Source organism: Lytechinus pictus, chromosome 18 (assembly GCF_037042905.1).
Source record: "Lytechinus pictus isolate F3 Inbred chromosome 18, Lp3.0, whole genome shotgun sequence".
Classification (NCBI taxonomy): Eukaryota; Metazoa; Echinodermata; class Echinoidea; order Temnopleuroida; family Toxopneustidae; genus Lytechinus; species Lytechinus pictus.
In genome coordinates, this window is record NC_087262.1 from 10,441,420 (window position 1) to 10,496,313 (window position 54,894).

A 54,894-nucleotide genomic window follows, 5' to 3' on the forward strand; every position below is an offset into this window, starting at 1 on the left:
GAGTATTCATTCCTACTGTACTATTTTTCTCTGCCGCTATCAACTTCAATATTTGTCATCCCCACTCATTTAACTCTTCACGATGATTTATGCGCTAAAACAAATTCCCAACCATCAATATCCCCTCTGGCACTTAGCCAGAAATTGTCACGAAATATCTGTTAAATTGATTTACACCTTGCTCGAAACAACCCCCATGATTTATCCTTGGCAAGGAGGAGACGATGGCTTTTAGTACATGTACTTCCATTTGTTTAGGTTTAATACATCTCTTTCACATTGTTACTACTGTGTAGGTTTACATTTGCAGTAGTTGTTTTGGAAGTTGATATGGTATCAATAGGTGGTTTCAAACCGCCTCGATCACAAGAATCCCCGTTAAATTACGAGAACTTTTTAAGGCTGAAAAATACCCATTAATTATTCCTGCATTCACACCGCCCTGAAACATACCCTTCGGGATAAGTTCCTGAAGTTACGAGCATGCGCAGTATGGTCTGATAAGCAGCAAGGCGCGAAATTCAAAATCATTAGCCCAGCAGCAACCCATGCACGGCGCCGCACCCAACGACACGCTGGGCTAAAAGTTCCCGTAATTTGCTTTCAGACCGCCAAAATACCCACGACCTTGGAAAAATCCCCGCGAAAGTTCTCGTAATTTCGCCAAGTACCTACTATTTATCGGGTATTTTCTTTCGGGGATATTACGCGTAGTTTGCTTTCACACCGCCAAAATACCTGGTATTTTCTGATCGGGGTAAATTTCCCGATCAGAGAATACCTGGAACTGGCGAACTTCGAGGCGGTCTGAAACCACCTAGTGTGGTTTACGCCTGTGTTCAATTTCATACTTTTTTTTAATCCAATAAAATCTGAACCACAATGATTTGTGTTTGGGTTTTGTTTTTTTAGTAGGGTCCGTGGTTTAACATTTGCATTTCTGCTGAAGATTGAGTATCAGTTCATACCACACTCTGAAGTCCTGGGGAGCATTGAACCATGTAGTGAGTTTTACTGACAACCATTGATTAAAAGCTACTGAAATCCTTGCATCTGATTGGCTCAGAACTGTACAGATTAGACAGTGAAAATCATTGACAAGGTGCTTCATGAAACACTTTCCTTCAATTTATTTCGCTCACTGATCCTATTGCTCTGTGCTTTTTTAAAGAAAATTGTTCTGGGTTTATTTCATGAGATAGTCTTTTAAATCAAGGTTAATTGTCACCATAGATCTAGTAAATTAATGTAAACTTTGTGAAATCATGAAATCTTTAATAGCTCAAGACTGATAATTCTGATGATCACTAACATAGAAAAGCATATGTGGGCTAGTGCATTAATATTGCTTAGAAAAATACCTGACATTTGACAGAATTCTTTTACTCATCTCTCAGCAATTGCCCATTTTTCTAGACAGCAATTAGGCACATATTTTCTAATATTATACAAACACTTGGTGGTAATTTTATTGGATTCTCAATTTGAGATTGTCACCAGAACTGGTACATGTACATGTACATGTAAACCAGAGTCAAAGAAAGCTGAATGGTTATATTTTTCATGTTGTCATGACTGATTCTCCTCCTATCATAATAATTTCTTGTTCTTCAGCAGTGCTTCAATAATGTCATTAGTAGTACCCACTTCCTTCCATGCATCATGGTGTATTGTAGATCAATATTGTGGTATGGGGGGGGGGGGGGGTACTGTTGTATAGGCAGGAAATATCCAACATGGGGGAATTCCCTAGTGGGGAATCCACCATATTAGGCGGTTTCAGACAACCTCAAAGTTTGTCAGTTCCAAGTATTTTCTGATTGGGAAATTTACCCCGATCAGAAAATACCAGGTAATTTTGGCAGTGTGAAAGCAAATTATGCGTAATCTCCCTGAAAGAAAACGTCCGCCAAATAGTAGGTACTCGTCAAAATTACGAGAACTTTCACAGGGATTTTTCCTAGGTTAATAGTGTGAAAGCAAATCATGGGAACTTTTTAGCCCAGTGTGTATTTGGGCACGGACGCTGTGGGTGGCTGCTGAGCTAGCGAATTTGAATCTCACGCCTTGCTTGCTTGCTTTATATCAGACCATATTGCACATGCTATTAGTATTAACTTCAGGAACTTTAATATTCAGAAGGGTTTGTTTCAGGGTGAATGTGGGAAAATTTACACGTAACAGGTATTTTTTAGCCTTGTAATTAAATTTACATGTAGCAGGAATTCTTGTGATCGAGGCATTTGAAACCACCTATTGAGAATTCCCAGTGATTGTCAACCCTATTCTTTGACAGGGAATTTCCCCAGTGATGCATATTATTACTATTAGGGAAGTTTCTCTTTACCATTGCTCTTTCAGGCTTGTCTTTATACATGTAGTTTCTGCTATTGAAATGGATATCACCCTCATTAGACTCATAATACTTTAAACTTTGAAGAAATCATATTATTGTCATAATGAACCAGGAAGGCTTTAGGTACTTTTATGTATTAATGCTGTTGATTATCATAATGTAAAAAGATGGTGTACATGTACTGTCAAATATTGAGTGTACATGCTGCATTAAGATAATAGGAGTCACCATAACGACGACGGGATGAGAGTCACTATGCATCGCACACACAGAAATGTATTGAATGGGACTGCATGAACACAAACACTGTGCATGAAGATCCTCAGATTCTTTCAAGAATTCACAATGTATTATAAGGAAAGGGGGCAACTGTGAGATGACCTTCATTTCTGTCTGCCACAAAGTAGAGCACAGTCTACTTCCATTCAGTTTGTACATGGTTTGTAGCACTTGTGATACAATTGCAAATTGACTTGAACATTGTGATTGTAATTTGTATATATGTGCCTTTTACAGAAATGGGTTCCATTGTGCTTGGAATGCAATATGTGCATCTATGCACAGGTGAAGCAAGCGGGAATAACTTCATTATGAATGCACAGGGGGGGGGGGGGGGAGGGAGGGGGAGGGTGGTCGGTATATATTTATCTGAAATTTTAGATGCAGGGAAAGATTTTATGATAATAAGAGTGAAATCCACCTTTAAACATGAAACGGAAAGTTCACCCTTACAAAAATTTTATTGTAAAAACAGCAGAAATTTTTAAAATAATATTAGCAGAGCAGAGGTTCGAGGTAAATCCATTAAAAGAATAAAAAAGTTATTAGAATTTTAATTATTTGATTTGTGACGTCGTATGCGAGCAGCTTTTCTACATATTGTATGGTAAAATGTCATTTTCTCAGAAAATATTAAATTTTTTATTGTACCTGCAGTCTATATCAATACACAAATCATTTCACACATGATCCTAAAAAGAAAATGAAAAATATGTCATCACGAGACATTGGAAAACTAAATTTATGCATTTTTAATATGGGGTAGCTGCTCGTTAATGAGATCACAAATCAAAAACTTGAAATTCATATATTTACATTGTACATGTACATATATGAATAATGTAAATACAAGTACAGTATCGCTCGAAATAAAGTTGACAGATAACGCACGTGAAACGCGCTAACCGATGTGGGTCTGACTATCGCAATATTCACGCGCGTGAACGTCAGGCCAGTCTGTGGCAGATATCGCCGTGTTCTTGCCGGTGATTCGGCGCACGGCCACGGCCGCGAACTACTGTCTCGAGCTGCGATAATTATCGCGATAGGACTCCAATCAGCGAACCTTTTCTATATCATTCGCAAAGATTATGGGCATATATTATTTCTTTGAATTACATTTTCGATAACTGATTGGCTTGGAAAACAACTCACATGTAGCGATCAGTGGAATCGCTCTGCTTTAGAATAAGAATCTAGAATCTACTCGGCCGCGCATCACATGCCTGGCCAGGCCAGCAAACAATCTTGGTTCCTGGGCCTGGCCGGCCTCAGTTCTCCGCCGTATGTGTACGCGCGCGCGTGCGAAATGAAATGGGTTGATAGACGCTGACTACGAGTTTGTATGCCAGCGCAGCTGTCCCAAGCAAAGTACTTAAATTGTTAACGTTGAAATAAATTACTCACAATCGTCCCTCAGACCATGGACCTATTACATGCTCAGACCCAACCAATAATTATCCATTTTGTTTCTTCCTTCTCCAGCTCTAGCTAGGGTCCGAGTATCTGCCTGATGTTGACTCTTTGCTGGCTGAGCCAAATCTCAAGGCCCGTATTTAGAGTCACATAGCTTTTTGCATCATTATTATTACTACTACTACTATTATTTCTATTATCATTATTATCATAATCATCGATGTTATCATTAATTCTACCACTATACCGGGTTTTTTTTTCTAATGAGACCCGAGCCCTATAATGGATTGATTTAACTTGCGTGCAATTACACGAATGTAAGCTAAGAATTACCAAAATATGGACCTCTTAAGTGTTAAAAAATAGATTTAGTGATTTTGTTTCAAGCATGATAATTGTTTTGAGGGAATATAACATAATTTACCTCCCTATAATTCTCTCTTTTCTACCTATTTCTCCACCTACTATGATCCCCGTTATGATAATTTTGTGTTCATTCATTAATAGAGAGTATACTGAAAGAAAGAAAGAAAAACACAATTACAATTATTATTATTTGCAGCTCATCAGTACGATGCAGCATTAACTTAAGTTTACGTTTGAAACAATAATTGAGTGAATAATTCGTCGAATTAGGCAGTCTTTAAATCAGTTTTCTGAGTAACTTACGTGATGACAGTGATGGTTATTATGATCGTGATGACAGTGATGGGTATTATGATCGTGATACTGATATCGAAAAGAAAGGTAATGACGGTGATCATGATGGTGATGATTGTGATTGTAATCCTAACGATGATGGCAATGACAAGAATGGTGATGATGATAATTATAATGTTGAGATTATGATGATGGTAATAATGATCTTAATAATTGATCATTAGAATTATGAAATAATTCCGAGAATAGCAATAATAGTGATGATCATGGGCGGCGGATCAGAAGATAATATTTTGCGATGGGGGACAAATATTGATGCACCCTATGAACATAGGATATATCCCCTGCTTCAGCCCCCTCGGTGATGATTAATTAATGTTTTATGATGTTGACGGCGATAATGATAGTGATGAAGGTGCCGAGAATAATTATGATAATAATCCTAAAAGTTTGATGATTACAATAATTATATGTCAATGATGATTATGGCGATGGTGATGACATGGCAGTGGGGAGGGGGCATGTATGCATTTTTTTTTTTTTTTTGGAGATTCCATTTGAAAATTAAAGGTAAGTCCTATACTGAACAGTTTCACCGCGTGTTTCTCACCAAGGCGAACTTCTACTTCAAGCTATCGGTAATTACAGAGCTGCAACTCTCCAGTTGGTTCGGGATTCCACCCATGAACCTCAAACAGTGAACGAATGAACAATAACCAGGTAACATAATGGCATACGATGTCAATGGACAAAATTTTCTCCTTATGTCTATTTATCGTAAGGTTTCCATTACAGTGAGGCAAACATTATTTTGATTACATGGTGACTTCTTAAAAGTTGCCTAAGACTAAGTGTGGGATTTTTAAGGGGAAGGAAACACGCTGCATGGATTTTCTCCAAGAAACGTGATTTTTGAAACTTGTAAGAATGATGGTTTTTGGTAGGACTACATTTTTCAAAATTTTAAAGAAAAATTGAATTTTAGGCTTGAAAGAAGGTTAAAAAGAAGAGGATTTGTTTTCACAATTAGGTAATTGGCTGATCTACTTTTCCACTCCTGTCCTTCCGAGCTAGCATGTACACCCTTTACATGATGTCCTGATCCTTACTCTTAACCTAACAATAGATATCGATTGACCTATATATCTTTATAAACCACATCCGGTATAACGTATGCATCCACACATTTGCTAAGAATTTGATGTCCGACTTTGTACTCGACCCCCCCCCCCCCCCCCCCATAAACAGAAAATTCCGCGATTTACCCCCAAGTTTAATCCTGGCCAGGCATTACTTTTTAGTACCAGAAAGTACTAATTAGTTCAAATGCCCGTAAAAGAATAACAATAAAATAAGCAGAGAACGAAATAAACGAAAATCCCTACTCCACAACCTGAGCCTATATAGAAATAGAAAGGCTCTGCCAAAGATCAGGCAAAAGCAGAACTTGTTCTTGTACTTTGTAGTTGTACAAGTGACTAGACCCTTTCACTCCAGTCGAGACGACGGTGGATCTACCGGTACCGGTAGGCGGTACATTACAGTCAACGGGCTCAACGCGTGTGCAGCCGTCCGGACTTGGAAGTTGTGTTAAACAATTCCACGGCACGCACAAAATTTACAATTTGAAGCCAGCCCTAGGAGAAATATACCAAAATCGCAAACAAATACATATTTCTAATACCGGTATAAATAAAACTTCAATGCATGACCAATTGCGGCCCTTTATGTGATAGTCGCTTCTCTCCAAGACAGTAGTTGGATCTAATTTTAACAGTACAGATAGACACGAGTCTTAATATGGTATCTGCAAATTGCAAATAAAAAATCAATGCAGTCGAGCCATAATTTGAAAATTACGAGGAAATTAATTACGAGCAATTAAGTCAAATATATTAGCGTTCAGAAAATTGTGAATACCTTCAGAGCCCGGGGGGGGGGGGTGTTCTCACGAAATAAGGCATACGGGGATGTGCCGCTGGAATGGGTCGCTTTTTTTTATGAAGAAATCCCTAAACGTGGGGTTTGGTTTTATGCTGGAAATTCCCTAAACATATGGCCCTAATTTTTAGATACTGGCCTTAAACATGGGTCCATATTCTCCATTTTTTTTTTTTTTTTTTTTTGGGGGGGAGGGGTTCAAATTTTAATGAATCCCTAATAATGGGTACCTTTTAGCCGAAATGACCCTGAGTGGGTATTGGTTTTGAACCTTCAGCCGCACACCCCCGTCCCCCGATGTAGAGGCAGAGGAAGCGTTGAAACGAATATAAAGGAAGAGAGTAGTTGGAGCCGAGGTTGGGCACAACGAATGGTGAAAATAAAATACAATAGAATATAATAAAAGCCATTTTGTCAGGATTAAAACATGTTCTACGCAACCTTATAATAATAATAAATGTGGACAGTGCATGGGGCCTCAGATCAGCTTGCATAATAGGTTATACCCCCTGGTTATTTTTCCCGTATTTTATATCCCGCCCGGGGAAGGGGGTCTGATCAGGCCAATATAAATTGTTATTACCCAACTGTTGGACCAGCTAGATTTGCACCACGGGGGGGGGGGGGGGGGGGGCTTTAATTAACCAATTTGTCTATACTATAATTTTTTATTATTTATGTTTAATTAATAAATCATCACATACCAATCCTTTACATCAAAGTGTTCACAATAAATTTAATGATAAATCATAATTGCGAAAGATTGAAGTGATCAGGAAAATAAAGAGGGGAAAAAGAGATAGAAGGCAGAGTACATACATATCATTTCATTTAAACAAAATTATACTATTACTGTAGTCACTTGCATCGCATGTAGGCCTTTTTTTATTATAACGTGATTTTTTTTATAAAATTTTGAATAAATAAACTTGAACTTGCTTTTGATACAGTGACCTAAATGTTTTTATAATTGGTTATTTGGCCAACCTCTCCTTCCGCCCCCCCCCCGTTCTGTTTATGTTTCTTTCATTTTTTTTTTAAATATTCTTTAACAGATCCTTACCTTCCTCTTGCTCTTTCTCCCCTCCATCTCCGACTTCTTCTCTGAGTAATCACTTTCTTCATTTCCGCTGACAATGGGGAAGGGGTGCAGCTCCTTTGTCTCCTTACAAGAGGAGTTGCACCCTGATAGGGCAAAATGTTTTCCTTTTAAGGGAGACCACCCTGATGTGCAAGTTTAATGAAGTGCATACTTTCAAAGTAATGACATTTCAGAAACTTTTTAAATTTTGCTGAGATTTGATATAAACGAGACGACACTCAAAACTTCTTTTTCTGAAATCTTGTACCATTATTTGAGAACTCAGATGGCGTATTATCAATAAATCATGTCATCGACCTTGGCACTCTTCATCAATACAGCAAATCAGATGATCGATTGATACACGCTTGTAAAAAGTAAAACACATACATTAATTATTTAATTGATTTATCCTTTTTTTCTCATAACTGTCTTGAAGATAAAATAGGCGTAATGTTTTTTTTATCATGAAGACCATTCAGGGTTAATTCACATTCAAACCGCTACGTTTGAGATCTGAGTATAACTTCAATTGAAACGGATTCTTCCTATTGTTGGCTGCTTTGTGATTTTCACACCTTCGTCCATTGTTCTCAAAACGTGCTAGACGGCGTAATTGACGAATATTGATCCCAGTCAGGTTCAACAGGTCGTAGTAGCTATATAGGGTCATTAACTTCAACCATACACCAACGCTTCTATAACACAGTATACGTGCAGGCACATTATGGCCCACTCTAGACCGTTGCATGAAATCCCCCGAAATCACTCATTATGCAGTGACTATATTTCTTAGTTCTAAAGGATCAAGGTATATGAAATATATTTTAATTCCTTTATTAGCACCTCAAAACAATTTTGAAACATGTCCTGATCATTCGTTCATTAATCTGAGATGTTTGTGACTTCTCTTTTATTTTATTTCCTTTTCGCCGTTGACGGAATATGATTGCTTCTTCTATATTTCTTAGAGAATTTATAACGAAAGGTATATACAATATATTTTAACTCTTAAGCACCTCTCGGCTAAAATAAAAGAGAAGTCACAAACATCTCAGATTAAGGAACGAATGATCAGGACATGTTTCAAAATTGATTTGAGGTGCAAGGAGTTGAAATATATTTTATATACCTTTTGTTATATAAACTCTCTAAGAAATATAAAGAAACATTCCGACAACGGCAAAAGGAAATAAAATAGAAGTCACAAACATCTCAGATTAAGGAACGAATGATCAGGACATGTTTCAAAATTGATTTGTGGTGCAAGGAGTTAAAATATATTTTATATACCTTTCTTTATGAGCCCTCTATTGGGGTGTTGCAAGAAACTTGCGATCAATTGCAAGTCTATTCTTGGTCCCTAAATCAATCAAGTCTTGTAATTAATTGCAAATTAGTGATTGATTGTTAATCTGCTCCTTGAAACAAGAAGTTTAATCTGATTTGCTACAGCTAACGTTGTAAAAATCAGTTGTGAAATTGCAACAGAATATTTGCAATTGAATTGCAAATATTTTCTTGCAACACCCCCTAAGAAATATATATATAAATATGAAACATTATTCCGAAAACGGCAAAAGGAAATTAAATAGAAGTCACAAACATCTCAGATTAATGAACGAATGATCAGGACACGTTTCAAAATTGTTTTGAGATGCTAAGGAGTTAAAATATATTTTATATACCTTTCGATGTGAACTCTCTAAGAAAGATAAATGAAGCACTATTCCGAGAACGGCAAATAAGAAACAAAATAAAAGAGAATTCACAAACATCTCAGATTAATGAACGAATGACCAGGATATGTTTCAAAATTGTTTTGAGGTGCTAAGGAGTTAAAATGTATTTTATATACCTTTTGTTATAAACTCTCTAAGAAATATAAAGAAACATTCCGACAACGGCAAAAGGAAATAAACTAGAAGTCACAAACATCTCAGATTTAATGAACGAATGATCAGGACATGTTTCAAAATTGTTTTGAGATGCTATAAGGAGTTAACATATATTTTATATACCTTTTGTTATGAACTCTCTAAGAAATATAAAAGAAGCATTATTCTGACAATGGCGAAAAGGAAATGAAATAAAAGAGAAGTCACCATGATGTTCCCCCTCTTTTTGTGTTTAAATATCACGCATTGAGCTAATAATGCCCGAGCACAATCATAAAAAAATCCTGTTCGTGTTACCATGATATGACCGAGATTTTTTTTGCTCTTGCCCCCCCCCCCCCCCCCCCGGCCACCGACCCTGGCTGTACGCTGATACGCCCCTGATGGGTAGATCTAGACTATCAGAAATAAAACTATTAGAATTTAACCAATTATTATTTTTTCAATACAAGTGGCCTAACGTTTGAGCGAAATTGACATTTTTCCCCAAAAAAATAAATCATAGAGGTTTCCGTTCTTCGCGTGCATAGGAAAGGAAAATGCTTTATTTTGTAGCTTACATCTTGCCTTTCACACTTTGAGCTCTTCTTCGAAATTTCAGAGCATCTATGTCATTTGCGGGTAGTATTTACTTCTCCCTTGCTGCATAGCATACTTGTCTTCTACTCCGGGCTTCTACTCTGTTTTTAGTGCTGCTGAATATTTTTCTATCAAATCTGATTATACTAAAGTAGGCATTTGTTATCATTTTTCATAATACAATTAAGCATCCGCGCTTAGTACTACACCATCAAAGGGATCTTGAAGACTTGACAGAAACAGGGGGCGGGATCCAGCTTCCGCAAATAAGGGGGGGGGGGTTTAACCAGTTCCCTGAACTGCAGGTAAAAGCTGATTTTTGGTGGTTTCTTTAAACAGTTGAAGATGTAGCCGTGATAGTTACTTTAATTGCTTTACTCTTACATGTAACAAGTTCATGGTTGATACTCACAACACAGGGGTACAACACCCGCGTATTATCTTGTATCCACTGGCGGATCCAGACGGCCCTTGCCCCCCCCCCCCACTTTCGAGAAGCACCATGAATATTTGTAAATGTAAAAATGCTGTGAAAACAAAAGTGTGGCCTCTTTTGAAAGTGAAGACATTTATTTTATTTTCTAAAAATTTATTTCTGCTTGTCAACAACTTTCTTAGACGAAATGTCATAATTTTGGGTTGAAAAACTTTTTTTTTTTGCTCATGGACGAAATGTCTTTATTTAAGTTGAAACTTTTTTTTTTCCTGTCATTTTTTTCCTCGGGGGAAATGTGCCCCCCCCCCCTGAAAAATCCTGGATCCTACCTCAAATGATGTTCATGCAGGCTCCACTTCACTACCGCTACACTACGCTCCACCTACCCGACTACTATAGATGGAACGTCGTGTAGCGGTAGTGAAGTGGAGTGGAGCCTGCACGAACATCACTTGAGGTAGGATCCGCCCCTGCTTGTATCCGTGGGTTGGTCTCACTTGCACAAACTACACGAATTTAAAAAGATTGAAACAAGATAAGAAAATTGAGAATTCTTAAAAAGTGACACTAGTTAAAACGAGTATATTAATGAATCATGGGGAAAACAACTGAACTCCAAATCAGAACGGATCGAGCTTCATGATGGCACGAGACGAGTGTTCTGGCATCTCCGAGGTCTGGCCAAACCAAGTCACCTCCTCCGAGACGGCTTGAGTTTGTTGACTTGTCAACTAGCGCACCGTTAATCAACCCAAATCGACACCCTTGGATTTCGTGGATTTCGATCTCCGTGAGGGTAGTAAATTTCAAGATATTTACACGAGGTTTTAGTAAAACATCGGCGCGCCGATTCATCTTATGACAATCTTCCTGTTTATTGCGCTATTATCGCGTTCATTATCGCGATAATAATGCGACGTACGTCTACGAGGTACTTTTTTTTTTGTTTTTGTTTGATATCCTTCCGCGCTGGCAATAACGCGCGTGAACGTTAATGAAAAAATAAACGCAGTACGGGCCGGTGCGGCGTTACGTCCGTTAATGGTGTCAACTTTATTTTGAGCGATACTGTACATATTAAACACATTTTAATTTTTTGTTACACATCAGTGAACTTGTACAGAAGAATGTTTTCATGTACATGTTTCCAAATAGCTGAGATATTTTAAATCAGTCTGTCAAAATAGCAACAAATTTATGTGCAGGGTGAATGGGTGATGCCTGAGTACTTTTCTCAATACATACTCAAGTACTAATACGGTTCGCCCCCTGCACATTCAATTTCCCTCTGTAATTGAACGGAAACGTGAATTAGAGGATGTGGGGGGTTGTCTTGCGTGTAAACGCTCCAATTTTCCTGCCATTTTGTACGAATCAAGTCAATTGACAGGGAAATTAGAGATCCATTGTGTAGATAAAGTTAGATACACTGCCAGACAGGATATCAACACCTCGTAAAAATACCTTTATCTTCACGACATCAAATCATATCATAAATTGCCTTTAGGGCCTTCTTAGGTGTGAGATGATGGGTTTTCACACTGTTTTCAATGTGTACTTGACAAAAGAGGTTGGATATTGTTGGAGAATAAAGGAAGTATCATCATGTACATGTATGTGCAGAATATTGTAGTTTGATCATGACATAAAAAAAAAAAATACATTTTTTTCCCAATTAGTTTTGAGCTTACTTTACATGTAGATACTTCTGATTGATCCATCTGACAAAAATATAATAACAAAAACAATAGAGCATCCATGTATTCACCTGACAACTTTTTTGTACAGATGTACATGTAGTATAGTGAATTGACTGGAATAATTGAATCCCACTTTAATAGCTTTCATAGAGCAACTTATTTTCTGATCTTTTGATGTATTGAAGTGTAATATGTGGGGATTGCTAATAATAAAAAAAGTGTTTTGTTTTGATAAAAGAATAAACACTACTAAAAAATGATGTATTACCTACAGGTTGGAAAAACCCCCAAAGATATCAAATTGTGTGAATTTTCATTTGATATATTCCCCTAAAAACTTTGGGGCAGCGCGCGACACTGGCACTGGTCCGACGGTCCCAGACTGGTAAAAATTGCTATCGGGACAGTAACTTTCCAGAAAAAGCCAGATTTACTTGTCCGACATGACCAGTAAGATTATATCTCACTGATACAAAATGTATTTTCTTCTCTTTTGTAAATTATAAAAATGGCTCTGGCGTCTAAAAAAAAAATGGCTCTCATGAATTATGTTGTGTGTAGTTTTTTTTTTTTTTTTTTTGGGGGGGGGGGGGGGTAACAATAAGCAATAAAAGACAGCAAAATAAACTCAAGTCTTTTTTATATTTTTCTCTATTTTTTGGGACCAGTAAATTTTAGGTTCGGTCCAGTAAAAAATGGAAAAACTGGGTATGTACTGGTCCGACATGATCAGGTCGGACCAGTAGAAAAAAAGGGTTAGTGTGGAGCCCTGTTTAGGGAGTACCAACTATATACATGCACATGTATGTACTTGTATACTGCTTTTGCAAATGTGTATTATAATGATTTAAACATACAGGATTTGTGTGGTAAATATTATGTGCCGAAAATTTATATATGGTGACAGCTGTTTTTGTTGTTGTTTATTGTGTTTTTTAAAGAATGCTTTATTGTTTGGCAAGAAACCAGAATGATGATGGTGTCAGTTGGGCATGCAAAAGGGATTCTATCATATACTTCAAGAAATTCTTTTGGCTCCCCAACGATTATTTTTCCTCTAGTGCCAGGAAAAACCATGTCCATGCCAAATTATTTCAATTGATGTCAACAAAAGGTTATGCTTGTTTTTGTTCAAATAACAAATGCTGTAATATGATAGCATAATGTACAATGTAAATGTTTGTGTGACATCTACATTTCAAGTAAAATTCCAAGTGATTGTCTGCCAGTGCCAGAGGTGTTCCACTTCTTAAATTTGATATTTTCAAGTTTTAATACCATAATTTAATGTTTTTATCATTTTTAATATGTTTGATTGTTTGCTTTATAGTCGGTCCATCGTTCGTTAATTCGTTCGTTCATTTACTACATTCGTTCATTTATTTTTGTATTCATCTATTTATCTATTCTTTTGATATTTTTTAAAGTACTTTTGTAGGGGGATAAGAGTGGATTGCCCCTTGTCCCGCCATGTATTTATTTTGCCTGGACTCATACAGTAGATATATTCCACTCAAGAGAGAATTTCATCCCTTTGGATGATGGAGAAAGGGTTTCTTGAATCTTGAAATTGTATTGGCTACTATAAGGTTATAATCTTTTCACTGAGCTAGTGTATTAAACTTGGGCTGTTGGGGGAATTAGACTCCACACAAATTAATTTTTATTTTTTTATTTTTTATATTTTTTATTACAGGATGAGAGGCCCATTGCTGAACCTATACTGGTTTGTAGGTCATGTCATGGGACAGCTGAATGCAACAGAGAAGGCAAGCCTGAGGATCTAATCTCTTGCGCCGAGTGTGGCAACAGTGGTGAGTACATGTATTTTATATTAGGAAGATTTTGAGCCTCTATTAGGCCCGCTTTTTTTAAACTCAGGTACATGTAAGGTTTACATGTAATTTAAAGTTGAGTCTGAAGTTGTGGCTTTAGCCAGTTGTGACACAAATTTCTAACAAGACAGGTGCGATTTATCAGCTCATACATGTATGTCCCACAAATCATTCATAACGTTCTGAGGAAAATAATTGAATTAGTTTCTTCGCTACAATAATATAATGAAAGAGCTCAATGAACTTAAAGCAACATTCATTGTTAATACATTTTTGACACTTTTGGCTTTCCATACATGTACTTGTAAGTTTTGCACAGAGTTAGACCATGGCCTACATGTTTAAATTGGACTTCTAAATACAGGCCTACATGTATGTGGTATCTGGGGTTGTCACAACTGGCCTATTTACATGTAGACTACGTGTGCCGCAGAAGTATGGCTAGCCGATTCATCCCATTGAATTGAAATGAATTTTTTCACATAAAAAATTGTCATTTGTTTGAAGATGATTATGATGATGATGTTTATGATGATGCCCCTGGATTCTGAATTTTCTTCTACATGTAGCTCATTTGTGAGACATATTGCCCTTTTGTACACTGTCTTGAATGTATCAAAATATTTTCTTTCTTTGGTTGTGGATCTTTTGATTTGCTTTGAGTAAATATTATTCTGGAATCTTGTGGGATGTTTGTACCATTCTTCATACCATGATGTGCAAAGGGTTTAACCAACTTTTGCAGTCTCCTTCAAGTGATTTCTCCTTTTCCAGCAGTCAGACAGGGGAGCATTTCATTGGGAATTTTCCCAGTGATTTTCATTTACTTATTGTTCTCAGCCAATCAGATCGAAGAATTTCAGTAGCTTATAATAGTCAGTGAAAATGCCATTTGTTTCATGAACCCCCTCCCTTGGTGCATTATTATAACATCAGTCTGTTACTATTTGCAAAATACATTTTACTGTACCTGTTGTTACAATTCAATTTGTATCAATAATATTGATGACATTTTGATAACCTTCCCATTGACACTATTCTGGTTGACATGGTCATGGATATCAAATTCTAGCAACCCCATGTTTAGGGTTGGTGGGATATGGTACTGAGAATTTAGAAAAAATAGATATTTTAGAGTGAAAGAAATGATCAGTGGAATTCCATTTTATAATCTACATTGAAGGAAAATACTGTAATCTTGCAACATTTTTGTAGTGAAAAAAAAAGAATAAAAGATGGGGAAAAAGCTTTTTTATTTGAATAAACACAAGTTGGCCGCTCGTCAATTATGTAGTCCCTACTGTATATCAGCGGAACTGTAAATTTATTTTTATTGTCAAGATGCCCATCTGATGTTCTTCGCAAATTCATAACTTTGTTTGTAAATTGGGTTTATACATGTAGCTTCGTATCAAGACATGCAATCATTGAACCTTGTATCTATTCATGGATTCCCAATTTGCCCTGTAATTTTAAAGCTAAAAGTAAAAAAAGAAGTTTTTTTAATCATCAAATCTATTAGTCTTAAAATCTGAATCCTATCTATCAGTTAAACCTAAATGATAATACTGTAGATTCATTGGTTTCATTCTGCTTTGTTTGTTTTCTCCCCTGAAGTCCTGACAAACTGTTTTAATTATAGTATCCAGTAGATTTTCCATGAAAATCCTCCCTTTTGCTCAGTAAGCAGTAGCTAGATTTATCATCCTTCAGCCTGGCCCAGAAATAGTGTCAGGAACAGGAAATAAAGGGTTTCAAACATACAATCCAAATTGACTCCAAAAATTTCTTACCCCTGGGAAGAATGGGGTAAAAGGTAAAATGTATGAACTTGATCAACTCAAGTTTGGTCTCCATCAGCCCGAGTTTGCTCAATCTATCTTGCCAGGTGATCCCTCTTGTTTAATATTGAAATTCAATAACCCTACCTCCAAATAGCTATTAGTCTGCAGACACAGAACCCAGGTGATACTTAAAGCAACAAGTGGGTCTTTGCACAAGACTGGTTTAATAGCACGAATACAACTTGCATATATATTCTGCACACAAGTCAATGTCAGGGTCTTTAGGCTGCATACTGAGACCTCTTCCTAATAGTTACGGAGTTGCACAGCAAACTAATAAAATCTAGTGGAGTCGATTTTCCCTATTAGAGATTCTTGTTTGTGTGTGGAAAGTAATTTGAGAATGTGGGCTGATGTGAACGGGCCTTAAGAGGAGAAAACTACATACATGTAGGGGAACAGATATTTCGGGATATTTTTGACAATTTAGGCTGGTGTGGGTCTCAAGAAGAGATAACTTGAGGAGGAACAGATATTGCAGGGTATTTTCACAATTTGGGCTGATATGAACGGGCCACAAGAGGAGAAAAATGGAAGGGGACCACATGCAGAAGAGATTAGTCTCTCAGAAGGCAGAGCGATGACAGACGAGGGCCAAGTGCAAGCCAAAGAACAAGACAGAAGAGGGTTGATTCCCAGCAAAACTATGCATTTTGTTGAATTCACATAACTCCATAACTGCATGAAACAGACATGTAGGCCTCCATGTACAGTATACATGTACATGTATGCTGGTAGAATTCCTGATCTCAAAATGCCATTTAAAAAAAAATGCGATCTGGGTACAATTAGGATAGTGATTGATCGCATTTTGATATTTGAAAGAACAGTTTTGATTGGTTCCGAGTCAGTCTACTGAGCAAAATGCGCATGCAATGATCATCTTGATTGGCCATTTTTAACGATAAATAACTAATAAACCTTTGCGTTGTGGGGCCCTGGTGCGTGAGAAATCCCGCTATGTTTAATGACTCGATGACCTTGAAAACTTTCAGGAGATAAGCTTCCTCAAGGCTAAATTCCATGTTGCTGATCTTCAACAGTAAAAAAGAGATTATGAAAACTAAATTGATGTCGGTATTACTTCGTACATGTAGTAATCACTGGATGATTAATCAATTAATATCATTCTAAGGATTAGGACTATATAAGATAAATCAACAAATTAACAGTTGCTTGCTCATCAGACCATACTGTGCATGCTCGCAACTTCAGAAACTTATCCCTTGAAGGGCTATGTTTCGGGGTGGTGTTCAATACGAACATAATTATCAGGTGTTTTTTTGCCTGAAAAAATTCTCACATTTAATGGGTATCCTTGTGATCAAGGCGGTTTGAAACCACCTAATATTGGTTTTCTTAGAATACCAAGGGGCGAGGGCAGTGATCAGCATTCTTTATCATGTACATGTAATCACCAGTATCATCAATTGATATGGCATATCCATGTATCCTACTTGAAGATAATGGTGATAAGTCATGCTATCATTTTGACAGTTATTCCATCAAACATTTACTCTCCTTGTTTACATTAGGTGGTTTCAAACCGCCTCGATCACAAGAATCCCCGTTAAATTACGACAACTTTATTAGGCTGAAAAATACCCATTAATTATTCCTGCATTCACACCGCCCTGAAACATACCCTTCGGGATAAGTTCCTGAAGTTACGAGCATGCGCAGTATGGTCTGATAAGCAGCAAGGCGCGAAATTCAAAATCACTAGCCCAGCAGCAACCCATGCACGGCGCCGCACCCAACGACACGCTGGGCGAAAAGTTCCCGTAATTTGCTTTCAGACCGCCAAAATACCCACGACCTTGGAAAAATCCCCGCGAAAGTTCTCGTAATTTCGCCAAGTACCTACTATTTATCGGGTATTTTCTTTCGGGGATATTACGCGTAGTTTGCTTTCACACCGCCAAAATACCTGGTATTTTCTGATCGGGGTAAATTTCCCGATCAGAGAATACCTGGAACTGGCGAACTTCGAGGCGGTCTGAAACCACCTGATGTGCTACTCACTATGCTTCAAGTAGAGCGTTCATACTGAGCTGACATGATCTAGTTATTATTGTTTAATCTCTTGTTTACATTTCGCTTTCTTCGCAACTTGCATGACAACTGACAACCATGCTTGTTGCAGGCTCTGGTTGGCAGGCAGAAATCTCTACCAGCTTTTATCAGACTAGAATGTTGTGAGGTTTCTCACAAACTTGCTATTTGCAGTATGGAACTTGTGCTAGACTTTTGACAAGACCAGCTTGTTGATTAAAGTGTCAGTTGCGAAGTACGGTCTTTCCCTCAGACTATCCGCCTCCTTTGGTCCACATTACAAAACACCAAAACCAAAGAAGAATAAAATTCCCCATTAAGTGATATCAGTTTATTCAAACCAATCAAGTGATATAATACAAATATTTAGTACAAAGGTTGGCAAAGAGAATATAACTTGAAAGGTTTGGGACCCCATAGAAGCAAAGCATGTGAAAGGGGCCCCTTGATGAAATTAACATACTAACATAAAAACAAAGGAATATATATAAAACATAGCAAAATATTGATGATAAAACAAACATACAACCAAAACAAAAATAATAAAGATAAGATATAAAATGATAAAACATTGTAGCAAAATATTGATGATAAAAACAAACATACAAAAAAGAGAATAAATTCAAATATATTCACAATGAAAAACTAGAAAGTAAACAAAAGATTAATTCAAGACATTTTGCAAGCTCTCAAATAAAAATTGTCGACATGCTTTTTTGAATATTGGCAGTGTTGGACTGGATCTTATGCTTTGTGGTAATCTACATTATTCCACTCATTGACACAAGCTATCAGAAATGAATTCAAAGCAGTTTTTGTTCTTGCAAACGGTTGATGGATAAGATTTTTCTGACGTGTATTGTACGAAGGAATGTTGGAGTTAACAACAAAAGCATCTGTTAAAAATGAACAGTTTTCAGTAAATTGTGATTGTACATGAATATTAAACAGTTCAAGGATACTAAATCATCAAGAGGCAGAATATTGAGCTGCAGAAATAAAGGATTGCTTGGACTTCTGTAATTCTAATATGTAATGAGTCTGATGACTTTCTTTTGAAGGATCAGCAGTTTGTTTAAAGGAGAATGAAACCCTTGAAACCAGCTGAATCCATATCAAAGAGAAAAATCAAAGAAATATATTGTTGAAAGTTTGAGGAAGATTGAATGAATAATAAGAAAGTTATGAGCATTTGAATATTGAGATCACTAATGCCATGTAGATCCTCCATTTGGCAATGCGACCAAGATCTGTGATGTCACACACGTACAACTCCCTCATTACTTTAGTACTTATTTCACTTATATTCTCACTTTTATAGAGTCTATCACAAGGTGAGGTGTTCTCTTTATGAGAGGACAAGTACAGAGGTTTCACAACATTATATCATTGATGAATCGTTTGTCATATGATTAGAATGAGCAAAAAGAGATGTTTTGGGGTATATTTTCAGTGCCTAAAAGGGGAGAGTTGTTCATCTGTGACATCATAGATGTTGGTCAAATTGCCAATGGGAGGATCTCCATAGCATTAGTGATCTCGACATTCAAATGCTCAAAACTCTTCTATTGCTAGTCCTATTTTAATCAAACTTTTGTTGATCTTATTCTTTGATTTTTCTGCTTTCACAAAAGCTAACTTGCTCCAAGAGTTTCATTCTCCTTTAAATGATTCCTGTAAGTATCCCCCCATGCAACATTGCAATGAATTAAATGAGGCACAATGATAGAATTATATAGAGTTACTAAAGTTTGTTGGGGTAAAAAGAAACGTAACTTGTGAAAATTCTCAGATTTAAAAATGTCACTCCTTAGATATGAATGAAAGTGAAGAAGAAGAAAGTATTCGGATTCTGTTGTGACATGAATGTTATTTTCTAGTTTCATATGAGCTGTACATGAAGGCCTGTTAGTTTTAATTCCCTATTGTTATGGAGAATGAATCAAATCAATATTTGCATATTATTTTTAGACTTTGGCCTTGTATAAATCACCACACCTTTTTAGTCCTACACTATAGTCTTATGAATCCAGACTACATTTGCAATGATTATTGTATCCAGGCTTGATCTAGAAATTCTAAATGAAAATATTGAAAGTGATGCCCTAGTAAATAACTTTGTAGCACATCTATCATTACAGCTACTGTTTATACATTGGTATCCTACACGAAGGAGTGCCCCCATGAGAAATCCACAAGGAGAAAAGCATGAATTTATAAATCTCTTTTGACAATTTACAAAATATAGGGTTGCCCTTGTCAAGCTGTTTCTGAGAATTTAGTGATACAAACCCCTTTATTTCAAAATTCTCAAAAGTAGGTCCTTTCATAATTGTTGACCTAATTTAAGTCAAAGTTCTATTCTACATCTTTTTACTGAATGAAGATTTCCTAAGAAGAAGCGATTGTCATTTGAAAGTACGGTGTGTGCGTTTGTTTGTATGAGGAAAGAATCACTCTGTCATGCTATAGTCTAGACTGTGACCTTCCAATGAAAAGTTTATTTGAGCGTAATGCCACAAGACCAATTCACACTCCTTCCCTCCTTCTCAGTCGGGCAAGAGAGCGATGATAGCTTTGGAGATCAATACCCTTAGACACTGTTCTCACTATCGTCCTAAAACTAGTTTAGTGGAAAATAGTTTAACTTGCAATGAGAACTGTCAAAGTGTTCTTGGAAGAGATCTTCCAAACCAGTTTGGAAAACCACCTCGTGATGTAGTTTTCAAGATCGCTTTGCCTCGTTAAACTGGTTTTAGCGTAAGTGAGGACACAACCGTTCTTCGGGAAGCGATCTTCGCTCATTTTGAGCACACTACTCCACACACTGTGTGTAGAATGTCTACGCTGCGGTTTCAAATTTCGCATGAAACATGTCACCCCACTGAGATCGTTCCCGTAGCAACAAGACCACTTTATGTGAAGTGGTTTTGAAAACTACTTTTGGCTGATCAAATGGGAACGCTAGCAAAGCGATCTACTATTAAAACTGGTTTTCCTGAATCGGTTTCCAGTAAATTAGTTTTTGAAAGTGTAATGAGAACGATGTCTTAGTCTATCTACCTCGAATACAGTTAAAGGCTATATCCACCCACGAAAAATCTTGAATTGAATAAAAAGAGAAGAAGAAAACTTAAACAGGCATCTAGGGCTTTTATTTTTGTAAAATATATCATCTTCATTGTGCCACTTTACCTACTACACCTTGAGATATTTATTTCATGTTGGTTCATGCCCACAAGTAATTGGAGTAATTGTTATCGTATAACCGTAGATCTTGCATCATTTTGTAAGCCACTTGAGGAGTAATTCAGGTTTTCCAGAATAAAGTTGATTACACCCTGTAGACAAAGGTTATTTGTCTGCCTTTATTTGGAACAGGTTTTCACTTTAAGAAGTACATGTACAGACCTGCCAACCAGTACGTTTTAGCCGTGTTTAGTACGTTTTTGCAACCAAAATACGGCAGAACGTTTTTTCTTTGAAAAATACGTTTTTTAAAACTAAATCGTAATTTATTGAGAAAAAATAATCTCTATATGTCTCTATTTCATAAAACGTGCACAAATATGGTTATTAGATCAATGTAATTTCAGGTAACTTGTTTTTTTTTCAATCATTTTGTTCAAACCAGGGGAAGATATACACATATTTTAATGTTTTTTTTTTCATCTGCAAGAGCAGTGCGCATTTTAGCTTGCATGCAGCTTGAGCGCCGCAATGAGCGAGTGCGCCAAGTATTTCATTATGAAATACACTTTTTTGGGGAAAAATACAGTTTTTCATTCCCAGAGGTTGGCAGGTCTGCATGTAGGCCTACATTATACCATACATATATATGTTCCCTGTCATACGTGAGTGTGTGATGTGTGGAATTTTGGATTTAGGCTTGATTGAAATGGCAATTTCATATCCGTGAATCTTGTTTTTCCCCAAGACATTCAATTCAATACATGCCTGCGTTCAAGCGATATTTCCATCAGTTGAAAAAATATAGTAATTGTCTTTCAAAACATTTACATAAACTGCTGAATAGGTGCATTTTGTCGCCTGATCATGCGGAACTGTGTTTAATCACTTGAACGCAAGGGAGCATTTATGAGTTGATGGCTTCATCAGAGTGGCTGGGTCATGAATTGTCTTCACTCTGAAGTCTGAACATTATATGAATGGCTGGAATGTATGGCAAGCCAAAGAGTTTGTGAATTATTTATTTATTTCATTTAATTTAACTTCGATCATATAAATGTTGACTCTGAATATTGTCAATTGTTGGAAATGATTTAAAGGCAAAGTGTCCTCTTTGCCTCAAAAACCATCGCCTTGTTTTTAATACGATTACACAAAATATGGTCATACTATAATTTTTTTTAAATGATGGCCAAAACCTCGTGCTCACTTGGCATGTCATACATGTACATGTAATCACCTCTTTTAAAAGTTATGTGTGACTTTAATAGGAATCACAAGCTTTTTGAAACTCCACCTTGGGATGTAGAGAAAAGATGTGTCCTTTTTGTGATTCATACTGAATCAACTCTGATATTTTTAAGCGCTTTGGGGAAAAATGGTATTATTTTCATTCTTATTATTATCTTTGATTTCAGCTCACCCGTCATGTCTTAAGTATTCATCAGCTCTGACAGAGCGTATTAGACTCAGTCGATGGCAGTGTGCCGAATGTAAAACATGTGCAATCTGCAGTCATGGCACCAAGGTAAGCTGATTGAAGATTCTATAACATTCATACTCTGATGAATGAATTTCTTTGAATTTTACCTTTTTTTTTATTTATTCATGTAGGCCTGAGTCATTACATTTACTTTGAAAAGCATTTAAATGCCATTAATAGATTGGCAGTTAGGGTGAACTGGTAGGGTAAAATAATATTTAAAAAAAACTTCCCCAAAACTTGCTAAAATTTCATATTTTGCAAAATTATATCCATGAAATGCCCTATATCTTTTGTTATGATCAATCAGTTTTCAAAATTGGAAAAACGTTTATACTTTCAACTGTGCTTGTTTAAACTTTTTTTCAGCTTCGAGTACCCCTTTAATGTGTAGAATTGTCAGTGGATAGTAAACCTTTTTCTCAAGAATGAAATCAATTGAGTATAGCTCAGAAAAAAACCAACTGTATTTAGAAATATTGCAATGTTGGCAACTTCATTTTATCTGAAAACTGTCTCGTGATTCCTGTAGAGCACTCTACATGTACTGTATCTTGGTAAAAGAAGGTTTTTACTTTATATGTCTAAAATGTAAAAGAAAGCCTTTTCTGATATGTCCTCAAAATTTTTCATATATTTAGATACAAGGTATGAATGAAATCCTTGGTAGAAGTAAAGCTTGTGCGAGAACAGAAAATCAAAGAATAAGATCAATAGAAGTTTCAGACCAATTGGACAAGCAATAAGAACGTTACAAGCATCTGAATGTTGAGATCACTAAATGTTTATGGACATCCTCCCATTGGCAATGCAACAAAGATTTGTTGTCACACAACAATACTCCACTTATCTACATGTATGTACACTCCAACCTGTGTTGGTGGCCACCTCTCTATAACAGCTACCTGCCTACTGTGACCACTAAAACTGCTTCCCATGGAGGCAGATCCTGTGTATAAGAACCTGTCTATAGCAGCCAACTGTCCATAGAGGCCCACAGTTTGTGTTCCCCTTTGGTCGTCACGATATATCGGTTTTTCTCTCTTCATGTATATCATAACCTCTAATCTGTGTTAAACATTTGTATCTTTAAAATTATTTTCCAGGAATTACTTGTGTGCGATGCCTGCAATCAAGGGTACCACGCCAGTTGTCTGAAGCCGCCCTTGAAACGCATCCCCAAAGGTTTGTATACTTTCTTCCGTACTTATCAGTTTTTGTCTCGCCCACCAGAGGTGAAGGCGAGACTTAGGGATCCAAATGTCGTCCGTCTGTCACAAACCTTATGACACAACTCCACAACCGTAAGTCACTTTTCAACCAAACTTGGATGGTAGATGGACTTGGGGGACCTGCATGTTAGGCTGCAGTCGGAGGTCACATGGTAAGGTCAAAGGTCATTTTCAGGTCAACGTTAAAGTTTACATGCAAGACTCTCTTCTGACACCTAACTCCGCAACCGTAAGTCACTTTTCAACCAAACTTGGATGGTAGATGGACTTGGGGGACTTGCATGTTAGGCTGCAGTCGGAGGTCACATGGTAAGGTTAAAGGTCATTTTCAGGTTAACGTTAAAGATTACGTGCAAGACTCTAATGACAAGTGTTATTCCATCCCAGTCTTTTCACAATGAAGTTTCGATACAATTCTGTTGCTTGCCCTAGCAAATCACGATATTTCTGGTTATTTTCATAAGTGGGCGAGACACAAAATCGCTTTTGCCTTGTATGAAACAGGGTTTGAAGATGATATAGAAAACTATCATAAGTTTAAATAGGGATGATAAATCAAATAATGTTTTAACTTATACCTACCTTCACAATCTGAAGATGCCTGTTTGTTTATGTATAAAGTTAAAGGCTCCTGTAATAAGCTTCTAAAATCCAGCAATTTGATTGGCCAATGGCAAATGAGTCATAGAAATCAAGCATTTTGTATTGAGAAGAGCTCTACAACACGGGGAAAACGGGGAACCTGTTTCATGAACGCTTTTATGTACCCTGTTTCACAACCTTTTTTTTAATCACTAGCAAGGTACAGGTTCTTGTTATAACCTACTGAAATCCTGCAATTTGATTGGCCAATGGCTAAAACGTCATTGAAATCAAGTAGAATGTATTGAGATGTTTTTTATAAGCTCTGCCACACAGGGAACAATGAAGATTCAGTTTCACTATTAATTGATTGCAAGTTACCAACTTATAGGCTCCTGTGATAAGCCACTGAAAACTTGCAATTTGATTGGCCAATGGCAAATAAGTCATAGAAACCAAATATTTTGTATTGAAAAGAGGCTTTTTGATACTGGGAACAAGAATCTGGAGTTGTTTGTTGATAGCAACCTAGCAAGTTTCCAGCTCCTGTGATATAAAAGAGCTACTGAAATCCTGCAGTTTGATCTTCCAAGAGCAAATTGCAAGTAGATCTTATTGATTGATTATGAATTGATTTGGATATAAGGTAGTGCTCTGGAGCCTTCAGAAGGTATGTTAATGGCAAGCTAAAGGGCTCCGTTGTTTGCACCTGAAATCCTTCAATTTTATTGCCAACGACCACAATTTTATAGTATAATTGATATTGACTTTATGAAAGGGTTGAAATTGCAAGTCATCCTTGCATGTTATAATGATTCCAAGTTTTTATAACTGAAGTTTGATTGATATGAATTGGTCATAAATGGATATTAGGGGTACGTTGTAGAATGGCTTATTTCTACAGCGTCTTGCGTCTACATCAGTTTGAGTGTGTATTTTAAATAATGCAATACCTGTAGTGTGTATTGATGTTTGAATCTCGCTTTTTCTTTTGTCGCTTTCTTTGACTCTTTTATCCATCCTCATCAATTCACCAATCTGATATCATCTCTTTTACCGCATCTACCCCACATTCACTCCCTTTTCCTCTTATCCCCTTTCCCTCACTTCCTTTCACCACACTATCTTCCATCTCTATTCCTTCACCTGCTACCTTCCACTGTCCACATTCCTCCACTTTCCTCTGTTTCTCCTTCCTTTTCCCTTTTCCCCATTCCCCCTCCCCTTTCCTCCTGTCCATCCCCTTCCCATTCCCCTTCTTTCTCCTGTCACCATTCTCTCCCCCTCCTATCTTCTTCCCTTCCCTTCTGCTCCTCCCCCTTTCCCTTTCACCCCCTTTTCCCTTTTCCCTGCCCCCTTCCCCCTCCTTTCTTCACTTTCCCTCTTGCTCTCCTCCCTCCCACGACTTTTCTATATTTCCTTCTTCCTCTCCACCACCCGCCGATATCCATATTTCCCCTCCCACCCTCCCTTTCCAACCTCTCCCACATCTTCCCCTCCCTGCTGCCCCCTCCCTTGATCCCGATCTCATCCCGACTTCACCGATTGGCAGGTTGTTGGCGCTGTAAGCCATGCAGGACGGGCAAGGTGCCCGGGATGGGGCGCAGAGGTCCTGGCAGGCCAGGCAACAACAGGCTGTTCCGGGGCAAGCAGTACCAGGCCAAACTCAACAAGGCCAACAAACTCAAGATGAGGGCTATGAAGAATGGCTCAACATCGTAAGTATTCTTCTTTCGTACAACACAGGGTCATTGATACGCAGTACTGCTTATCAATAATTATTAGGTATAGCTACCTTTCATGCTAGTTGACATTCTAAACTTGCCACCCCCTAACTGTCATTCAGAACTTTGGCATGGATGTGAGACCTCATGAACAGTTATAATGTCTTGATACATGTAGATGTATATTGCCTTATATGGTACCTCTCAGGCTATTGTCAAATGATGTCCAACCAGTCTCTCATAATATTTCTTTCTGCTCCTGGCTAACATATTAAACAGGTACAATGCTAGGGGATAAAACTGGTTTAGGTTGAGATTTTTATCAACTTTTTATGAAGGAGATGGGGTGTGAGTTATAGTCCTCATTTCAAAGTTGGATCGCCTTGAAGATGCTACCAGACTGAAATACCTATAGATGACCTAGCATCAGCTACGAGAGCTGCACTGTAGCTGTTATAGGTTGTTCTTCAATATATCACAGAAATCTAGAATGCAAGTAGAGCACACACACACAAAAGAGAAAAAGATTCATCTTTTTTAAAAGATTATGGAGTAATTAGAGGAAATTTTGATAATAATATTCTGCTGTTATATAGTTCCTAGTACATCGGGACATTGTCTATGCACTTTGCAAATTTATATTATTACCCTGATCATTGTATTCTAGCTTGCCCGCATACAGTCATGCACATTCTTCGCTCCCTGTGGAGCATTCCAGCAAGAGTTCCCAAATTTAAATTTATTTAGACAAGAAACTAAAATTGGAAGGTATTATGAAGTGATCATTGAGTAGTAGGCAGTCTAAAATCTTTTTTTTTTTTTAAAGATGTGATTGTTGAAGAATAATGACCTACTTGTTTACCTAAAGAGGGGGAACACCCCAGCTAATTCACTCCACACCCTAAACAGCGTGTCATATCCATTTTTCGGCAAATCCCCCAATGTGAATTTCTGTAAGCAGATTCAAGTTGACACATTACTGGTCGGCACATATGTTTTCAACATCGATGTGTAATTGTTGCTTCCGTTTGACGAACTCCGTATCCCCTCCCTTGGGCCTGTGTCTTTGAGCTCGTCAAGTTTGAATGGAGTAATCATATTCCATGTGTTGCCAGTCTCGATGAATAAACAGAAGTCCTGCATTGATCAACGCCTGGAACCTTGTCCCAGGCTGTATTCACAATATGGCTTGCTCTGTAACCTTTGTAAGATCATTCACATTCAATTTAAAGCCAGCCCGAAGCTTTGGTATAAGGTCAATATTTTGATTTTTTTTTTGTTTCTGGAAAAAGAGGACAAAATGCTAGTGAAAGGGGTAAATTACTTAGTTTGTTGAATCATGCCCCCCAAAAAAAGATCTGGATTTTGGTGTTAGATTTAAAACCTTTTAGTGTATAATTCATATGAAACATGTGGAGATATGTTGATAAAGTATGTTTCAGCAATAGAAAATTGAAAGAATACATTTTTGGATGTTTCTTATAACCTGTGGTCATGGGTTTGTAGAACATTAGTGGAGTGCCCCCCCCCCCCCCCGGGACTAAGTGAATTTGAACCTTGTAAAAAGGAACAAAACATTGCGTACATTTATAAATGTATGTGTGTACTGTGTGAAAGGTTGAAAAGTCTTGTGCTGCGCCTTTAATATTATAAGTAAATATCTTTGTAATTGGTATCATCAAAAGAAAATTATGTACATGGGCAAGAGCTAGGTATAAACAACAATAACATAACATTTGAAAAGAATAATAATATTGCAAGCTCTGGTGGTAGAGTTGTACACGTATCTTCCTTTAATTCTCACACAGCCTGGGACAGGTGCTGTACCAACAAGCTAAATGCGTTTACGGAGCTTGTTTAAAAATAGAGCTCAAGAGTCATAGCAGAAAGGGGGCGAGCATATATCGTCGCTCCAGAGACTGTTCAAAGGCAGTCCTGTCTGCGGAGTGATCAGTTCTTGACTTGTATGTTAGACCCCGTTTATAGTTGCATCCCTGAATCGGTTTCTCCTGAACGGAACCAGTGAACCAGTTTAGAAGATTGCTTTATCGGTGTTCACAGTCACACCATTAGAGTCAAAGCAGAAAGGGGGCGAGCATCGTTGCTCTAGAGACTGTTCAAAGGCAGTTCTATCTGCAGAGTGATCAGTTCTTGACTTGTATGTAAGACCCCGTTCATAGTCATGTTCCTGAATCGGTTCCTCCTGAACGGAACCAGTGAACCAGTTCAGAATGTCAATTTGTCAGAATTCACAATCACACTTTTAGAGTCAAAGCAGAAAGGTGCGATCACCGTTGCTCTAGAGACTGTTCAAAGGCAGCCCTATCTGCAGAGTGATCAGTTCTTAACTTGCATGTTAGACCCCGTTCTTAGTCATGTTCCTGAATCGGTTCCTACTAAACGGAACCAGTGAACCAGTTTTAAAGATCGCTTTATCAATGTTCACAGTCACGCCATAAGAGTCGAAGCAGAAAAGAGTTGAGCATCGTTGCTCTAGAGACTGTTCAAAGGCAGCCGCCTTGAAGAGTGATCAGTTCTTGACTTGTATGTTAATAGACCCTGTTCATAGTCACACTTCTGATTTGGTTCCCACTAAAACTGATTCAGCGAACCACACATTTCTATTGATTTGATAAATTCAGCCCCAATTTTTCATTCTGTATGATTTTTTTCTCTGATCAAATTATTTACTTTATTGATTTCTTATTTATTGGGATTTTGATTGATATTAAGAGAGCAATAATGCGCAATGTGTGAGGCAACTTCCAACGGGACATGTAATATTTGTTGCGCTTGCTTCTCGGCATACTAAAATTCCTTCCCATGATGGAATTTATTCACAAGGTTTAGATACATGATGCTCAGTTACAAATGCTCTTGAGACGTAAGAGAAAATCCCAGTATGAACGCAAGTTTTCTGGATGGTCAAAATTGGGTATGAACACAACTATTTTGGATGGAGAGGAGAATATACTGATAGTTGATAAGGGATTAGAGTTTACACAAATCTATCAATACAAGTCAGAGTGTCACATAACACGTCATTTCAACCACACAAGGAAATTGTGAAAGGGGATTTCATCTTGTAGTAAGACCGTTATCGGTCAGTCCGGTGTAGTGGGTTTGTGGGAGATACCAAACCTTAAACGTCAGACATCCTCTTTTTGACGTCATCTAAACCACAATACAATCCATGGGTACGCCTGCCCACCTGTGGGAATTTTCTTATCAGAGGGATTGGATGTTGTAATGAATGTCGGAGGGAGTTATTGGGCATCGCTGCAGTGTTTACCACTTTGTTAGGCCATTTCTGTGGCAAAAAAAAATGTTTATGCATATTTCTATTGACTGTGATAGTTCCCAAATGTAGATTCGCTCTTGCACAATGTACTTGCGGTTGACCGTGTGACTGATGTTTAGTCTGCAGGCACAGACCCTTGGTTTTCGCAATTCGCATAATGCATATTAATGCAGTCTGAAGTAGTGAGACTAGATTCACTATGTACAGTGACACAGACAGAGTTCAGCGTCTAGTCTTCACCCTAGACATGGTGTTATTGGTTAAAGTGTCAAATATGAGTCTGGGCTTGCAGACTAGTATGGCGTAAGGCACTCTCTTTTGTGTTCATATTGTTCCTTTGATTCATCTTCCCCCCCCCCCAATGCAAGCACCAGATATTTTAAGGGATTTGTATGAAAAGAAATTATTCCAATTTATTCAAAGCTGATTTTCGGCAGAAAGGTTTTCCTTTTATTAACAAGACCTTTAATATCCCTTTCAGTAAATTCCTGGGGCAGACCTGGTCTGCTGTAATAAAGGTAAATGCCAGTTGTGGTAACGATATCAAAATTAGTTCATACAGAATCCAATGAAATGACCACTAAAGTGTCTGTTTGTATAAATAAAAAATATGTGCCAAAGGATTCTGGAAGAAATTGTGTAATTGCTGAGAAATTAGCAAATAAGCACAGGATTCAGGTCAAGCGCCGGGCCGACATTCAAAGCAATAATAATACACTGTCCCACGCGCGCTTATCTGTGTTGGTGATCTTCAGTGTGAACATTTTTCAGCGTAGATTTCAAGATTTCACAAAGTTCAGTTTTTTTTTATGTAACTGTACCAGATCTACAATAGATCCTCGATGATATACTGACAATTAAGCCTGGTTTTACAGACTTTCTCATGAAATCAGTGTTTACTGCAACTACTGGCATTTCTCTTTAAAGTCAGACAATTTTAAATAACAAAATTGCTCGGGCCGAAATAGTCGGGACCATTTCAGCGCTGCTATAAGGTGCACCGAGTGCAGATCAGACATGGAGAGGTATAAAAGATCGGGTGAAATTTCCATGGTCAAAGGGCTCTTTTTATGCGCCCGCAAGACAGAGCTTTTGCTCATTTTCAGTGACTTCCCTTTGTACGAGCTCTCACTGACCAGCGTTCCCATCTGATCGCCTGAAAGTGGTTTTCAAAACCACTTCTCGTAAAGCATTCTTGTTGCTACTGGAAGGTCTCATTGATGTGACATGTTCCACGCGTAGATATTCAGTTTGTGGAGTAGTGCGGGCCACATGTGCGAAGATCGCTTCATGAAGAAAGGTTGTGCCTCATGAATGCAAAGCGGTCTTGAAAACCACACCGCGAGGTGGTTTTCTAAACTGGTTTAGAAGATCTCTTCCAAGACTGCTTTGAGTGTTCCCATTCCACGTTGAACTAGTTTCCATTGAACTGGTCTCCACTAAACTTGTTTTAAGACTGTAATGGGTACGGGGTCTTTGTTGAACAGAGGAAGCAATTGACTAGTGGGAGGTGGGTGAGGCTGAGGCCTCCACATCCTGAGCAGTAATTAACCCCCAGGAAACTGTTCAAAAATACAGAAGCCCTAGACCTCCCTCCCTCTCCTCCCTCTGCTCTGCTGCAAAATTAAAGGGGAAGTTCACCCTGAAGAAAAAATTTCAGGAAAAAAATGTTGGTGAAGGTTTAAAGAAAATCTGTCAAAAATTAAGAAAGTTACTAAAATTTGAAGTTCTTGATTTGTGACGTCATATGCGAGCAGCTTTCCAACATATTGTATGGTAAAAAAAAGAAAAGTTGAGTTGAATAAAAAAAGAAAAATCCAACAAGAATAATACTGAAAATTTCATCAAAATCGGATGTAAAATATTAAAGAAAGTTATTACATTTTAAAGATTTGCTTTATTTCACAAAACAGTTGTATGCACATCCTGAATGGTATGCAAATGAGGGAACTGATGACATCATCCACTCACTATTTCTTATGTATTTTATTGTATGAAATATGAAATATTTAAATTTTCTCCTCATTGTCATGTGAAACCAAAGTTTTTTTTCCATTCTGAACATGTGAAATTACCATTGTGTAACATTTTATGGTTCAAAATTTTAGGAGGCACGATGGCTCAGTCGGTAGAGCTGGGGTTTTGTATAGTCCGATGACGCGGGTTCAATCCCTAATTGGTGCGCCAGTGCCCTTTGGTAAGGCATTTAAATCCTCATTACCAGGTCCCTCGGAGAGGACCTTAAGGCGTCAGTCCTCTGGTTGCTTGCTTACAAGCATTCATGCTTTCTCAGCAAATCAGGTTAAAAATCACTACCAAACAAGAGGGTCAATATTGTTAAATCTGTAACAAAATTGAAGTATTGTATATTTCTAACAATAAAAAAACCAAAAGAGATATTGAGTGAGGGACATCATCGTCTCTCTCATTTGCATAGGCTGAATTGTGAATATAACAGTTTTGTGAAAAATAAGCAAAACTTTGAAATGTCATAACTTTATATTTTACATCCATTTTAACGATATACTTGTTTGACTTTTCTCTATCAATTCAAATCAACATTTTGTTTTAATGGACTTGACCTTTAAAGTGAAACTCTAATAATAGCATTGAGCAATATTTAAAGAAAAGGTTTTAAAAGACAGCCTTAAAAAGAAGGCTAAAATCATGGTGTAATTAACTTAAGACCTAGTAAGTTTCAACATCATCTTCATACAGTACTAATCATAAAGGGTACAGTATTTTTTTTTTTTTTGACATTACAAGTTCTTTACATCAGTTGGCAAAACATTTTTCTTTCATGGGGTAGTGCGAAAACGCCAAGTGAGTCATAAATTTGGTTTCAGAACAGGGAATTTCATTGAGTTTCCCCCAACAACATTTCTATTTTTGATATTAAAAAAATCATGTGATAGTGTCAAATCACTAGACAAGTAATTTGTATGTTGTACATGTAAGTGTAGATTCAATTCAAGGGATGGAATCCCCCCCACCCCGATTCATGGTATCAAAGATTTTCTTATAAAAACATCACATTACATTAGGCCCTATATGAAATTAGCCCAGGGGGGGGGGGGGCAGTCAGATGTATTGCTGTACACACGCATGGCCAAAATATTTTCAAACACCCCTTAAACGAGTTTTTCTCTATGTGCAAAAAAGTTTTTTCGCGGGCTTCATTTATACATTTTTGCCCCTAAACAAGTTGTCGCCAGAATATGACCCTGGGGGAAAAAAAATTCCCTAAATACGTTTGACCCTGCGATTGGCCAGTGACCAGTCTTTCAAAACTACCCCTTTTTTTTGAAAATCTGTGTTTTTGATACCCTTAACGAGTGCACACGCAGCCCGCATCCAAAACTGAAAAAAAAAACCACCCCTTTTATAAAGGCGTTTTTTTGGTCACGCGTGTGTACTGCAATATATTTGACTGGTCCCCCTGGGGAAATTAGACATGAATTACTGAGCTACGCAAAAAGGAATCTCCTTTATTCTCCATAGTTCATAAAATATCTCTACCTGTCTTTTAATTTTATGATTCTTTAGAGCATTTTTTCTGCTCCAAATGGATTTATTTTAATTTGCCTTGCCATTCATGCAGTTATTAAAAGAACAAAAAGCACTGGTCTTGATTTCATATTCCCTTGAAAACGTGACCTCTGTAGATAGAAAGATAGAGAGACTCATGCATAATTAACAGCTATTTCCCCCTTTTAATGAATAAGAAGATCTATTGAGAGCGATAAAAGCATCAGGTTTATTATGCAGAAGCCGAAGTATTCATTACATGTATATGAATGGATGGTAGCTCCTGTTGACTTTGCACTGCCATGAATCGCACATAAACGAAGAGCAGTGATATAAATATAGATATCGGGCTAATGCTGATCTATGGGCTGATAGTATTCCTAGCAGACCTTGCACAGTGGGCAGTTCAGCTCTCTATACACAGTCTACAGTATCTATTCAGTTCTCTTCTCATTGGTCAAACTCCACATTCGTTCAAGTTCATTTTTTTCACCAGTTGATTTGGATACATATCTAATTTTCACTTTGTCTAAACCAGTTCAGCTTACTCAGTTTTATAGTGTAAATACTTTGGGTTTTTTTTTTTTTTTTTTTTTTACTTTGGATGAGATATATAGAATTTAGACTATATACTAATTAGCCTAAGTGTGTTTAATTACTTTTAGCAAAACTTTAGGCCATTTTAGGCTAAAGGAAATGAAATTTGGACCCAAAGGGTTTTCAGCCCTAGTGAAAAGCTGCATCTTGAAATTAGACCAAATGGACTGAAACCAAGTGTGCATAAACTCTCCTTTTTATAAAAATTCACAAACACAGATTCCTTTTATAAGTTTGTGTTCATACAAATCTTAATAAGAAAAAGATTCAATTTGAATTAAGCTAGAAAAACATGCTACAAATTTCTCCCCCATTTTTGTTGTTGATAAATAACACGTATCAACTGTCCATTCAAACAGTGATACCTGTCAAATTCAAACTTATTTGTAACAATGAATGTTTTGGGGAACAGTATATCTAAATATGTATATGAAATATTTGAACAATGCTTAATTAACGATGCACAGATAAAATCCAATTCAGGATATTTACTCCTGGTGTGAAGTCAACCCTGTGTGCCCTGCTCAATACAGTGTGTATGTCAAATCTTTCTCTCTTTTGCATCCTGACCCTGCTGATGCAACACAGCAGCTCAATGGGCAGATGAAGAGAGAATTGAAAGCTACATTTGTGTGTGTGTCACCGAAGACCTGATGCCTCTTTGGTTTCACTAGGGGATCACCATATCATTACAGGGCAATTTTGTTTACTGTTTTGCGTGCTGTGCGCGAGAGATCAATCCCTCCATGATTATTCCGCGTGTCGGGTGAAAGAAGAATATATTGAAAAGGAGATGGTAAAGCGGATGTCGGGGGGGGGGGGGGATTGTTTGGTTTGATGGTGGACAAAAATACCTGTTTTGATCATGAAATCATTTGTGATTAGAAAAAAAACTTATCACTGAACTAATTTGAGCAAAACATCTTAAGGGTTCGTGGCTCTCGAATGTATTTATTTAAGAAAGCGAGGGAATACGTGTGTAATCCTGCATTTTATTCATGAGAGTACATGCTAAATTAAGTCAATTGCTCAATTAAGTCAATTGCTCATATTCTGGCAGTGTGATGAGATAGATTCTGCATGTTTGTCCCTCTCTAGAATGAAATATTATCTGGAAAACTATTATAGTAGAGGGGTTTTGGTCAGTTAAATCATTTATTTTTCTAAGGAAGATGATAGCAGATATTACCATTTCCTCTTTCCTTTTATTTTGATCTTGTGAACCACAATATTTTTTCCCTGAAAATTTAGGCATGCATGGAATAATTAGAATGAGAGGATTAGATTATATCATTTCTGTGCTGTGATTGAAATTGTTCTTAATATTTATTTCAATTTTTCACACTTCTTGAAGCAATGCTATCAACTAATCCACATTAAGTTTGTATAAGTCAAACAAATCCTACCTTTTCTGTACCTTTGTACCTCTTGTGAAAAGAAATGAATCTGTTTGGAATTAAAACCTGTGAAAAGGTGACTGTCCCATGGTTGGTTTAGAATGTAATGTTTCTAGCATATACCTCTTTGTCGTTTCAGATCGTTTGCCACCAAGAAGCTGGCTGCTTCAAGGAAAGGTCAACGAGGTCCGAGGAAACAACAAGGGAAACAGGAGATTCAGGGTTCATCAGATGGCACCGGTACGGCCACCATCACTACCACCAACACCACCAACACCAACACAACCACAACATCATCAACAACAAATCACCATCCCCACACACACCACACGCGGGAGGGCGATCTGCCCTCCCTATCCTCAAGAGATAGAACTCCAAGTGAGACGGACCTGCTCTCGCTAGAGAGAGGGATCGTCTCACCGGCCTTGACAGGCATACCCCCCGCAGACATTTACGATAGGCTCAAGCCAAAAGGGCTTATCGATGGCCTCAGTAGGTTTTTCACCCCGACCAACCGTCGGAAATCGCGCAGCTCGTCACAGTCGTCGGCATTCTATGCCATCCGGCCATTCCGACCGAAGGTGAAGCACAAGAGCGAAAGCGACAGGGACGCCGTGTTTTCAGCAGCCGTGAAATCGCGAAGTGATTTGTTGAACAAGGAGAAGGAGAAAAAAGATAATGAGGGAGATAAGGTGGGGGATGCCCCAGTTATTGAGGTGAAGGTAGAGAAGGACGACAAAGTTGTAAGGACCGCAAAAGATGATGTTAAACACACCAAAGATGCCAAAGAGTCACCTCCGTCGTTGTCGCCGTCTTTGAAAAAGTTGGCTACTCAAGCGTCTGAGGACACCAGGTCACATTCAAACTCCTCCTCACCGCACTCGCAGATGATGAGAACGGGTAACATGCAGTTGAAAGGTTTGTTTGATGGGCTATCGCACTTGTATGTTGCGCCTGCATCACCCCGGAAACGCGGCTTACCACCGGTGTATGCCGCGCCCAAGAGGGTCCGTAAGATGCATTTGGATATGTTTGGCAATGATGATGATATGTTCAAAGTTCCGGCTGCGGAGGAGAGTCCTGCTTTGTCCAAGGCCTCTGAATCGCCCTCTGTATCGCCCTCTGTCTCCCCATCCCCACCTCTTTCAACGGACACCACCCCTGTGAAGGGACAACTCACACCAAAGAATAGGAAGTTGAAAAAAATGAAAGGAGGCTTAACAGCCAGTGCTTCGAAGATTGTGAAAAAGGCTCGGGCGATGGGATCGAAGAAAGAAAAGAAAGGAGTGGCACTTTCGAAAAGATGGGCGGCCATGAAGAACAAGAAGCCTGGAAAGCTCAAGAAAGAGTTGTTGCAAGATCCCGTCAGTACGGAAGTTAACACGGAAGCCAGTCCGGAAGTTCCCGCAATGCCCAAGCTGGGAAAGGGTGTCAAAACAAAGAAGGTCGTCAAATCCGGTGGTAAGAACTCTTCCTCTTTGGTGATAGCTTGCTTGCAGTGCTTCTTATTTAGATCAACCTTCCTACCCTCCCTCCATCCCTCCCTCCATCCTTCACCTTTCATTTCACCTTGCATGTTTCTTCATCACTCTCAAGAAACTCCTACCTATGCCACCACTCTGCAGACCTTTCACCATCCACACAGTAGATCCTTCCACTACAAATAGCTTGCAGTGCCTAACAAGACGACTAATGAAACACAATATACTCTTTGCTTCACCATTTCTGCATCGCTCAAGTTATTAAAGCATTGAATCAAAATTCTTTCCATGATCTTTTCCTTTGATTTTTATATCTTGTCTGTTTTTTTTTTTCAACCACATCTTCCTGTCAGAAGTTTTCCCTTAGCCATTCAAAGAATTTTGTTAATCCTGTTGTTGTGATGCCGGAAGACATTTTACATTTGTGGTAAAACGGAGGAGGAAAAGGGCAATCAGACAGACATGAGTCAACAATTTCAAGAGAAAGTCAACGACTTAAATAGAAAACATTGTTGAAACCATCAACATGATCATCACTTCATTGTATGTGAATGTCATTAATTAGCTTATTAAAAACCGTATTGAAATGATCAAGATGATCATCACTTTTGCTGTATATTTGATGGGCCACCCTCTCTTCATATCATTTTGTCAATTACTCGAACCATCACTTTGACAACGGTCTTTTCTAATCAATTAGTAACATTTTATTATCATATCACTTGGATATGGTCTCGTGCATGCTTTTTTTTTTTAACTCGGCACCCCAAAATTTACACATGGGATTAAATATTGCTTTGGTGCTTGTATGCTGTGGTTTACTACATGTTCATCCTGATTCAAGAATCAGTATTTAGAGCAGTATCACTCATACATTATCTGCTGGTTGTGGCCCATGGAGCATCTCGTGAAATAAATAGTAATTTTCACTTTCAATTTGTTATAAGCCACTGAAATCCATGTATCTGATTGGCTAAGAGCAAAATAATTATAGTAAATGAGAATCACCACTAGTTCTTGAATGAAATGGTACTGATTGATTTTGAACAATCTAACATTAGTTGCTCAGTGCCTCAGCTAGAGATCTTTACTGCAGCATGAACACTTTAATATTTATTGATGGGAAAACACATCACTATATCTATCTAATATATATTGGGAGGGGTTCATAGAGTGTAACAAATAATCTCTTTTTATTTTCATCTCGGGAGTGTTACATTAAAAAAAAAGTGATTTTCACCAAATATTTGTTATAAGCTACTGAAATCCTTGTTTCTGATTGGCTTAGAACAGAATAGCCAGCCAAAATGACCATTTGTTTCTTCAATGAAGCTGCAGATAGAAACAAATATTTGCTGCAGCATGCACGCTGGTATTTTTTGATGGATGCTGTACCAAATATTTTTTTTATGGAAAGGGGGGGGGGGGGGGCGGGTTGTAGTGGGAAACATAGAAGCTTTTTTTCTCCATCTGATCATGAACTGCCGGAGAGAACATTTGCTCTCATCTTGGATTGCTTGGTATCTATTTCAACTGAAGATTGATGATGGATAATATTTGATAGCTGAATGGATTTAGAATAGAGCGAGATAGGAGAAAAAATATGGAGAGAGAGAGAGGGAATATTTATTGCCAGAGAAAAGTTGCTCATGAAGATCAGTGTATTATGAAGGTATGCTATTTCAGACGTGCAGAGATGCCACATTTTCAAAAGTTTTCATCATTTAAGTAAAAAAAAAATATCTTCATAAGAATAGGTGTTGCAGTTGTCCAAGAATACCACTAATTAATTTGACATTGTTAGGTTTGGTAGATTGCATGAGTGTTAATTTGGTGGCCTTTTGGCTAGTTAAACGTTATTAAACAAAATATCCAGCTTTAATTCGGGTTCCTCCTCCAGATTCATGCCATATAAATTAGTTTAATTCTCGAGGGTTCGTTTTCACATCCTACTGCCTAAATCTTCAACAAAAAATAAGCTTTAAAGGGGAAGTTCACCCTGACAAAAAGTTTATTGTAAAAATAGCAGAAAAAATAATAAAAAATATTGCCGAAGGTTTGAGAACAATCCATGAAAGCATTAAAAAGCTATAAGAATTTTAATTTATTTGATTTGTGACGTCACATGCGAGCAGCATTCCTACATACTACATGTACATAGCGAATGGTAATCAATCAATGAAATGTCATTTTCTCAGAAAATTGCAAATGGTTTATTAATGTACCTTTTGTATATCTATCTACAAATCATTTCACACCAATCATGAAAAGAAAACAAAAGTAAGTCATCAGGAACCATTAAGAAATGAAATTCATGCATTTTATATTACATAACATATGGGGCAGCTGCTCGTTGATGAGGTCACAAATCCACACCTTAAAATTCTAATTACTTAATCTTTAAACAGATTTTCCTCAAACCTTCACCAATATTTTTTATCATTATTTCTTCTATTTTTACAACAAACTTTTCTTCAGGGTGAACTTTTCCTTTTAACCTAGTAGTGAATGGGGCAATCTTTTATTTTCCAAGGTTGTTTTGATCTGTGTATTTTTTCTATATTGTCAGATTAGAAGATATATTTTTTTATACTATTAAAAGCAGGTGTGAATATGTCTATCATCTTTATAGACCTACGTGATTACTCTGCAAATTATGTGTGTACAACAGTGAATTTGAACCTCATTCTTGTACCGCATTGTAACACCCCGCATTTCCTCCCACACCTATTGATTGCATTTCATTGGTTTCGTCTTCAAAGTCCTCTGGGATGTATTTCGTTAAAGTGGTTTTGTGGGCTGTGAAAGATTTCTCTCTATTGGTTGGTAACTTGGTATATATGCATATATAGCGTTAATATGCGTAACACGTAGTATTATTACTATCCCCACACCCCCATTTCTCTATGGAAATTTATATGAAAGTGCGAAACCACAGCTTGCTACATTCATAGAGGAATATCAAAAGCAGTTGAATATTCCACCAAATATTGGAGTAGTCGTTATTTTTTGCATAGAGTATTTGATGTAAATTTGGAAGAAATTTGAATAAAGATTTTCAGAGAATTAATGATTGTAGGGTGAGAGTGAGAGTGTGGTTTCACGGTACACCATGTATTCATTCAGATGCATGTGTTGGTCTTGAAAAGGCCATCCACACTCAACGTTTAATAATTGTAATGATTAATTATCAGAAAACTTATCAGAAGTCTCTCAGCATTCTACAACTGTGAATCATCATTACCCTGGCTTTAGGAGAGATGTTGAATGCTTGAACTGTGTTTTAAGTAGGGTAGAGTCAAATATGAATGCTGTTCAAAGGACTACCTGTCATGAAGCTAATTGTTCTGCCATTTTGTTGAGCAATTTTGACCATGTACGAAAAAACCCTCCCCCCAAAAGTTGTTGAAAATTCAGCTTCTCACCTATAGGCCCGCATCCATTAAATGACCATCTCTTTTTCCATATTCCTTGAAGGTAAATTAGGTAATTAAAGGAGAATGAAACTCTTGGAGCAAGTTAGCTTTTGTGAAAGCAGAAAAATCAAAGAATAAGATCAACAAAAGTTTGAGTAAAATAGGACTAGCAATAGAAGAGTTATGAGCATTTGAATGTCGAGATCACTAATGCTATGGGGATCCTCCCATTGGCAATGCGACCAAGATCTATTATGTCACAGATGAACAACTCTCCCCTTTTGGACACTGAAAATATACCCCAAAACATCTCTTTTGCAAATTCTAATCATATGACAAACGATTCATCAATGATATAATGTTGTGAAACCTCCGTACTTGTCCTTTATAAAGAGAACACCTCACCTTGGGATAGACTCTATAAAAGTGAGAATATAAGTGAAATAAGTACTAAAGTAATGAGGGAGTTGTACGTGTGCGACATCACAGATCTTGGTCGCATTGCCAATGGGAGGATCTACAAGGCATTAGTGATCTCAATATTCAAATGCTCATAACTTTCTTATTATTCATTCAATCTTCCTCAAACTTTTAACAATATGTTACTTTGATTTTTCTCTTTGATATGGATTCAGCTGGTTTCAAGGGTTTCATTCTCCTTTAATGTTTTGATTTATTTAAAAACTACCAAGATGATGAGGGATATTCTTAGTCCTCACATTGAAGATCAATTTCCGGACATTTGAATTGATGTTGAGAGAAGTACTAACATGATTACCAAGATCATTTTCTAGCAAAGCCATTATAACATTTTTTTTATAAGTTATAGAATCATTGACATGGACTAGTTTGTTTTAGACCAGGTTTCAGCCAGAAGTGGAAGAATTGAAGGTTATCAAATTTCAGGCTAAAGGCACCCCCAATATTTTTATTTTATTCACCTGTGAACCTTCTAATTCTGCAGTAATTCTGAAATTGTAGATGAACCAACCAAACAACAAATTTTCATAATTTATCTAGACCTAAGGCTTTATACTGATAATGAATAAAAACAGTTAAAAAACGAGGAGTGTGGAATTGTTCTCATACATCATTTAAAAGGGGAAGTTTATCCTGACAAAAGATTAAGTGTAAAAGATGAAGAAAAAATAAATAAAACATATTGGCAAAGGTTGAAGAAAATCCATCAAAAAATGAAAAAATTATTAGAATTTTAATTGTTTGATTTGTGACATCCGAGCAGCTTTCCTACATAATGGATGGTAAAAAAAAATTAATGAAATATCAATTTCTCAGAAAATGGAAAATGGTGTACCTTCAATATACACAAGTGATTTCATACCCGATCCTAAAAAAAAAAACTAAAAATAAGTCATAACGAGTCATAAAAAAAAGAAATTTATGCATTTTGTATTACATAACATATGGGTAGCTGCTCATAAAGGATGTCATAAATCAAAAACTTGAAATTCTAATAACTTTCTTAATCTTTAATGGATTTTCCTCAAACGTTCACCAATATTTTTTATTATTTTTTCTGCTATTTTTACAACAAAGTTTTTGTCAGGGTGAACTTTTCCTTTAACACCAGAAAGTTTTGTAATGGCCATGAAAGGGTCTAATGTGAACAAGGCTTTGAAAATGACTCTGGGCTAGAAAAGATAGAATGCAGTCAAGTATAGTCTTTGTCATTCAGACATCAATGTAGAGAAGATTCAAGAGTGGGTGGGGGGGGGGGGGGTCAGGTGAATTGAAATATGCCAGAAGTCATTGTAAAGTGGATTTTATCTGTATATTTCATGATTTTTGCTACACATACCCCAGCAGTTTAAAAAGGGATTAAATTCACAATTCAGAAAGAAAAATCCTTCATGTTAATAATGGCATTTCAAAATCGCAAGTGAATGATTTGCATTTCCTTTCCCATTTAATTATGGCAATTTCTCAATTGGACGAGGACGTACATACATGTAGAAATACAATCTCAATGGGCTGCATGCAATTTGTATTTCATGACTTCTTGGAATTGATTGGAAAGGGCCTTTGCTCGTAGAACTTCCTCCGCATTGCATTACCTGCTACTGCTGCTGCAACAACCGAAAAAAATAATCCCACAAAAGTTGTCGTAAATGCCAGTAAAGGTCACTCACTGAAATTTCATCATTTGTCAATTTTCCAATACACCTTCAATCTGCGGGATACTGTTTGTGTGTACTTAAAAGGAATAGTCATTCTTCATTGCAGTATGCTGTCAAGTTTATGATATCACATTCTAAAATTTTTCTCTTTTCCTCTCATTTCTTCAATGATATTTTTTCCTGTTTGTTTGTTTGTTTGCTTTTACCATTTCATTCTTATGTACACCTGCATGTAGGCCTATTCTTTTCAATTTTCCTTCCCCTTTCTCCACATTGCTGATTTTCATTTGAAGTTGATTTTTGTTTGCATATCTGCCAATTCTTTCTTTTTTAACATATATTTGTTTACTTCACATGATCTGTACTTGACCTCTAATTGACCTCAACCTTTGCCTTGCAAATCATGTCAATTGTCTGTTTTAATTGATTACTTGAAGTCTTAGGGGGTGTTTCTAGAAAATATTTGCAGTCAATTGCAAACATTCTGTTGCAGTTTTACAATTCAAAGATCAATAGCTGTAGCAAATCAGATTACACTCCTTGTTTCAAGGAGCAGATTAGCAATCAATCGCAAATTTACAATTAATTACAAGACTTGTGATTGATGTAGAGACTGAAAATAGACTTGCAATCGATCGCAAGTTTCTTGCAATGCCCCATAAGATCTGGGCCCTGTCTTACAAACAGTTGAGATTGGTCCGATCAATCGCAACTATGGACGGCCAGCAACATCAACATATAAAATGCATATTTGTTCAAAAAAAATTCTAGATATGAATGTATATTTATAAATTCATTGATTTCTTGACAATTTGGTGTGTTCTCCTTTGTTTACAAAGGACATTTTACAAATTTCCTGGAGAAGAAATTATGACACTGATGGATTTCCATCAGTTACTATTGATTTGTTCGATTGTAACTCTTTGTAAGACGGGGCCCTGATTGTCTACGGGTACCGTACAATGGCTGTAGACCTAATTAAAGGAGAATGAAACTCTTGGAGCAAGTTAGCTTTTGTGAAAGCAGAAAAATCAAAGAATAAGATCAACAAAAGTTTAAATAAATAGGACTAGCAATAGAAGAGTTATGAGCATTTGAATGTCGAGATCACTAATGCTATGGAGATCCTCCCATCGGCAATGCGACCAAGATCTATGATGTCACAGATGAACAACTCTCCCCTTTTGGACACTGAAAATATACCCCAAAACATCTCTTTTTGCTCATTCTAATCATATGACAAACGATTCATCAATGATATAATGTTGTGAAACCTCTGTACTTGTCCTCTCCTAAAGAGAACACCTCACCTTGTGATACTTTATAAAAGTGAGAATATAAGTGAAATAAGTACTAAAGTAATAAGGGAGTTGTACGTGTGTGACATCACAGATCTTGGTCACATTGCCAATTGGAGGATCTACATGGCATTAGTGATCTCAATATTAAAATGCTTATAACTTATTATTCATTCAATCTTCCTCTAACTTTCAACAATATGTTTCTTTGATTTTTCTCTTTGATATGGATTCAGCTGGTTTCAAGGGTTTCATTCTCCTTTAAAACCAGCATAGGTGGTTACACACCAATCGTCGGTGACCTCCCCCCCCCCCCCCACCCTGCCTATTCCCAGACTGACATCCCTGTGTAGACTAATCCTTTTAATCCTTCGGTGTAAACAGGGAGTTGGAAGTTATAACATTCTGCCTTTTATAGCAGGTTCACAGGAAATCAACTCCTTTCAATTGAAACTAAATATAGCGGTGGTATTCCTTGTCATCTGTTAGAAACATATATATGTTTAGATGAGGTACATGTACATTTTCACACCTGTCCATTCTAGAAAAATACCTGTAATTATGCGAGATCGTTCAGTCTGGTTGAGACTCTATTGGCATGGATTCGGCAGGACCATTGATATTCATGAGGCAGTCTCCCTGAAGAGATCATGAATATTCATGATTATGACTTAAAGGGATGCTCCAGGATGAAAATATGATTTGAACAGAAAGAAAAATCAGACAAACAAAACACTGAATAGTTGATCAAATTCGGACAAGGAATGACAGAGTTATGGTATTTAAAGATTTTCATTATTCTGGTGAAACAGTTGTAGGCATGTCTTCATGAATATTCAAAGAGTAAGCTGATGATATCATATCCCCACTTGTTCTTTCGTATTTTATTATATGAAATTAGGTTTATTCATTTTTTTTCCTCCAAGAATTAAAAATATTGGATTGACAACTGATTGAATGTATTATATATTTGTTGCTGCAACTTACTTCATAAGAAGGGAGACATAACATTCACACATGTATGAAGAAAATCAATCAATTATGATTTCATATAATAACCTAAGAAAAAGGGAAGTGGGGATGTAACATCATCATCTCACCTAATGAATATTCATGACGACGTGCATATAACTGTTTCCACAATATATCTTGCTAAACTTTGAAATTAAAAAACTTTGCTATTTGTTATCAGATTTTGATGGAATTTTCTGTGTTTTGTTTGTGTGAATTTTGCTCTATTTATTTACATATAAATATTTTCAGCCCGGAGTATCCCTTTAAGGTAACAGCACCGAAGGCAGCATCAAGTTCTTTTGGCGCAATGGTACAGAGACTGCACTACTGATGGAAAGGTTCAGGGTTCAAATCAACAGTTTCTTTTTTTTGTATAATGGGTGTTCTGTCGAAATGTTTATTAACTATTACATGTCCTTCAGTAATGTTGCTCATTAGCAAACCTGCCGATTCTACGCCAATTATAGTCTCAACCGTTCGGGCGTTAATAAATACCCTATGAATATTCTGCGCATTCTCAATTATAAAACTGGACCTCTTAGAAGCAGATCAAGTACGGATAAGCTGTGGAATTTAAAATTCCTCTTATAAATGTGTGTGCAATTTTATGCATGCTTTTTAAGAAGAAAGAATGCGCAATATCCTTACCTGACATCATTGCAGTGAAAAAAGTTCTTGGAATTTGCTTTCACATCGCAATACTTCCTGCAGGTAAATAAAGAGAAATTCATTTCTGTGAAAGAAAATATCACAATTTAATAATTTAGAAAGACACACACTATTAAAAAGTTTCCTGTATTTTTCAGAGTATTATGATTGATATGCTTTCACACCGATGAAGCACCCAGTACGGTATTTTCTGACCAGGTTTATGAACTTGCCCATTCAGAAAAATACCAGATATTTTCAAGCCCTGGGCAGGTGTGAAATATGTCTACAGTTGAACTCTCTCCCTACGCCACCAAAAAGTGGGTCAGATTTCCCTGCATAGTACACTGTCCTCGATTAGTAACTACATTTACCTGGTGAAGCTGTTGGAGCAACCTACATAAATCATGACACTAGATTGCTAGAATGATCAGGGGAAAAAATCCCAGATATTTTGCCAGTGTGGAACTTACTTGCAATATCTATTTGAAAATTCCTCTGATAAAGGACAAGTCCCCCAAAAATTGTTGATTTGAATCAATACAGAAAAATCAAACAAGCATAATGCTGAAAATTAGTAGGTTCTTTTGAAAATCTTGAAATTTGATACTTAGCAGTGTCAATCTACTAGCGTCCTTCTGTTTCTCAATAAATGATCGCATATGCCATTTGCTGTCAAAATATTTGGATCTGGCATGTAAGAGTTGTCTTACCAGTCCAAAGTCTTGAGCTCAAGAAAATTGATCAGATGGAAACAGAACCATATTTCTAGTGTAAACAGTGTGCCCCTTTTCCCCCTGTTCAGACTATTGCTTGAGGGGAAGGAAGTTCCTTGGCCTCGGAGAATTCTCTTCCAATCCTGTGATATGAATGGTTGCATAGAATTAGTCTGCAGGCGCAGACTCTTGGTTATCCCAATTTTTATAGTGCATAATGCAGAGTCTGAAGTAGTGAGACTAGGTTCACCATACACAGACACAGAGATTGGAGTCTTGTCTTAACTCTAGACATGGTTTTGGCTTTCAAATTAGAGTCTGAGCTTGCAGACTAGCAGAGAACTGTCTCTCTTCTCAATAGGCATGTTCAGACTGCCTCAAAGTTGGAGATTACCAAGTATTCTCTGATCGGGATATTTGCCCTGATCACAAAATATCAGGTATATTTTGCCATTGATGTGAAAGCAAATACTTGCAATATCCCCGCAAGAAAATACCTGCTAATTTGTAGGTACTTGTCAAAATTACAGGAACTTTCGCTGGGATTTTCCACGGTCGCAGGTATTTTGGCAGTGTGAAAGGACATGAGAACTTTCTCATTCCAATGAGTAGTGTGGGTAGGGGGGGGGGGGCCTTAGGGCTGCTGACCCAGTGATTTTTAATAGCGTGCCAAACTGACCAAACTGCCCATGCTCATAACTTACCTGAAAAAGTGTCTGTTCGGGTCCATGTGAATATTTTAATGTAAAATATTGGGTATTTTGTAGCCTGAACAAGTTTTCATAATTTAAGAGGTATTCTGGTGATTGAGTAGATCTGAATACGCTTCATGGAAGGGTTCAGAGACAAAACTTGGAGGGGAATGTGAATTGATGAGAGCACAGCTGTTTCCATTAAAGGTCAAGTCCACCCCAGAAAAATGTTGATTTGAATAAACAGAGAAAAATCAAACCAACATAATGCTGAAATTTGATCAAAATCTGATGTAAAATAAGAAAGTTACAACATTCTTATTTTAAGTTCGCTTATTTTTCACAAAACAATTATTTGCACAACTCAGTGGCATGCAAATGAGAGAGTTGATGATGTCCATCACTCACTATTTCTTTTGTTTTTATTGTTTGAATTATACAATATTTAAATTTTTACTAATTTGACATCAAGGACCAAATGAACTAAACCATAAAATGTTATAACAATGGTAATGCCACATGTTCAGGGAGGAATAACACTTTGTTTCACAGGACAATGAGGAGAAAATTAGAATATTTCATATAATAAAATGCAAAAGAAATAGTGAGTGAGTGATGTCATCAGTCCCCTCATTTGCATACCAACCAGAATGTGTATAGACCTTTTTTGTGAAATTTAGCGAAAGTTTAAAATGTCATAACTTTCTTATTTTACATCCGATTTTGATGAAATTTTCAGTGTTATGCTTGTTGTATTTTTCTCTCTTTATTCAAATCAACTTTTTGTTGGGGTGGACTTGTCCTTTTATGTGTGCATGCTCAAAATTTGGTGAAGGATTAGTTCACAGCAATTCAAATGTGTAATATATTATTCACAATCATAAAGAAAGAGATAAAATAGAGAGAGACTGTTCTCTCCCCTTGAACAAAAGTCTGAACCCAGGGTTTGTGGAAATGTGCTATTCCAATGTCCATTAGGCAAACAAATGTTGAAATTAGAGCAGGAGCCTTGGCTCTCTATACTTTGGAAGATAAAAGGTTACTATTATTCTAAACATGAATCGGCGGCAGCGTGGTTATTTTTAGCCACATGATTTTTTTTTCAGCTGAATTTTTTTTCTTTAAGTATGATTTTGTTTGAAAAGCAAATGGGGAAAATGCACAAATTGTCTATGGCCAGGTAGTAAAGTTAAGAATTTGTTAGTAATACCTCGGTCACATTTGTTCTACGGTGGCTGTACGGCGAGTCGAAAACAGCCGTTTTAACATTTTTTGTACCAGCTATACATAGGTGGTTTGAATAAAAATGAATAAAATGGCTGTTTCGACTCGCCGTACGACTGCCGGAGAGCAAATGTAACCAAGGTATAAGTAAAATTTCGTTTTTGCATTGTGTAAGAATTTAAAAGTAAGTTGTAACCAAAGATGAAATTTGATGAGGACATTGGCGTCAAGAACTCTTACTTTGATAAATGAATTCATTTTAAAGATATGGAGAATTCTTCCAGTCGTACCATAAGAAGCAAACTTATCTTCTTTTTGAGATTGTGACTTCATCCCTTTAGAAATCTGAAAGCTGGGCCCCGTCTTAAAAATATTTACGATTGATCCGACCAATCGCAATTCTAAGGAAATCCAGTATGGAAATCCAGTATTGTCATAATAATATATTTTCTACAAGAAATAAAAAAAAATGCCCTTTGTAAACAAAAAAGAAGCACCCTTAATTTTCAAGAAAACCATGGATGTATGAATACATCATAGTTAGAAAATATTTTGAACAAACATGCATTTCAGATGTTGACATTCCTGGCGTTCCATAGTTGTAACTGATTGGATCAATCGCAACTCTTTGTAAGACGGGGCCCTGGTGTTATGTTCGTAAACAAGCTGGAATAGGAATGTTGGCATTACTAGTTTGATTCGGCAAGATTCTAGAAATTTCAGGCATATTGTTTGCTTTATTGTCGTGCAACGAAATGATGATTGGTAAGAAATATAGTGCAGGAGGAGGTCTTGCTCAAATTCCTTTTACCCCTCGGCCAGACGTGACGGGATTATTTCAACCCTTTTCAGACACAGATCGCCTCATCGGACTATGAGGGCAAAATCTTTACTGGTGTGAATGGGGTCTAAGAAAGAAGGAATGAAGAAAACGTTCACCAAAAACAAGGACAATTAAAATTATGTGAAGGCGGAAGGAACGGAATAATGAAGAAACCAAAAGAAACCAAATTCATGAAATCAGAGGAGGAATTCATTTCAAGACGGGAATCGACCTAATCAGCCAAATGATCGAGGCTTTTGAATGGAGTGCACCAACTCATCTTCCTAATGCCACGACAAGGTCAAAAGGCACTCACAAAATGCCAAGACATTTGCCATTCATATGGGAATATTAGTCAAGTATGTCTGTTTGCGTCGAACCTTTCAACAAGCTTTGGGGATGAAGATCGCATCATCCGCTATTTAGGCTTTACGAGTGTCATAGAGTCGGGTGAACCGCTTCCGTGGTTTCTTGCGTACTTCTCATGCTAATGAGGGCTGCGCTGGAGGGGGTTATTACTTCGATCATTTGACATTCATTTAACTACCTCCAAGTGGGACTTTCTATTTTTTTCTCTTTGGAGAATACCTTGTTTACAAAATCACTCATTTGCACCATTTGAGCCTGGAGAGAACATTAACCCCACCCCATTTTCCCATTTTTATGATGACAGAAACAAGCAGCCATGCCAATGGCATTTCTGATGGAACATAACCAGATCAATTGAGTCTTCAAGTTGAATGAATGTATGTGTCGTTACAAATTACATGAGGGGAGATAATCGTTAAGTGTTCTTTCAGAAATTTGAGGTTCATTCAGAAATTTGACTGCTAAATCCTAATTTTGCACCGCCTTAGATTCTCAGTTTTTACCTTTTGATAATTATTTTAAGTTCAAAGTAAAATAAACTTGTCTGATTCTTACAATTATCAAGATGAAAGAAATTCGAGATATTTTTTGATGTAGTCATGTTAATTGTTTGCGCTTTTTGGTGAGATACCTTTCTGTATTACGACTTACATGTAGCTGCATGTCTTCTCAACCCTGTGACATAAAAAGATGTGATCGATTGTACAATAAATTATACAATCAAGTGTAATTGAAAGTCTATGGCAAACCATATTACACAAAGACGCCATCACTTGTAAATGTTACCTATATCTCTTTTTGAAACACCCCCCCCCCCGACTAGCATCCCCACTCTATTTCATTTGCTTCAATACCATCTCAGAACCTTTCTGCAACTTCTCTGAGATCTCTATCCATTTGAACAGTCATCAGGGCCCCGTTGTACAAAGAGTTACGATTGATCCGATCAATCGTAACTCTATGGAAATCCATCAGTGTCATAATTTTTTTTACAGGAAATTTGCAAAATGTCCTTTGTAATTAAAGGAGAACACTCCAAATTGTCAAGAAATCAATGAATTTATGGATATGGATTCATATCTAGAATATTTTTTGAACAAACATGCATTTCATATATTGACATTGCTGGCTTTCCATACTTGCGATTGATTGGATCAATCGTAACTCTTTGTACAACGGGGCCCAGGGCCCTGAAACTCATAGCTTTGCGATTGATCCCGTGACTGAATTACGATTGATCATACACAAAAATCAATGCGATTAGTCATAGAAACCGACCCCATGATCAGTCGCCAAGCCCCATATCACGGCTCAAGAAGTCTAAATTACCTTTAATCTCTCCGTTATTCTCTCCACCTTCTTTTTCTGTGTTGAATCGGTAAATGTCAGTGAATCTTTCCTGCCGTGTTCTTATCAAATCAGGAGTTGCTTCTTTGAATGCCTACTGTTGACTCAGCCGTTGCCATAGGAAACTCTTCCCTTTAGATCTCCCTCTTTTAATTCCACCCTATTCACCCACTCCATCCTTGCAGAATTATTTTTTCGGTTGAAGATGTTTGGGGCTCTGTGCTTCCTGTCGCTCGCTCTCGTTTTCGTTGCACTTGTAATTGAATATGGTCAAATAGAATCATTATATCGGCTGTTTCCTCTCAAGTTAGTTGGTAATACTCGTGGAATTCTACCTTTGGGTTTGGTAAATCATTTTGTTCATGATTTGCAAAAGTGATTTGGGTGAGCTTATATGTTTTCATCCCTTCATTTGCATGACCATGCAATGATAATGTGGTTACTCACTTTCACAAAGAAAATGGCCAGTCACAACATTTCTGTATTTATTAAAGTCTGGCTAAAACTTTGGGAAAGTTTTAATATAGTGAATTATATCAGACTAGAATGTTATAATATTACAAAAGCCTAATGACAGATACATTAATTTTCTGGGACTAATTCTTTGTGAATTCCCCCCCCCCCACATTCAGATTTGCCGACTATCTGTAATTTGTTGAAAAATTATTTAAAGGGGACCTCTTGAACACTTTATCTTACAAGTATAGTGATTGCATAATATCAGTAAGTATTACTCCATACCATGGCTGAGAAGTGGAAAGCAAAAAGAAAATGTAATTTAACAAAAATTATTGAGTACCTAACCTTTTTAACACAAGACAATTTAATTTTAAGTTTTAGCCATGAATATCAGATTTTTTTTTTGGCAGGTGTTTCTACATTTATTGAAAATTTGATATACATGTATGAATCACAGTAATCATAATGCATATAAAAATACAAAAATTAATGATAGAATTACAAATTGTGACAATTACATGTACGTAATAGACGAATAGTTTACATAGATATACATGTAAGCAAAACACACAAAAAACAAAATGCAGTGCCCAGCTATCGTAAGCAAAATGCTTGAGAGAATAGCAGCCAGCAATTTCAGCTTGCATCTTTCACTCGACATTCGTGTTTATGATGTGGGCATACATGTATATTTGGAGGTGTTTCATTGGATGAATATCATGTTTCAAAAATTATTTTGGCCAAGTGCATGTTTTTTTCTTTTTGAGATATAGGAAATTTCTCAAGCATGGAATGGACTGAACACATCAGGAAGATAATCTTTCTTTGTAGCTTTGATACTGATATCCAATGACTAGATTTAGAAGATAGCTGCTCAAATGGCCCCTTTTAAAATGAATCATTAGCTAGAGATGTCGGAATTGAAATTTTCACAAGGAATCAACAGATGAAGAAAGAAACAGTCACTACATTACACAAAAAATCTAGGAAATCACAAAAAAAAAAATATTTTGCCCCATGAACATAACGAAAAAGTAATTCATTGGGTGCCGAAGAGCTCACATCAATGGCTATTTGGTCAAATCATGAAATATAATTAAAAATGAATAATTTAAAAATGCACCCAAAATTGTTCTCATCCATAAAAAAGCTTCTAGGGCCCCCTTTGCATAAAGAATACTCTTATGTTAACTTTGCCATCCAATGGCAAATACCATGGTTCAACAGCCAATCAAGATCAAGGATTCCATGCAAGTTACTAGTACCATTGGATGGCGAAGCTACCCATAATGACAACCTTTTATTCAACGGGGCCTGGGTGTAAATTATTTGTTGATCATTCTCGTCCTGACCGACCCCCCCATCACCTGTTCTCTCTTCCAGATTCACCGGTCGCAACGCAGAAGCCCAAGCTGCCCAGCGGTGTGACGGAGAAAGACATGGAGCTGTTTCGCATCGTCCAGGAACAGGCCATGTTGGTAATTATGCCGCCAAAATCACCTCAAGAGGGCGTAAGTCCCCACCTTTCTTTCTATCTCTGTATCTCCCAGACCCTCACTGTGGACAGCTTGAGAGCATGTGACTCCCTTTTTTTTGGGGGGGGGGGGGGGTCTCTGAGTAATTGGATTTTGGGATAAATGTTAAGTGTATGGGCTTAATAATAATGATTATTAATTAGAATAATTAGAAATCACCATTAATTAGAAATCACCATTAATTAGAAATCATTCCTTGTCGACAAAAGGCTGACTTTACAGAAAGGAAATGGGGGTAATACTACCGTGACACTGCAGGGAAGGGGAAGGAGAAGTATAGGTTACTGGGGAGGGGGAGGGGTAATTTGCACTAGCATTGTTTCGGGGGAGGGGTGTAGAGGTACACATATATTTTATAGGGGAAAGAGGGGAGGAAGTTATGATAGTAATATACGTCATTCATACCTGACGATAGTGCATATATATTTTTTTTTACCCCAGCCAAATTATACATAAAGATGCTGCTCATCTTCACCTGGGTGAAGAGTGGCGGGTTCAGATAAACACTGAGTATTGTCTCATTTCACTTTTGTCACACATCTGTCCGGGTAAATGCCTAGCATGAATTCCCTCTCAAGCTTGAGACGAGCACTAGAGATCATTAGTGTGTACTACAGTATTAGGTAAGGACGATTGTTATAAACTACCAAAGTCCTTGTGATGGATTGGCTCAGAGCAAAATTGTCACTGAAAATCACCGTCAAAATGCGTCATAAAACATTTCCCTGACAATCACGGGTAGGGAAAAAAATATTATAACATCCTTTACTTCGGTTCTTATTAGCTTTTAATTTCACATTTACCATTTCATGAAAACTTGCTTTATTACACTGTGGAGAGGCTGTTTCTATGAATAATGAAGCCAAAGCAAATACCCAAATCAAACCTCCTTTATCCTGCCTTCAATTAAACATATCAAAGCAAAGGCAACTGATACACCACGCATTCCTACCCACTTTGGCTGATTTTCGAAGCGAGGAATTACAGAATCAATGCATTTTGAATAAGATGATCGTGATCCTTCATTTCTTACACTTCTTTATCCATCATCCAAGCTACTTTAGCTGTCAGGAAATCTAAATGTCACAGGCGCATTTCATGTTTACAAGAAAATGATGGTGTTGAAAGTATCAATAGAGGGGGGGGGGGGGTGTAGGGTAGGGATCGTTATTAATGCGTAGGTGTCTTCAAGACAGGTGGTGCTCTCTAAAACATTCAAAGGTTTTCTATTTTCAGACAAGTCAAGCTTTCGTCACATGTTTAGCTCAATTATATATATTTTTTTCTTAAGTATCAAATTTTATTTTACTTTTTTTTAGCTCAAAAGCTAAAATTTGCAACATGTATTACAGTTTACCTTATTGGATTCTATGGGACTTTCAGGGGCTCCATTTTTCCTTTTGAATAGTTTTCTAGGGCTCTTGGGGACATTTTAGGGGTGAGCCCCTGTGCCCCCCCCCCCCCCCCTCTCCCCCTGGAACTTTGGTATAAAAGTTGAGAAGGGAATATTTTTAAATGGGGGAGTCCCATTTTAGAGTCACATGCTCTCAAGATTTCCATTTCCTTCTGTGTTGGGACATTGTTAAAGGTATGTGAGGAACATTGGTATTCTGAATCTAGCAAGCTCAACTTAACACCATGTTTTAAAGTGGAAATATTGATGTTTTCAAATTTGCTGTCAATTTCATTACCATGACAAAACAGTGTCAGTGTTCCGTTTTTACTTAGTAGTCTGTGGATAATGAATGGTAATTTGACTGACATGAACCTATACATGTCGCCACCAATAATTTTGATCATATTCATCATATTATGATCAGTTTAGATTGGATGTACATCAGAAAATGCAATTGTATTTGGATGTTACTGGGTTAAGGTATAAATGGAATGCAAGAACACATAACCTTTTGTCATGAACATTTGTCATTAACTACATGTACATGTAATTACTTGCATGTTCTTGTAATTTGCAAAGTCTTGAGGGATATGTCATGATTTCTTTTCAGTGAAGCACAAGAAAACAAACATGCTTGGCATGAAGAGAAAAAAACTTCCTCAAAATTTTTGCAACGAGAGTCTTATTTGTTTTAGGATTAGAATGATTCTCATGCAAAAAATATAATCCAGATACTTTTTACTCTGGACTCTCAAAAGTAAATGTTAAGTTAAAAAAAAATCATTGCAAATAACTTACAAATATCAAAGCATATTCTGCACACTATCTCAAAATGTCTGCCTCTGGTGCCAAGATCTAGTTCTGAGATGCTACTGATAAAGGGAGAGTCATTATCACATGGTTCAACTTGGCTCAATGCCTTACCAGAAAGGCCCTCCTATTTTGCAATTACCTAGATTTCTATTAAAGGGGGCAGCTGAAAGGTCACTTGAAGATGAAGAATCAACAATGAATATTGAGAGTCAAGAAAAAAAAAAGCCTAATGCAAGGATGGGTTATCAGATTTTATCTTTATGAAGGAAGATAAATATAGCAATAATTTTAAATAGAATTTTCCCATATGCATAAGACTGTACTACATGTAGTTAAGTTAAACCATGCGATAGAACTGTGGTTTGATTATGAAAAGCCAAATGTAACAAATTTTCACCTTCTGATTTTCATG

At 37.1% G+C, this 54,894-nt stretch overlaps 1 protein-coding gene across 1 annotated transcript; it reads left to right on the top strand.

The window, feature by feature from the left end:
• The first annotated feature begins 13,509 nt into the window (after positions 1-13,509).
• On the top strand, positions 13,510-38,854 carry LOC129282306 (histone acetyltransferase KAT6B-like). The gene is made up of 6 exons (XM_054918237.2): positions 13,510-13,518; positions 14,043-14,160; positions 22,688-22,797; positions 23,859-23,937; positions 26,119-26,284; positions 35,253-38,854. The coding sequence occupies exons 1-6, from the start codon at positions 13,510-13,512 to the stop codon at positions 36,778-36,780; spliced, it is 2,010 nt and encodes a 669-aa protein (XP_054774212.2). The 3' UTR covers positions 36,781-38,854.
• Positions 38,855-54,894: the final 16,040 nt, after the last annotated feature.

Coding starts and splice junctions, on each gene's coding strand:
- LOC129282306 (XM_054918237.2), top strand. Junction 22,798..23,858: donor TCTGCAGTCATGGCACCAAG/GTAAGCTGATTG, acceptor ATTATTTTCCAG/GAATTACTTGTGTGCGATGC. Junction 26,285..35,252: donor ATGAAGAATGGCTCAACATC/GTAAGTATTCTT, acceptor TTGTCGTTTCAG/ATCGTTTGCCACCAAGAAGC.